This window comes from Muscardinus avellanarius, assembly GCF_963383645.1.
Source record: "Muscardinus avellanarius genome assembly, chromosome: 12".
Taxonomy (NCBI): Eukaryota; Metazoa; Chordata; class Mammalia; order Rodentia; family Gliridae; genus Muscardinus; species Muscardinus avellanarius.
This window is the reverse complement of record NC_137798.1, coordinates 29484241-29556329: the sequence shown is the minus strand read 5'-3', so window position 1 is coordinate 29556329 and position 72089 is coordinate 29484241. Positions and strand designations below refer to the sequence as shown.

The 72089-nt window shown below is 45.1% G+C and overlaps 1 protein-coding gene across 1 annotated transcript; it reads right to left on the bottom strand.

Moving 5' to 3' along the window:
• Window positions 1-62203: 62203 nt before the first annotated feature.
• Window positions 62204-71790, bottom strand: NGDN (neuroguidin; the record flags this gene model as incomplete). The annotated part of the gene is made up of 10 exons (XM_080707494.1): window positions 71748-71790; window positions 71379-71438; window positions 70403-70474; window positions 64847-64984; window positions 64283-64367; window positions 64156-64208; window positions 63792-63912; window positions 63532-63700; window positions 62413-62569; window positions 62204-62269 (listed from the first exon to the last, which is right to left on the bottom strand). Exons 1-10 carry the CDS (start codon window positions 71757-71759, stop codon window positions 62204-62206), a joined length of 933 nt encoding a protein of 310 aa, XP_080563620.1. The 5' UTR covers window positions 71760-71790.
• Between the last annotated feature and the right edge of the window lie 299 nt (window positions 71791-72089).

The window sequence follows — 72089 nt, the reverse complement described above, 5'->3', positions numbered from 1 at the left end:
TGGGTGTCTGTGCTCTAAACCAGAATCTGTGTGAGGATGGCTAAAGATGCCCATTTGTCAATGAGAAGCAAAAATCAGAGCCGGGCATGGTGGCACACACTTGTAATCCCAGCATTTGGGAGACGGAGACAGGAGGATCACGGTTCGTGGACAGCCTCAGCTACTACTTAGGTCCTTTGCAACTCAGTGAGACCATGTTTCAAAATAAAGAATTAAAATAGGTCTGGGGGTGTCGCTCGAAGGTAGAATGTCCCTGGGTTCCATCTCCTGTACAACAACAACAACAAAAATCAGTTTTCTGATTCTGAAAGAATATGAGAAAATCTGAAGCCTTAGTAGCTAAATGATGCAGCGTCTACAGCACAGCCACACACACACACACACACACACACACACACACACACACACCCTAAAAAAAACCCTGTTCTTACCCTGTCATTCTAGCCCTGGAATATACTTATAGAAGCATGTAGAAGAATTAAGAAAGCAAATTATTTCAGGAATAATAGCACCCATCTTGTTAATTCCTTCTATTTGTTCCATATTCACTTTCAGGGCTTATAGACCAGATCATTGATTTCCCATATTTCTATCACCCTGATCTATTTTAAGACATTTGCTTATCCAATCATTCATCCCTGTAAACATTTGCACCTGAGCTGGGTGTGATGGCTTAAGCCTGTAACCCCAGCTACTTTGGAGTTTGAGGCAGGAGGACCAGGAATTTGAGGCCAACCCCAGCAATTTAACAAGACCCTGTCTCAAAAGAAAAATTTTAAAAGTGCTGGGAATGTACTTCAAAGGCAGACACCCTGGGTTCAATCCCTGGTACCACACACACATAAAAGATATTCACATCTGAAACACAGAGCCCTGCATTTACTACACCAAAAATGCAAGTCTGCCCTCAGCAAGAGCAGCAGAGTCCAGCCAAGAGGAGTAGAGACGCCAACTGCGGCAAGGATGGTGCACCGGGGCGGGTAGATGGGCACAGGAGACATGACCCCAGACCACAGCCTCCGCTGCAGAAATAGAAACACCCCCAGTACGTGCTCATTTTCCCCACAGGAAAGTAGGCATCATAGAGAAAATCAGAAGGGTGAACAAATGTTAAACAGTTACCCACAGAGAAAGGATGTGAAATGACTCGACTCTGGGGAGGGGAGAGTTAGAGGACAGGCCAAGGGGACACTTTTAGGAAACTATTATCACCCTGAAGCAGGGTAACCAAGGCCGAAACCTTGTGTTACACAAAAAGCCCAGTACTGGGGGAGCATTTCTCTCTGAAGCTAGTAAGAAACTTGTAAGCACATTTCTAGAGGACTGAATTAGGAAGAGATGCCCCAGTACCAAGGAAGTGCTTGCTACAAGAAAGGCTGTAGACCTAGCATCTAGTCTATAGGATTACAGCTTGGACACAATATGAAAAGACCAAATGAAAGCTGGGCATGGTGGTGTAATCCCAGAACTTGGGAGGCTGAGACAGGAGGGTCGCAGGTTCACGGCCAGCCTCAGCTATTTAGTGAGACCTTGTTTTAAAATAAAGAATAAAAAATAGGACTGGGGGTATAGCTTGAAGATAGTAGACTGAGGGTATACCCTGGGTCTATCCTCAGTACCGTAAAATAAAGAACAGAAAAACATGTAAGAGAGGACATTTGTAATAGTCGTAAACACTTGTATTCCCAGTACTTCAGTACTTGGGAGGCTGAGACCGGAGGAACGCGGTTCGCGGCCAGCCTCAGCTACTTAGTGAGGGCCCCCTGCAACTTAGCGAAACCCTGTTTCAGAATAAAGAATAAAAAATAGGGCTGGGGGTGTATCTTGGAGGTAGAATGTGCCTGGGTTTGATCCCCAGAACCAAAAAATATAAAGACAAAAGAAAAAAAGAGGACATATAGAAGATCTACATCACAGCCCATAACTCACCAAGTTTGGGGGAAGATAGAAAGTAATCCTGAGGAGAAGCCCCTCCTGAGAGAGACTACATTTTATAGGAAGAACATAACACTGGACAACAAACCTGAATGACTCCACTGTGTGACCACCCAGAGCCCCTTGATACCGAGGACCCAACCAGCACTGAGCACAAAGCAGAGCCGTGGGTTGACGCCAGGACGCCAGGAGCGTAAGCCTGCTGGTTCTTGCACTTCCCCTGCCACAGAGAGCTGGAATAGCAGTTCGAGTGATTTTAGGTGGACCAGAAAGAAGCTGAACCCGACCAGGGAGTGGCTTGGGTAATGGTACCCAACCGTACACCGTTCTTAGCGACAATAGCTAAAACGCTGGAATGAGTGATTAGCGGGGCTCAGCACCGCCTCCTGTCTCTAGTCCCTCCCTGATACGGAACCCTGCACCTTGACTTCTCAACTCAACTCGGAGAATGCCCACACTGTGTTCGCTTCTGAATGTCCCACAAAGGCTCACGCAGCAGCAGCAGCACCGGCAATTTCCTGTGTTGGCAGTAGGCACGGCTCAGTGCTCTGCTGACCCCTACGTCATTAGCCGCGGGCCTCCGGGAAGACCAGGACTTCCCCTGTACCTCAGCTGAAAATGCATATAAATCCCGGGACCCCAGAGAACTCTCTTCCAGCAGTGCTACTAACATGGTGGCCCTGAATGGTAAGGTTTCAGAAACACACAGGCAGCCAGCCAGCCAGCATCTGGGGGTGAAGGAAAGAGTGACTTTGAAAGTAGTTTCAAGGGGATTCTTCTATGTAAGTACTGCCAATGAAAACCATCGTTCCAACAAGTTACATGTGCCTGACTGGACCTCACACCCCCTCCTTTTCCACCTCCTGCCTCCACGCTCTGCGGACTTCGCAACACATATGTATGGAGCCTGGCAGCATAAGGACATGAAAACGGCCGAGGAAGAAGAGAGTCAAAGGCAAGGGAGATCCAGACAAGACCAACTGCCCTACAGAGTGCCTGCCATCTCAGAGTCATCCCTCTATGTCAGGGTCACCTGAGTGCTTGATTAAAATGCACCTTCCTAGCTGGGCGTGGTGACGCACGCTTGTAATCCCAGCATTAGGGAGGCTGAGACCGGAGGATCGCGGTTCGCGGCCAGCCTCAGCTACTTAGTGAGGCCCTTTGCAAATCAGTGAGACCCTGTTTCAAAATAATAAAAAATAGGGCAGTGGGTGTAGCTCGGAGGTAGAATGCCCCTGGGTTCTATCCCCAGTACCATGAAAATTAATAAATGAATAAATAAATGAATAAACAAATAAATAAAATATACCTTCCTGGACCACATGTCAGAAAACTGAACCAGAAACTCCAGCTCTCTGGAAGTTGAAACCCATGGCCTAGAGAGCTCAGCTTCATATACACCCATGACTTGCCCAACAAGTCCTCCAGCAACCAGGACCAACTCTGCCGGGGTGTCCCATACAGGGAGCTAAAACTTCAGTCCCCACCCCTGCTTTCTTTTCTTCTTCTTTTTACAGTGCCGGGGATTAAATCAAGGGCACATGGTAGGCAAACACTCTAAGCACTCTACCACTAAGCTATGCCCCCTTCTTTTTTTTGCCAACTCAGATCTGTCTTCTTCATTACCCTGCCTGACATCACCACCCAAACCCTTGGACATTCTGAAAATCCAATGGTGTCTTCCACTTATGGTGGCTGCTCTTGAACAGGAGAAAAGATATAAACATTATCCACTCACCCTTTGACTGAGTGCCTTCTGCTTTCTCCTCCGCTGTGAATGCTTCTTCTGAAGCTTCCATCCATTTCAGAGATGCTAAAATCAGAACTCCTCCAGCTCTGAGCAGCTCAACCCTACATGCATGGGCAATAAAGACTGGCTCTACTTCCCTCTAGGCAGACCCTATCTCCCAGAGCCATCCAGCTTCCCCTAAGATGTCACCCAGAGCCAAGTTTTCAAGTCATTGACCTACAGTCTCTGGCTACCCAGGAAACAGAGAAAGCCAGTCCTACTGGAGATTCTTCCGGATGGTGGCTCAAGGTTATGGATGGTAATCTGTGTCACCACAAATGCTAGGGATTCTTCTCCAAGGGGTGTTCCCTTCCACCAGGACCCACTGCTGATCCTCAGGCTCCTTCCAGAAGCAGACTTCAAAGATAGGGAAGTTTATCCAACTCCATATGGGATGCCATTGAGAAATTCCTAAACACAAAAATCTTCTTACAGTCTTTCTGGACAACAGGTGTCTTTGTCTTCTCACACCCGCCTACCTCTCCCGTAGTACCTCTCCATCTTCCTAAGACAATTATTGAACATGGAACTTTTAACATAGAGAAAGAACCAGTTCCTCTCCAGTGCAGCTCAGGCACAAGGCAACACGGACTGGTACAACCTACCTCGCTGTCCAGCAACAAGGCCTGAGGGTCTCTACCTCCCACTTTGTCCCCACCAATCTCTCCCAGTACCACCGTGGTGACAGTACGGCTGGCACCCCTCTCTCCAGGCTCCCTTTTCACTCTCCGAGGACTTTTTCTGGCTATGCTGCCCAGAAAGCTCTCTAGTCCATTGGCCTGGAGCCTTGGTGTGACTACAGTGTAGTCTGTGCCCTCTGTGTTCTAGTTTCCCTTCCATAGCTGTTCAAGCAGTATAGTGGCCATTCCAATCCTCTGCTTGGGGCAGTGAGGTTAGGAGGGAGGTGGGTGTCCAGTGGGGAGGACAGCGGAGTTGGGCTGTCTAGGGAGCACTGGCTGGGCCCAGCTGCTAAGGGCATCCTCTCATGCTATTTCCTAGCACAGTGCTCCACCCAATGCCTGGCACCCCTGTGGGCATGGCCCTCTCTCTCACTGCCGCCAAGTGGCGTCGTGAGCATGTTTGGTGGCCTTGGGTCTGCCGCAGTGCCAGGATCTGAGACACTGTTCACATGCCAGCGCAGCCCTGCCAAGCGTGGCGGCATCTAGTTGGTTGGGTGCCAAGCAGTTGGACCCAGGTGGTGGTGAAGAGATGAAAGAGGGGCAGGGCAGAGGGAGGGGAGAAGAGGGAGGCGCTAGGGAGAAAAATCGAGACTCCTCACTTGTTAGAGTAGGGTCCAAATGGGATCTGCAGAAAGATGCCCTTCCCATTCCAGAGCCTGGCAAGCCAGCTCTTCCCTCCCCCCCGACGCCTGCACCGGTGGCACATACAGACCAGGCTGGAGGATATGGCCATCTTCAGCGGGAACTGGCTGGAGGCCAGACGGAACTGCCAGCCGCTCTCCACCCATCTCGCTGGGGTCTTACGATGGCGCGCTTCCTCCTTTGTGTCCACACCGCTCTCGTCTGCCATCCGCTCCCTATACCTAAGGGGAATGGGAAGGAGGTCCTGGCAGAAAAGTCTCTTCTCCTAAATAAAGCCCGATCTCACCTCCTCCCACCTCACTCCTGGCACAACCTCCCTCTCAACCAGATTGGCAGGAGACACTGCCACCCTCCCCAATCCCACACAATGGCAGAGCCCGTGCCAGGCTCACGCCCCCCGTGCCCCTGCTGGCTCTTCAGCACTCTCACAAAGGGCCATCTTGCCAGCCCAGACAAGTTCCCCCTGGGTAGTGGTGGCACAATCCCTCCTCCTTGGCTCTTGGACTCTTCTTGGCACTGCCCTGTCTACTCTGCACCACTTCGTTCCCCCAAGCTGGAACACCACCAGCCACCTCAGAGTCCACCCCGCCTCAGAGCTGAGCTTCTAGAAGGCCAGTACATCAGCAACATGTCCCTGCCCCTCCTCCCCGCCTCCTGGGCCCCGTTCCCTACTGCCCAGCTCTGGGCGCCAGCCGACAGATGTGAGGCCAACAGCTTCCGTGTGCCGCGCCTTCCTCCCAGAGCATGGGGACTTCTGCCGCGGTCCCCCTCCATCCACCTCCTCCCATCTCCATGGGCACAAGGGTGGCAGCTGCAGTGCCAATGCCCGCGAGCAGGCAGCTCGAAGCAACTCACGCACCCTCTTCTCCCTTCCCAGGCCCCACACCCTTCCCCACCTTCTCCTACTCCATCCCTGCCCTTCTGGTTGGACACTGGGTTGGAACCGCAATGCCAACCCCCACCCATGCCCAGGAGGCTCACATACAGCACACGCTTATGAGTACATGTACATGCGCGCACACTCACACATACACACACGGCCCCATGAGTGCCAGGCAGCGGTGGCAGACACACAGCAATGCACAGTGACTGGTACCCGAGGAGGCAGCCGGATTTGGCACCTGATCCAGCACCCGTTTGGGATTGGGTGGGTAGTCGGGCGGGCGGAGGGGTGATGGAGGCAGACGATGGCCCTAGGTTGGCAGCCGATGGAGCTGGGAGAATGGAGGGAACAGATGCTCTTTGCCCAGCCTCCCTCCCTCTCCCTCCCTGAGATCAGTGCCAAGCTGGGGGGATGGGAGAGGGGAGGATGGGGGAAGGGTGGCATTTGGAGAGCTGGCAGGCGGGGGAGTGGGTCCGCCCAGCCTGGGCAGTGCCGGCACTGGCTGCCGCCTCTCCACTCTGCCATCTGTCTCGCTTCTCTCCCCACCCCCTTTCTCTCTTTCGCAGATACCCACAGCAAAACGAAGAGAGAAAAACAGGGTCCTCATTCCACCCACCCCCAACCTCTGCAGACCCCCCTCTTCCTCCCACAACTCACCACACCACACCACCACCAAGCCATCTGCGCTCTCCTCCTGGCTCGGACACCTTCTTTCACTCGCCTTCACCTCACACCAAGACGGGCGCAATTTAAAAATACATATATGTACACGTATATATGGATATATATGTGGGCATATACGTGTACATATATGTATATTTTTAAAAGCAACTTAAAAGAAAAACTATTTTCTTTGGAATGTCCTGTCCTTCGGAGTCTGGGTGCTCGGTGCCAATATTTATGGCAGGAGGGAGGGGACCCTGTCCTCAGCTGGTGCCCATGAATCCTATGCCAGGGAGGAGGGTGGCTGGGGTGGGATGGGGGTGGGGTGGGGTATCGGGAGAGCTCTCTTCTCTCTGCGCCCGTGGTTTTTTTTTCCTGCTCTTCCACTTCCGGAGCAGATTCAAATAGATCTAGAGCCTTCCCCACCCCCAGCCCCACAGCCCCAGTTCCCAGGGCCCCTGTGCCCTTCTCTCCCTGCTTTTGATTTTATTCCTCGATCACCCTTTCCGGTTTTTGTGAGTGTGTGTACGTGTGCGTTTGCGCGAGCGTGTTTGCATCCATGGCGGTGGGCACCGTGCCAGCCACCGCACAGCCATCTGCGATGCCTTCTGCAGACTCCGCTATTTCTCCCTGCCACCTCCAGCCCCCCACCTCCCTGTACCCCAGCTCCCCACCCCCCCAGACCCCAATCATTAATTAGCTACTGAATTAATTAAATCGTGAATGCTAATTAACATTCCTACAGGGCAGGCTGCCAGGCTGGGGGGCAGAGGGGATGAGAAGACAAGTAGAGATTGGGAGGAAGGAGAGCCTGTCTGCTGAGAACACGGCGAGACAGAAGGAACCCAAAGGAGGCCGAAGGAGAGAGGGCAGAGTGGCGGTGGTCAGGCCAGGCCAGGGCGTGGAGGAGAACGGACACGGAGAAGGGGCTTCTGTCAGGCCTAGCCAGCTCAAGCGTTCCTAGGGTGGGGAATAATAGCGCTTTTTCTTTCTCTTATAGAGAACCAACCCCAAACCAGATAGTCAACAGATTCTACCTGTCAACCAGTCAAGCCAGCCCTCAGGCCAGGTTAAGAAGTGAAGGCTCTGGGCGCAAAGGGGCCCACGCTGGCTGGCTTTCCTCCATCTGCCAAGGTGAAGGTATCAATGCTTTGGGAAGACCATGACAAAATACTGCCTGCCTTTGGGATTTCAGAGTGGGAAAAGTGGCTGTTCCTACCCCCCTGGAAGATCAAAAATTGGGGAAAAGAACCAAGTATGGTGGCACATTCTGGTAATTTCCTACTCCCAGCTACGCAGGAGGCTGAAGCAAGAAGATAGCAAGTTTGGGGCTGCCCAGGGCAATTTACCAAAACCCTGTCTCAAAATAAAAAAATTTAAAAAGAGCTGAGACTGCCAGGTGTGGTGGTACATACCTCTAATCCCAGTTTTTGGGAGACTAAGACAGGAGGATCACAGGTTTGAGTTCAATATCAGCAACTTAAGAAGACCCTCAGAAACTTAGCAAGACCCTATTTGAAAATCAAAAGGAGCCAGGTGTGGTGGTGTATGGCTGGTAATCCCAGCATTTGGGAGGCTGAGACAGGAGGATCGTGGTTCGCGCTCCTCAGCTACTTAGTGAGGCCCTTTGCAACTCAGTGAGAACCTGTTTCAAAAATAAAAAAGACTAAAATATAGGGGTGGGGGTGTAGCTTGGAGGTACAATGCCCCTGGTTCCATCTCCAGTACTGAAAAAAAAAAGAGAGAGAGAGAGAAGACTAAGGATGTAACTAAGAAAAGACTAAGGGTGTAAGGGTGTAGACTGCTTCCCTAGCATGTGTGAAGTTCTGGGTTTAATCCCCAGCACTGAAAAATAAAAAGTGTATGATGCAACTTCTTTCCGGGGGTGCTCCATGAAGCACTGATCTAATAATATGCTCCCAAGAAAGAAAATGATCCCCTTAACCAATGGGTTTAAGAAATATTGCTTATGCCTTCTTGGGAGGGTCACAATGTACACTGGTATGTTAAAGGTTCTAGGAAGCCTGTAAAAAAGAAAAGGAAAGAAAAAAGAAAAAGGAAAGAAGCCACTGACTGTTCTACCCCATGATTCTTACACTGACTTGGCTATGGAATTTTTTTTTTATTTTTATTTTTTGTGGTACTGGAAATAAACCCAGGGGCATTCTACCTTTGAGCTATACCCCCAGTCCTATTTTTCTTTCTTTCTTTCTTTCTTTCCATTCTTCCTTTCTATATATATATATATATATATATATATATATATATATATATATATATTTTTTTTTTTTTTTTTTTTTTTTTTTTTTTGCAGTACTGAGGATGGAACCCAGGGGCATTCTACCTCAGAGCTATACCCCAAGCCCTATTTTTTTATTCTTTTTTTTTTTTTCAGGTCTGGGGATAGAGCCCAGGGGCATTTGACCTCCAAGCTACACCCCCTGCCCTATTTTTTATTATTTTGAAACTGGGTCTCACTGAGTTGCAGGGGGCCTCACTAAGATGATGAGGCTGTCCACAAACTGCAGAGGGCCTTACTAAATAGCCAAGGTTGACTATGGACCTGCGATCCTCCTGTCTCAGCCTCCCGAATGCTGGAATTACAAGCGTGCGCCACCACACCCAGATTATTCTTTATTTTGTTATTTGTTTATTTATTTATTTATTTGCAGTACTGGGGATGGAACCCTGGGGCATTCTACCTCTGAGCTACATCCTTAGCCCTATTTTTTATTCTTTATTTTGAAATGGGGTCTCACTAAGCTGCAAAGGACCTCACTAAGTAGCTGAAGCTATCCTCAAACCATGATCCTCCTGTCTCAGCGTCCCAGCTTTTATTCTTTATTTTGAAACAGGGTCTCATTAAGTTGCAGAGGGCCTCACTAAATAGCCAAGGTTGGCTATAGACCTGCTATCCTCCTGTCTCAGTCTCCCAAGTACTGGGAATACAAGTGTGCGCCACTATGCCCGGCTAGCCATGGAATGTCTTCCTTCCTTCCTTCCTTCCTTCTCTTTCTTTCTTTCTTTCTTTCTTTCTTTCTTTCTTTCTTTCTTTCTTTCTTTCTTTCTGCAAGTATGGGGATGGAACCCAGAGGCATCTGACTTCCGAGCCACACCCCCTACCCAATTTTTTATTCTTTATTTTGAAACCAGGTCTCACTGAGTTGCGGAGGGCCTCGCTAAGTAGCTGAGGCTGTCCGTGACCTGAGATCCTCTGGTCTCAGCTTCCCAAATGCTGGGATTACAAGCGTGCACCACCACGCCTGGCTGAACGTCTACTTTTTATTTTTTTTCTCCCTAGTTTTGGAGATTGAACTCAGGGCCTCCTGCATAATAGATAAGCGCTCTAACACTGAGCTGCACCCCAGCCCTTACTTTATCCCACAGAAGCACTCTGCCTTGGGAAAAGTGCCATCCAGTAAGTAGAGGAGGCTCTGGCCTGGAGGCTGGCTCGTGGGCTAGCTGGTCCCAGGTCAGCAGAATTGTAACAGTCAGTGAGCAAAGGGACAGCAGAAAGGCTGCCTTCCAAATGTAACGCAGGAAGGTACCAGAACAGCCTGTGCTGGAGAACCTTTACACTCTGGAGTCACAGACCCAGACTCTCAGGCTGGAAGGAGAATATTAGCAACCATTAAGTCTAACTTGTCTTTTTATCTGTTTTTTCTTCCTCTCTTTCCTTCTTTCTTCTTTCTTTCTTTCTTTCTTTCTTTCTTTCTTTCTTTCTTTCTTTCTTTCTTTCTTTCTTTCTTTCTTTCTTTCTTTGTACTGGGGATTGAACCCAGTGGCACTCTACCTTTGAATCACATCCCCAGCCCTATTTTTTGCATGGAAACAATCTCACTAAGCTCCTGAGGTTAGTCTCGTTCCTCCTGTCTCCGTCTCCCAGGTACTAGGATCACAGGCACAGGCCACCATGCCCAGTTTAAAATGTTCATTTTGTGTGTATATACATTGTACTTCTGAGCTACCCCCCCAGTCCTACTTTGTTTTCTATTTGGAAACAGGTCTGGCTGAGTTGCTAAGTTTTGCTGAATTGCTGAGGCCAGCTTCACACCAGGGCTTCTCCTGTCTTAGCCTCCCAACCAAGTACTGGGGTTATGTGTCACCAATTCTGGCTGACCTAATTTTAAATGTTTTGTTTGCTTGTTTGTTTTGTGGGTACTAGGGAGATTGAATCCAGGGCATTCTACTACTGAGCTATACCCCCAGCCCTTTTTATTTTGGGACAGGTTCTCAATAAAGTTGCTGAAGGTCTCACTAAATTTCTGAGGCTGGCCTTGAACCTGCGATCATCCTGTCACAACTTCCCAAGTACTGGGTTTACGAGAGGGCACCATCATGCCTGTTTTTCTGTTTTAAGGTTAGATAACATTATTGTGTTGTTTTTACACTTGCTGCAGTGATGGATACCTGTAATCCCAAGCTATTGGGAAGGCTGAGGCAGAAAAATTGCAGGTTCAAGGTCAGCTAGGCAACTTAGCAAAAGCCTGTCTCAAAATGAAATTTAATAAGGGGCTGAGGATATAGCTCAATGGTACAGTACTTGCCTAGCATGCACAAGGTTCCCAGCCAGCCTTAGCAACTTAGTGAGGTCCTCTGCAACTTAGTGAGATCCTGTTTCCAAATAAAATAAAACAGGGCTTGGGTTTATCTCAGAGGTAGAAGGCATCTAGGTTCAATTCCCAGAACCATAAAACAAAACAAAACAAAACTCTGCTCTCTGGATCCCATTGTGTGGCTCTTCCTACTTCGCACTCTCCCTCCCAGTACACAATCCCCACACACAAAAGGGTGTCTCTCTTCATAAGAACAACACTTTTAAAAAGAGAAGAGCTTTGAAATACAATTTCACTTGCCACAGAGATCTACATTTCTAGGTGATGAGGTTTCTGCAAACTCTGGGTCTATGAATGTGCCATCTCACCCCATCTCCTCCCTCCCTGCAGAAGCCCATGCTCCTGGCAGCCCTCTTGCACTGGCCTAACAGAGTAATTTTATTTAATTTTGTTGGTACTGGAGATTGAACCCAGGGACACTATACCTCTGAGTTATACCCCCCGCCCTTTTTATTTTATTTTTTATTGGCGTATTATATTCATATATCATATTGGGGTAAAAAACTTGTATGTACATACCTGTACACATCACTGATTTAACCCCTACCCAATTTCCACCCCATTCCCTTCCCTTCCCTCCTTCCCTTGCTTGGCTTAGTGGTTGACTTCGATATGTTTAAGTACATTGTGTGTTTTAGAGATTTTCCTCTTCCCCCTTCCTTTCTCCTCCTTTAGGTTGTCTTGTTTACTTCTCTATAGGATTTCCTTTTCCATCTAGAGTTCCTCCTATGACCCATTTCTCCCTAACTCTCACATATTAGGGAAAGCATCTGCTTTCTTATTTTTTGTGACTGACTAATCCCACTTAGCATAATGTCCTCCAGTTCCATCCATTTCCCTGAAAATGATGTAATTGAGTTTTTTAATGGCTGAGTAAAATTCCATTGTGTACATATCCCACAGTTTTGTAATCCATTCATCTGTTGATGGACATCTTGGCTGGTTCCATAGTTTGGCTATGGTGAATTGTGCAGCTATGAACATAGATACACATGCATTAGTTTGGTAGTTTGGTTTCCTATCTTTTGGGTAGATACCCAGAAGTGGTATTGCTGGATCAAATGGTAGATTTGTTCCCATTCTTCTGAGGATTCTCCATACTGTTTTCCAAAGTGGTTACACTAATTTGCAATCCCACCAACAATGTCTTAGAGTTCCCACTTCTCCACATCCTCACCAGCATCTGTTGTTGTTTGTGTTTTGAATGACTGCCATTCTAGTTGGAGTTAGGTGAAATCTCAGGGTAGTTTTGATTTGCATCTCTCTGATTGCCAGTGATGTTGAGCATTTTTTCATGCATTTATTGGCCATTTGAATTTCTTCTTTTGTGAAGTGTCTATTTAGTTCACTTGCCCATTTTGTTATTGGATGCTTTGTTTTCTTAGTGTTGAGTTGCTTGAGTTCTCTGTATATTCTAGATATTAGTCCTCTATCAGAGGTGTAGGTGGTAAAAAATCTCCCATTCTGTTGGCTCTCGGTTGAGGTGCTTGATAGTTTTCTTTGCTGAACAGAAGCTCTTCAGTTTCATGCAATCCCACGTATTGATTCACCTTTTAATTTGTTGTGCCTTTGGGGTCTTGTTGAGAAAGGGTTTATCTGTGCCTATGTGTTGCAGTGTTGAACCTATGCCCTCTTCCAGGAGCTTCAAGGTCTCTGGTTTGATTTCCAAGTATTTGATCCATCTTGAATTGACTTTTGTACAAGGTGAGAAAGTGGGATTAATTTCCAATTTTCTGCATATGGTTAACCAGTTTTGCCAACACCATTTGTTGAACAGGCTATCTTTTTTCCAGTGTATGTTTTTGGCCCCTTTGTCAAAAATCAATTGGCTGAAATTGTGTGGACTTGTTTCTGGGTCTTCTAATCTGCTCCATTGGTCTATGTATCTGTTTTTTTGCCAGTACCATGCTGTTTTTATTACAATGGCTTTGTAGTATAGTTTAAAGTCAGGTATTGTGATTCCTCCTGCATGGTTTTTGTTGTTGAGAACTACCTTAGCTATTCTGGGCTTTTTGTTATTCCAGATAAATATAAGGACTAATTTTTCTATGTCTGTGAGGAATGATCTTGGTAGTTTAATGGGCATTGCATTAAATCTGTAGATCACTTTTGGAAGGATGGCCATTTTAATGATATTTATTCTGCCAATCCAGGAACATGGAAGATCCTTCCATCTTCTAAGATCTTCGATTTCTTTTTTCAGTGTTTTATCATTTTCTTTGTAGAGATCTTTTACCTCCTTGGTCAAGTTTATTCCTAAGTATTTTATTTTTTTGTGGGAGATCCTGAGTGGAAGTGTTTTCTGAATTTCTTTTTCATTGGATTTTTGGTTGGTGTACAGGAAAGCTTCTGATTTTTTAAGGTTTATTTTGTATCCAGATAATTTGCTGAATTTGTTGATCAGTTCTATAAGCCTTCTGGTTGAGTTTGTTGGGTTTTCTAAATATAGTATCATGTCATCCACAAATAGTGAAAGCTTGAGTTCTTCTTTTCCTATTTGTACTCCTCTGATTTCCTTTTCTTGCCTTACTGCTCTGGCTAGAGTCTCTAGTACTATATTGAAGAGAAGTGGTGATAATGGACATCCTTGTCTTGTTCCTGTTTTTAGGGGGAATTCTTGAAGTTTTTTCCCATTTAATATGATGTTGGCAGTGGGCTTATTGTAGACTGCCTTAATAATGTTGAGATATGTTCCTTCTAATCCAATTCTCTGCAGTGTTTTTTATCATAAATGGATGTTGAATTTTATCAAATGCTTTTTCAGTGTCTATTGAAATGATCATGTGATTTTTATCCTTGATTCTGTTTATATGGTGAATTACATGGATTGATTTTCGTATGTTGAACCAGCCTTGCATCCCTGGGATGAATCCTACCTGCTCATGGTTTATGATTTTCTTCATGTGGTTTTGAATGCGTGTTGCTAGTATTTTGTTTAATAGTTTTGCATCCAAGTTCATCAGAGATATAGGCCTATAGTTTTCCTTCCTTGAACTGTCTTTATTCAGTTTGGGTATTAGTGTGAAGTTGGCTTCATAGAATGTATTTGGAAGAGTCCCAGTTTTTTCTATTTTGTGAAATGGTTTGAGGAGTATTGGGGTTAGCTCTTCTATAAAGGTTTTATAGAATTCACTTGGGAAACCATCTGGTCCTGGGCTTTTTTTTAATGGTAAGCTCTTTATTGCTGTTTCAATCTCTTTGATTGTTATTGGTTGGTTTAAGTGTTCTATATCTTCTTGACTCAGTTTAGGAAGGTTATATTTATCTAGAAAGTTGTCGATTTCCTCCAGATTTTCCATTTTGTTGGAGTATAGTTTTTCAAAGTAGTTTCTGATAATCCTCTGGATTTCTACACTGTCAGTAATTTCCCCTTTTTCATCCCTTATCTTCATAATTTGGGTTGATTCTCTCTCTTTTTTAGTTAGGTTGGCTAGTGGTTTATCTATCTTGTTAATTTTTTCAAGAAACCAGCTTTTGGTTTTGTTGATTTTCTGTATCTTTTATTCTCTATTTCACTAATTTCTGATCTAATTTTAATAATTTCCTGTCTTCTACTGGCTTTGGCGTTCAATTGTTCCTGCTTTTCAAGGGCTCTGAGATGTGTCGTTAGGTTATTTATGTGAAGATTTTCTGTTTTTCTTATGTGAGAATTTATAGCACTGAGTAGTGCTATAAATTTTCCTCTTAATTCTGCCTTCAAAGTGTCCCAGAGGCTTTGATATGTTGTATCTTTATTTTCATTTGTTTCTAGAAATTTTTTGATTTCACTTCTTACATCTTCTATGACCCATTCTTCATTCAGAAGTGTGGTGTTCAGTCTCCACATGTTTATGTTGTTTCTCTGGGTCTTCTTATAGTTGATTTCTAGTTTCATTCCATTATGGTCTGAAATGACACAGGGAAGTATGTAACATTTTTAAATTTGCTAGTGCTCATTTTGTGTCCTAGGATGTGATCTATTTTGGAGAAGGTTCCGTGAGCAGCTGAGAAAAATGTAAACTCCGCTGTAGTTGGGTGAAATATTCTATATGTGTCTAACAGGTCCATTTGGTTAATGGTGTTCTTTAGTTCTGAGGCATCTTTACTGACCCTTTGTCTGGAAGATCAGTCTAGTGTTGTGAGAGGTGTGTTGAAGTCTCCCAGTATTATTGTATTGGGATTTATGTGTGACTTCATGTCACAAAGAGTCGGATTTATGAAAGTAGCTGCACCTATGTTTGGGGCATAGATGTTGATTATTGTTATTTCCTCTTGCTGGATTATTCCTTTTACCAGTAAAATATGACCTTCTTTGTCTCTTCTAATAAGTTTGGGTTTGAAGTCTAACTTGTCTAATATCATAGTTGCTACTCCTGCTTGTCTTCGAGTTACATTAGCATGGATTACCTTGCTCCAGCCCTTTACCTTGAGTTTGTTCCTATCTTTACTTGTAAGGTGTGTTTCTTGTAAGCAGCAGATGGATGGATTCTGGTTTTTAATCCATTTTGCCACTTTATGTCTTATTATTGGGGAGTTGAGGCTGTTTACATTCAGTGTGATTATAGAGAGATAATTTTTAATTCCCAACATGTTAAGATCTTATTTCTGTTTGAGATACTGTTTATTCTTCTTTGCTTAGTTGTCTGCTGGATGGGAAATCTTGTTTCTTTGGTTCTGGCGTGTATTACCTATTTCTTCTTTGCAGTTAATCTCCTTGAGTATTTTCTCTAGTGCTGGTTTTGAAGACATAAATTCCTTCAGTTTCTGTTTGTCATGGAAGCTCCTTATTTCCCCATCTAATCTGACAGATAGTTTTGCTGGGTAGGAAATTTTTGGCTGGAAGTTGTTTTCTTTCAGAGTTTGGAATATGTTGCTCCAAGCCCTTCTGGCTTTCCTAACTTGGTTTGGGAAGCCTGGAGTGATTCTAATTGGTTTGCCCCTGAATGTCACTTGGCCCTTTGTTTTTGTTGCCTTTAAGATTCTCTGCTTGGCTTCCACATTGGTCATTTTGACAATTATGTGGCATGGGGATCCTCTTCTCTGATCCTGTGTAAAGGGAGTTCTATAAGTTTCCTGGACCTGTGTATCGACCTCTTGCTCTATGTTTGGAAAATTTTCAGCTATCACTTCCTTGAAGAGATTATTGATCCCTTTGATTTCACTTTCTTTTCCCTCCTCTATTCCAATTATTCTTAGGTTAGCTCTCTTAAAATAGGCCCATATTTCTTCAATGTCAAATTCCTGCTGCCGGATTTTTTTTCTAAATTAGAGACTATGCTTTCATTTTTGGAGTGATCATCTTCTAGGAGCAAGATTCTATTCTCCATGTGGTCTAATTGATTTTTTGTACTTTGAATTGAGGCCTTTACTTCATTAATTGCATCCTTTATCTCCTTTTGACTCTCTCTGAATTCTTTTCGAAAGTCCTCTATTATTTCTACTGTTATTTTCCTGATTTGATCTTCTAGAGATCTCTGAATTTCTGTGTTATCAGGTTCTGATATTGTGGGGTTGTGGGCATTCATTGCTCCATTGTTATTTCTCTTTCCCATGACTTCAGAAGTTTGTGCCTTCTCTGGGTTCTTCCCTGGGTCACTACGACTTTACTTAAGGTGCTATGGATCTTGAGTTTGTGGTATCTCAGTCACCACTACTCCTTTACTGGGTTATATCGCAAAGTCTCAGACCCAGGGAGTCAATCGAGGCTGCTTGAGACCATAGGGGTGCCAGGCTGGGCGTTCTCCCACGGGGAGCTGCAACTATGGTGTGATATCTCTGCTGCTGCCACTCCCCCACTGGGTTGGACTGCAAAAATCTCCGACCCTGGAAGACTATCTGCGCAAGTCCCTAGGAGTGCAGTACTGGGATTTCTCCTCTAGGAGCCGCAATTTGACTCATGGTTGTTGAGTGCACTGATGGAGCTGTCATGGACTCGGTGAACTCGCTGCTGCCACCGCTGGCAATATGGCACCACTGTCACGCCCTCGGCCGTGAGGCTGGCGTATTTCTTCTCTGGTTTTGAGCTCTGCTCTGAGTCCCTGCAGGGTGTGCTGAGCCCGGCCCCTGGGAGCTTTAGACGCTCCTTGCGCTGAAAAATCTGCTGAATTCTGCCCAGCTATTCTGCAGCTGCTCACCTCGGCTTGCTGTCCACCCCTCCTCTCTGGAGCCTGGTGGCTTGTTGAGTGCGCTGATCTGGAGCCGTCCAGTGAATTCGCCGCTGCCGCTGACAGTATGGCGCTGCTGCTACATCCTCGGCTGTGAGGCCAGTGTATCTCCTCTCTGGTTTTGAGCTCAGTTCTAAGTCCCCCTCTTCTCTGGAGCCTGGTGCTGCAAGGGAAGATGGCGCCAGCGCGGCTCCGGTAGTGGCACTGCAGGCTGGTTTCTTTTCTGGTGTCTGGTTGTTCTTCCAGCCCTCTATTTCTTTGTTCCTTGTATTTACAGTTTTTATTTCTCTGCTGATGGTGTTTTTTGGCTATGAAAGGCGCTAATTTTGTGATAATAGAGATCGATTGTTAGCGGGACGCATAAACGCCACTTTTCTCCGTCGCCATCTTTCTGGAAGTCCTATTTTTATTTCAAAATAGGGTCTGTCTAAGTTGCTGAGACCATGGACATGTGCCATTGTGCCCAGCTTCTTCTTTTTCTTCTTCTTTCTTTTTTTTTTTTTTGCGGGTCTGGGGATGGAATCTGCTATGGGGGGGGGGGGAGTGTTCCAGGGACCCTGTTAGACCCCTGTAATTGTTCCAGTGAGAAATGTAACTGCAGGTTCTTGTTCTGAACACTAGTATTATTTATTTAATAATAAACTTAAATGAGTTTATTATTACAAAGATGCAAATATAGAAGATAGTTTAACCAGAATAGTATAGGGGGGTGGCTTGAAAAGAAGTCACCGGAGGCTTCTGGACCCAGAGCATTTTATACCAATAATCTTCTGACCCAACTAGATCCACCCCTCTGGAGCCAGTCTTTTGATGTGGGAATTCCTTCCTGTAGGTCTGTCCTGTCTCCAGTACAGACCCCAAGCCTTTTGTTACACCCCAAAATGTGTTACTTGATCATCAGAGTCTGGGATCTTTTGAAGGCTTATGGCATCCTCCCACATCCTTAGGAAATCTTATCTTTACAATGAAAAAGGCCCTGGGACTATCTCTGTTGTCTTGCTAATCACCCTTGGTGCCTGAAATTCTGTAGCCCTTTCCCTAAAGCTCCTGGCTTCTCTTTTTTTCTTTTTTCTCTCTCTCTCTCTACCAAAGATATATTTTGAAAATTGAAAATATTTCCCAGTACTGGGAAATTTTGATGCCTCTTCTCAAAGTGGTACAAAACCTAGTGGCATTCAACCTCTGAGCTACACCACTGGCCCTAATTTTTAATCTTTTTTTTTTTTTTTTTTTTTTGCAGGTCTGGGGATGGAACCCAGGAGCATTTGACCTCGGAGCTATACCCCCTGCCCTATTTTTTATTTTGAAACTGGGTCTCACTGAGTTGCAGAGGGCCTCACTAAGTAGCTGAGGCTGTCCGTGAACCGTGATCCTCGTCTCAGCCTCCCAAATGCTGGGATTACAAACCTGTGCCACCATGCCCGGCTTTAATTCTTATTTTGAAACAGGGTCTAACTGAGTTGCAGAGGGTCTCACTAAGTAGCTGAGGTTGTCCACGAACCATGATCCTCTGGTCTCAGCCTCCCGAATACTGGGATTACAATCGTGCACCACCATGCCTGACCGTGCCCAGCTTCTAAGTGTGATGTTCTGTTCACCTGCTGACCAGTCCTTAGCTAAGGGAAACATAGAATAAAAAGTGGGGACAACTGCCCAACCCAAGAGAGTGAAAGGTAAAACCTAGATATTCTCACAGGACACTGGGGTTTTTGTTGTTTTGGTACTAAAGATTGAATCCAGGGCACTCTACCTCGAAACTACACCCTCAGCACCTCCATTTTTTCTTTGAGAAAGGTTTTTTTTTTTCTTTTGGTCTCACTAAGTTGCTGAGGGTCTTGCTAAATTGCTGAGGCTGGCCTTGAACCTAGGATTCTCCCGTTTCAGCCTCTTAAATACTAGGAATATAGGAATGCACCACCACACCCAGCTCAGGACAGGGTGTGTGTGTGTGTGTGTGTGTGTGTGTGTGTGTGTGCATGTGTGTTTTCCTGGAGATTGAACCCAGGGTGTTGATAAGTTGCTGAGGGCCTTACCAAGTTGCTGAAGATGGTCTCGAACTTTTGATCCTCTTGTCTCATTCTCCCAAGTACTGGAAATATAGGTGTGCAGCACCATGCCCAGTGGTTCAGGAACTCCCTCCCACGTGGTTCTCACGATTTAACCCAGGGGCATTCTATCTCCAAGCTACATCCCCAGCCCTATTTTATTCTTTATTTTGAAAAAGTATCTCACTAAGTTGCAGAGGGCCTCACCAAGTAGCTGAGTATAGCAGCAAATCTGTGATCCTCCTGTCCCAGTCTCCCAAGTACTGGGATTATTACAAACATGTGCCACCACACCCAGCTTAGGACACCATTTTTAAAGAAAATATTTCAGGGCTGCTTTTATCCTTGGCTGTCATTTTTGCTAAATTATCCCCTCTCAGAGTCACTGAGTGAGTCTGAAGTTCAGCTTGCTGGAGTCGTAGATTCCAACCCCTTTGCTTTCCCTTCTAGCACCTGTTTTGGCTCTTCAGCACCTAGGCACTGAGCCACTGTCAGCAGCAGAGGCACTCCAGAGCTATGATATAAATGATGATTACTGTATTATCAAATAACATTGCAAGCCTGGCCAGCTCTCTACAACAAGGGTGGCAGAGGCCAGCTGCAAAATTCAATATTGATATACTGTATATTGTCTTTTGGAACCATCACTCTGCCTGACAGCCACTCTCTAAACTTCCTGCCATTAGCAGCAAAGAAGGGGAAAGACTGGTTAGTGATGGCCCCTGCACGGCGGGGGTAAAGGGGAGGAAGGAAGCAAGGCAGAGGGAGGAAAACTACTCAGCGCTGACCACTTCTACAGCTCCCCAGGATGAACTAGCTTATTGGACCCTTGCGCCAGAACTGCTGCCCACCTCAGGGCCTGTGTGCTGGCTCTCCAAGGGCCTGGAGTGTACCTGCAGGTAAGGATGGGGACAGCTTCCTGACCACCTCCTTGCCCAACTCTACTTTTTTCCATTGCATTTATTACCTTTCAAATAACTTCCTTACCTATTGTTTTTATTTAATATCTAAGCTAAATTGTATCAATTTTTATTAAAGACAGATACTTTTCATAAACAATCATGGTATCTCAGGTAGGATACTGTCTATTTTCTATTTCGGACCTCCAAACAGGTGTGTGTGTGTGGTACTGGAGACTGAACCCAGAGGCGTTTTACCTTCAAGCTGTACTCCCAATCCAAATTTATTTCTTACTTGGGAACAGGGTCTCACTAGGTTGTTAAGAGTCTCACTACTTTCTGAGGCTGTCCTTGAACCTGAGATCCTCCTATCTCAGCCTCCCAAGTACTGGGATTACAGGCATTACAGGCATGCACCACCGTGCCCGGCTTGACAGGTGTTCCACAGGGAAAGGATTTTTGCTTTGTTTACTCATGCATACCAAATGCCATAATAGACCCCGACACAGAGAAGGTGCTCAGTAAATATCTGTGAACAAGCAAAGCTGAGGTTCAAAAGTACATTTTGGTCAGACACATCTGATTAATGCCACCATTTGGGGCTGGGGGCAGGTAGAGAAATGGGTCATCACTTGGGGATTCTCTGTCTTCTGGCAAGATGGCCAGTGAACACCCATACCCTCGTCTCTTGCCTTCAGGGCCCTGAGAGTATGCCAGTCAGGAGAACTCGATGTTTAGCGGATGTTTCCTGCTGAACCCTAAGCGCCTGCACCTAATGATGTTACTTAGTCCTCCTCACACATGTCAGCCCCTACTTTAGGACACCACAGACTAAAACATAACCTGCAGAGGCGTGGATCTCCAACCCAAGTAAACATTAAGAATCACTTGGTGCCGGGGGTGTAGCTCGGTGGTAGAGCAACTACTTAGCATGCACGATGCCCTGGCTTCCGTCCCCGGTACCACCATACACACACGTCACCTGATAAGCCCGCTGATTCTGTTTATTCCCAGGCCACCTTCCAGAGACTGATTCAATAGGACAGAGGAAGGACCTGCCTGCCTGCCTGCCTGTATGTATGTATGCATGTATTATATATGTGGCGCTGGGGATGCACCCAGGAGCATTCTACCTCTGAACTATACCTTTAGCCCTATTTTATTTTTTAATTTTGAAACAAGGTCTCACTTAATTGCAGAAGGCCTCACTAAGTTCCTGAGGCTGGCCGCAAACCTGTAATCCTCCTATCTTAGCCTCCCAAGGATTCTAGCAGTACCTGCCTTTTAACAACTCTCCTGACCCCCAAAGTCTTAACAAATACTATTTGGGCTACACCTTGAGAATCCCTGGTGCAGGCAGATCACTAGGTGACTTATTATTAAAGAAATCTATTGCTATTTCTTCTCAAAATCTATCTAACTCCAATATGTGGCTCTGCCCAGGATTACAACCAGAAGACATGGGCCTGAAGACTGTGATGGCCATTTTCTTTTCACGAGAGGTGTAAAATATTAAAATAGCACTTAGAGAAACATGAAAAGAAACTGAGGAGCTGAGTGTGATGGCGCATGCCTGTAATCCCAGGTACTCTGGGACGCTGACATAGGCGAATCACGGGTTTGAGGCCATCCTCAGCAATTTAGTGAAACCCTCAGCAACGTAGCAAGACTCTTTTTCAAAATAAAAAGTAAAAAGTGATGGAGAAAATAAAAAGTAAAAAGTGATGGAGATGTAGCTCAGAGGTAGAAAGCCCTTGGGTCCAGGTGCAACCCTTAGTACCAAAAAGAAAAAGAAAAAAATAAAGAAAAGAAAAAGAAAGAAAAGAAACTGAGGACGCAAAGAAGAGCACACTGTGGAGGAAGGTGAAGCATGGGTAAGAACGCATCTCTAGAGCGTCTTGGCCTTTTACCCATCTCACCATGGGAAGTGAGCAGGTAAAAGTGAGAAGTGAGCTCGTCTAGAATAATGGAAGTCAACTCCCGCGTCCACGTTATCTGAGGGAATCCAGCAGTCAGGGCAGTGGCCTGGGCCTGGGCACTGCTGGGGCCTCCAAGAGCCAGGCAAACAGCTCGCCCCATGGGCTCTAGTGAACAAAGCCAAAAGGGACCCAGCATTCCCAACGCCGAGGCCCTGCTCCTTGAAGCAAGTGCTCCTTCCCTTGAAGCAAGTGCTCCTTCGGGGAACAGATGTCCCCAAAGGAACGACCCGGCGAGCGCCAGTCAGACAGCAGCAGAGACTCCCGGATCCTCTTAGGGGCCTGAGAGGCACAAGCCATCACGCTGTCCCAAGGTCCCAGGTGCAGGACCAAGGCTTTGGACGCGCCTAGGAGGAGCACACAAGGATGAAAACACCCTGTCAGGTCTTCCTCGCCTGTCTTTTCCCCTGTTGACGGCTCTGCTCTTTGGGAACTTTAAGCAGAGGCAGGCACTTCTCCTGTGCATTCCCTGGACAGGGATGACTGACAACGCAGATGGAACACCCCAGGACTAGGGACTGAAAGGAGGTCCGGGTCCTCTAACTCCATTAGGTCACACTCACAACTGTCTGTCACGCGGAGGTCTCCAGAGGCTGGATTTATTTCCAACAATACAATCATAACAGTGAGCAACTTTTATTCACCATTTCCTTTATATCAGACTCATCTAATTTAACAGCTCTGTGAAATATGGGTTGTTAGTACACCCATTTTATTGACAGAGAAATTGAGACTGAAAGTTCACTAGAGAGAGAAACATCTGAGATTCTTTCTTTTGGTACTGGGAACTGAACACAGGGGCATTCTACCTCCAAGCTACTCCCAGTCTTTGTGTGTGTGTGTATGTGTGTGGTACTGGGGGTAAAACCCAGGGGCTTTTCTACCTCCAGACTATACTCCCAGACCTATTATCTAATATATATATATATATATATATATATATATATATATATATATATTTTTTTTTTTTTTTTTTTTTTTTTTTTTTTTGGTGGTGGTACTGGGGGGAACCCAGGGGCTTTCTACCTCTGGGCTATATTCCCAGACCTATTTTATATTTTATTTGGAAACAGGGTCTCACTAAGTTGCTGAGAGCCTCAGTAGCTGAGGCTGGCTTTCACCCTGTGTGATCCTCCTGTCTCAGCCTCCCACGTGCTGGGATTACAAATGTGTGCTACCATGCCTGGCACCCAGTCCTATTTTTAATTTTTATTGAAACAGGGTCTCATTAGGTTGATCAGAGTCTCACTACTTGCTGAGGCTGTTCCAGAACTTGTGATTCTCCTGTCTCAGCCTCCCAAGTCTGGGAGTACAGATGTGTGCCACCACGCATAGCTTAACATGAGAGTCTAACCAGGCCACCTGGGTTGGAGCCCACTGTTCTGAAACATTGTTTACTCACTGATTCTGGGACTAGACAGGACTTTAGTTGGCCCAAGTAATAGACCTAAGACTAGCTCCAATACACTGCTGGGACTTGAATCTCCTACAGTCAAATCAAGAGCAGAAGAGAACTTGATAAAGTCACTAGGGTTCACATAGCTCCTCAGGGAGAGTTTAAGCTCTTGAGATAAGGTGGGGCCCTAGTAGCCTATTCTAGAAGCTCTGGGCCGGGAAGACTTCTAATCCAGTGGGTCTCACATTTATACCCTTCATCGTCATTCAACATGCAACTAATGAGCACCGGCTCAGTGCTGGGATTGTGCTAGCTCTGCAACAGAGCGATGGAGTACAAGGGGCTAGAGGCAGACACTGCTCGGCAGCAGAAAACATAAGGCAAAGACGTGCAGGAAACAGGTCAGAAAGGGCCTTGTGCGCAAGCAACATGAAGCAATTTAAATGTTACTCTGAGGCTGTTGAGCAAACGAAAGATTTTAAGCAGAAGAGTTATCCTTTAAGAAGGAGATTTTGGTGGCTAACTGCAGGATTTTTATTTTTATTTTTTTGGTACTGGAACCCAGGGAATTCCACCTCTGACCCACATCCTAAGCTCTTTTTTAAATTTTGAAACACATCTCATTAAGTTGCTGAGGGTCACACTACGTTGCTGAGGCTGGCCTCAAACCTGTGAACCTCCTGTTCAGCCTCCCAAATACTAGGATTACAGGGAAGCATCACCATGCCTGGCTGAAGGAAAGATCTGGATAGGGACAAAATCAGAGGCAGGGATGATAAGAGGTTGTGGCTGGTTGACAACTGAAATGATTAGCAAATAAACACAAACAGTGGTAATAGGTAACATGAAGTATTATCAGCTGTCTTGAACTGATGGTGTCTAGGTGTATTATCAGCTATCTTTAACTGATGGTTTATAGGTTTATTTTCCTTAATTGATAGGGTAAGTAGAGGGGGGAAAATAAAGAATCATGCTCCCGGGGATCAGGAAGATAAATGAAAGCATTTACTGGGAAAGTGACTAAAAGAAGAATTAAGAGGAAAATGATGGCGTTGACTTTAGAAATGTGAAGGTAAAGTGTGTCTGATCATCTAGAAGGAAGTGCCCATCAAGCAGATGATGGAACTGGAAGCTCAAGAAGAATTCTGGGCTGATGACGAGAGATATGGAAATTATTAGGCAACTGATATAGTTGAAACTATGGGAATGAATGACATCGCCAAGTGAGAAACAAGGAAGAGGATAGACTATTTATCTATTTTTATTTACTTATTTTTGTGGTACTGGGGACTGAATCCTGGGGCATTCGACCTCCGAGATACATCCCCATCCTTATTTTACTTTTTATGGTAATAGGGATTAAACCCAGGGGCATTTTACCTCTGAGCTATACCTCCAGCCCTATTTTATTTTATTTTATTTTATTTTTTGTTACTGGGGATGGAAGCCAGGGCATTCTACTTCCCAGCAACACACCCGGCCCTGTTTTTTTTTTTAATTCTTTTTTTTTTTTTCAGGGGAGAGCGCGAACGCAGTCCCCCACTACCACAAATTATGCAGTCGAGTTTCCTGCATTTGGGGAAATCGCAGGGGTCAGCATATCCGGAGTGCAATGGATAAGCCTCGTCCTGGGAAAACCACCTTCGTGATCATGGTATCTCCCCTGCCAGGTATTAAATTTATTTTTTTTCCGGTGGTAGTGGGGTTGCTGGAAACCCTTCTACCTCCGGGCTAAACTCCCAGACCTATTTTATATTTTATTTGGAAACGGGGTCTCTTAAGCCAGCGCGGCTGACTTGGAACCTGCGCGATCCTCCTGTCTCCGCCTCCCAAGCGCAGGGGTTACAAGCGTGCGCCACCACACCCAGCTTAAGTCTTTATTTTGAAATAGGGCTTCACTTAGTTGTAAAGGGCCTCACTAAGTTCTGAGGCTGGCTTTGAACCTGTGCAGTCCTCCTGTCTCAGCCTCCCGAATGCTGGGATTACAAGCGTGCGCCACCACACCTGGCTTTTATTTTTATTTTAAAACAGGGTTTCCCTAAGTTGCCGAGGGCCTCACTTAGTTTCTGAGGCCGGTCTTGAGCCAGTAATCCTCCTGTCCCAGCCTCCCTAGTACTGGAATTACAGGCGTGTGCCACTATGCCCAGCTGTGGACAGACTCCTAAGAGAGTTAAGGGGCAGGAGGAGGTACTTGCGCCAAGCGTCCAACAAGGAGCAGAGAGGTACAGAGTGTATGTCACAGGAGCCAAGGGAGAAGAGTTTCAAGGAGAGGTTGACCAGGTCAAGTGCGGGGGTCCAGTGGGCCTGGGGAAAGCCAAAGATCTTGTGACCATCCTAATCTATCCCACTGAGGCTACTGCCTCAGAACACTGGTTAGGATTTTGTTTGATAACCCCCATTTTAATGCCAATGAATAAGAAAAACAATTTATTACTCATGTAGAAGCCAGGAGGCAGTGGTCCAAGAAGGTAGCTGGGGCAGCATCAGCTGAAAGTCTGCTATGAGCTATGACCTACATCTGAGGAGAGCTCATGCAACAGGCTCAGAACCCTAGAAAAATTACTGATTCTCTGATGAATAATTCCCCTGGGCCTCAGTTCACTCATCTGTAAAATAGTTGCAGGCCTATAATTCCAGTACATGGGAGGCCAAGACAAAGGACTGCAGGTTTGAGGCCAGCCTTAGCAAATTAGCAAGACCCTGTTTCAAAATAAACAAAAAGGGCCGGGTGTGGTGGTGCATTCTTGTAATCCCAGTACTTGGGAGGATGAGACTGGAGGATCACAGGTTTACAGCCAGCCTCAGCTACTTTGTGAGGCCCTCCACAACTTAGTGAGACTCGGTTTCAAAATAAAGAATAAAAATAGGGCTAGAGGTGTAGCTTGGAGGTAGAATGTCCCTGGGTACAATCCCTAGTTCCACAAAAATAAATAAATAAACAAACAAACAAATAAATAAAATTTTAAAAAGGATTAGGGGTATAGCTTAAAGGTAGAATGCCCCTGGGTTCAATCCCCAGGAAAGAAAGAAAGAAAGAAAGAAAGAAAGAAAGAAAGAAAGAAAGAAAGAAAGAAAGAAAGAAAGAAAGAAAAGAAAAGAAAAGAAAAGAAAGTAAGTTGAAAAGCAGCTCAGTGGTAGAGTGCTTGTCTGGCATGCATGAAGTCCTTATTTAGATCCCTGACACCACAAGAAAACAAAGAAAATTACCTGCAAACAAGACTGGAACACAGAAATGCAAAATCAGTTCAGAATTTTGTCATCTACAGCACATAAAAGCCACAAATCTTTTTATAAGAAAATAACTCCAAACCTGGGCATGGTGACACACACCTGTAATCCCAGTACTTGGGGTGCTAAGACAGGAGGATCACAGGTTTTGAGACTCATCAACCTAGTAAGACCCTCTTTCAAAATAAAAAATTTAAAAATACGGGGTGTGGCTCCCTGGGTCCAATCCCCAGCACACACACACACACACACACACACACACACACACACACACACACACACACAAAGTAAATAACCCCTCTTTTATAAGTGATTATATTTTGCATCAATCTTTTTTCTTTTTTTCTTTGTGGTACCAGGGACTGAATCCAGAGACACTCTATCTATAAAGCTACAACCTCATTTCTCTCTCTTCCACCCACCCTCCCACCCACCCTTCCACCCTTCCTTCCTTCCTTCCTTCCTTCCTTCCTTCCTTCCTTCCTTCCTCTCTCTTTCTTATTGTGGTACTGGGAATTGAAGCCAGGAACATTCTACCTCTGAGCTACATTCCCAGCCCTATTTTATTTTTTATTTGGAATCAGGGCCTCACTAAATTACTGAGAGCATCATTAAATTGCTGAGGCTGGCTATAAACCTGAGGCCCTCCTACTTCAGTTTCCCTAACTGATGAGATCACAAGTGTGCGCCACCATGCCTGGTTTATTTTTTGTTTTGAAATAGAGTCTCACTGAAGCCGGGCGTGGTGGCGCACGCTTGTAATCCCTGCGCTTGGGAGGCTGAGACAGGAGGATCGCACAGGTTCGAAGCCAGCCTCAGCTACTTAGTGAGGCTCTCGGCAACTCAGTGAGACCCTGTTTCCAAATAAATATAAAATAGGTCTAGGAGTGTAGCCCAGAGGTAGAAAGCCCCTGGGTTCCATCCCTAGTACCATAAAAAAAAAAATAGAGTCTCACTAGTTTCTAAGAGTCTTGTTACATTGCTGAGGCTAGTCTTGAACCTATAATCCTCCTGTTTCAGCTTCCCAAGTACTGGGATTACAGGTGTATGCCACCACACCTGGCTTCAATCTAAAAAAATTTTTTTGGTACCAGGCTCTGAGCCCTCAGTTATTCTACCTCCAAACTATACCTCAAGCCCTTTTTATTTTTTGTTTTGAAATAGGGTTTTTGCTAGGTTGCTGAGAATCTAAATACACTGCTGACTACAAACCTGTGGTCTTCTCGTCTCAGTCACCCAAGTACTGGGGTAATGGGTATGTGCCACCACATCCAGCTCAATCTAAATTTGTGTGTGTGTGTGTGGTGCTGGGAATTGAACTCAGAGGTATTCTACCTCCAACCTACATCCCAGCCCTGTTTTATTTTTATTTTGAAACAGGGTCTCACTAGGTTGATGAGAGTCTCACTACTTGCTAAGGCTGTCCTCAAACCTGTGATCCTCTTGTCTCAGCCTCCCACTTACTAGGATTACAAGCATGCGCCACCACCTCAATGTAAAATTTTAACACAATACAGTAACCTTATTAGTCACTGGAACAGTCTATAGGAAACTCATTCTAGGGAACCTGAGTCCTCAGCACCCTGCCTGTGACCAAGCAAAATAGCTGTGACAGGCAAAAAACTGATTTCTCCAAACACTATTTATAAGTCACAAGACACACAATGTCCAGGGCTTGCTCTAGTCACTATCTTTCTTTCCTCTGATTCTGAAATGCCAGCTGAAGATGAGCCAAAGGCATTGTTTACTGATAAGTACATATAGCACGTTGAATGGTCATAATGCTATAGCAAAAATAAAATAAATACAAATAAAGCAGGGAGAGGATGAGGTGTATACAGAGGGAAGGTCTAGGCACAACTTTAAATTAGTTGGTCAGAGAGAAGTTGGCATTTAAGTAGGTATCTTCCTTTGAAACAAAGACAAAATCAACTCAAAACATGATCTTTGAATCATTTGGTCTTTGTAGGCCTCGGTGACTTCACCTGTCAAGTAGAGGTGCTTTTGACCCTACCTGAAATCAGGGAAAAGAATGCCTTGAGCAAGGTGGTGATTATTATTATTATTATTATTATTATTATTATTATTAATTTTGTAATCATACATCACTTTGGAATAAAAGACTTGAGAGGATATACAAGCACATATCATCCAATAAGCCCTCATCCAATCCCCATCCCATTCCCTCCCCCTCCCTTGATCCCATGCTTAATTGGTGATTATCTTTGATATAATTGTTTACGCACCTCATGAGTTTTAAAGAGATTCCATCCTCCCCCATCCCCTCCCCTCTGATTGGTCACCTTAATTGCTTTTCAATAGGGCCCTTTCTACTACTCGACCTCCACCTGTTACCCCTTTCCTCCTAGTTCTTGCTAATTGGGGGAAGCAACTGGATTTTATTTTCTGTGCTATCTCTCTGTGCATGCTGCATTGCATAGTTCCGATCCCACTCTTGATGGCCCCAGTAGTGGCCTGGCCACCCAGGGGACTCTTATCCCGACCTCGCTGGTTCCAGCACCGGCCTTGCCTCATGGGAAGCCCCGATCCTGGCCTCGCTGGCCCCCGCACCGAACTAACACCTTGGCTGGCTCCTCTCCCGGCCTCAGAGGCCCCAGTACCAGCCTCGCCTCACGACAGGCTCCGATCCTGGTCTCACTCACCCTGGCACCGGCCTAACACCTCGGCAGGCTCCTATTTTGGTCTCATAAGTCCCAGCTCCATCCTTGCCTCACAGCAGTTTCCAATCCCGGTCTCTCTGGCCCCGGCACTGGCCTTACCCCTCAGCAGAGTCCGATCTTGGCCTCGTAGGTCCCAGCACCAGTCTTGCCTCACGGCAGGCTCCGATCCCAACCTTGCTGGCCCCGGCACTGGTCTAACCCCTCGGCTGGTGCCGATCCCTGCCTTGGAGGCCTCAGTAGCGGCCTTGCCTCAGGGCAGGCTCTGGTCCCGGCCTCATTGGCCCTGGCACTGACCTCTCCCCTCGGCAGGCTCTGATTCCGGCCTCGGAGGCCCCAGCACTGGCCATACCTCAAGGCAGGCTCTGATCCCAGCCTCACTGGCCCTGGCACCAGCCTAACCCCTTGGTAGGCTCCTATCCAGGCCTCGGAGGCCCCAGCACCGACCTTGCCTCACAGCAGGCTCTAATCCCAGCCTCGATGGCCCTGGAACTGGCCTAACCCTTCGGTTGACTCCGATCCCGGCCTCGGAGGCTTCAGCACCGGCCCTGCCTCGCAGCAGGCTCTGATCCCGGCCTTGCTGGCTCTGGCACTGGCCTAATGCATCAGCTGGCTCCGATTCCGACCTCAGATGCCCCAGCACCAGCCTTGTCTCATGGTAGGCTGCGATCCCGGCCTCATTGGCCCGGCCCTGGCCTAACCCCTTGGCAGGCTTTAATCCCAGCCTCGGAGGCCCCAGCACCCGCCTTGCCTCACAGCAGGTTCCGATCCCGGCCTCACTGGCCCCGGCACCAGCCTAACCCCTCAGCAGGCTCCGATCCAGGCCTCGGGAGTCCCAGCACCGGCCTTGCCTCACAGCAGGCTCCGATCCCAGCCTTGCTGGCCCCAGCACCGACCTAACCCCTCAACAGGCTCCGATCCCGGCCTCGGAGGCCCCATCACCTGCCTTGCCTCACAGCAGGCTTCGATCCCGACCTCGCTGGCCCCAGCACTGGCCTCACCCCTCGGCAGGCTCTGATCCGAGCACCCTCTTTACCTAGCAGGTTCTCCCACGTTCCCAAGGGTGCATGGTGGTAGTATTCTGCCTCTGAGGTAATTTCTTCAAAAGTTCCAGGTGTATTACGTCAGATCTCTGCCTCCCCAGAGTACTTGCCACTGCCAATGTGGCTGCCTCCACCATTTCAAATCTTTCTCAAGCTCTTTTCCCACACTGCATAATGTCCAGTGTTCCTAAGCATGCGCGACAGTAGCATTCGACCTTTGGGGTAATTTCTTCAGAGGATCAGGGTGGGTTGGATCAGATGTCTGCCTCTCCCAAAGACAAGTCTCCACCGCTATCTTGGCCACTGCTGCCGCCACTGCCTTCCTCCTAGGTCTCCGCTAGACTCTCTCCTTACAAGTGATGTACCAGATTCTTAACGATGTAGAGAAGCAGCAGTCTTCCTTCACGGGGAATTTTTTCAAAAGTTCCAGTTCAGATGGATAAGTTTTGTCTGCATCTCCAATATTCTAGTTGCCGCCGCGGCCATCTTAACCCCTCTTGAATCTTTTCTTTATTCGTTTCCCTTTTTTTTTTTTTAAAATAAGAGAAGAGAGTATATGTGGTTTGGGAAGGATGTGGGATCAGGCAGTTGGTAGCGATGAAAAAAATATATTTTTTTCTTTCCAAGTGGGAAGGGGGTCTCCTAAGGGTGCCCGCCCAGGGTTGGGGCCTTGCAGCCAGGACCTCCGGGCCTTTCCAGGTGGAGGGGGATGGCCTAAGGGTGCCCCGCTCATGCCCGCCTACCCGCCTGGGGTGGGGGCCATGCTGCCCTAACCTCTGGGGCTTTCTGGGTGGAAGGGGGGTCACCTAAGGTTGTCCCACCCGCGCCCGCCCACCCTCCCGGGGTCAGGGGGTCAGGGCCATGCAGCCCGACCTCAGGGGGCTTCCAAGTGGGGGGGGTCGCCTAAGGGAGCCCCGCCCGCACCCGCCCAACCTTCCAGGGGTTGGGGCCAAGCTGCCGGACTTCCTCCTCCCAGGCCTTCGGGGTGGGGGGGTTGCCTGAGGGTGCCCCGCCGACACCCGCCCACCGTCTTGGGGTCGGGGCCAAGCTCCCGGACCTCCTGTGGTGCTTGTTTTTGTAGAAGAATACATTAGAAGGAGGCATGATGGCACACACCTGTAATCCCAGTACTTGGGAGGCTGAGACAGGAGGATTGCAAGTTCAAAGCCAGCTTCAGTAACTTAGTGAGACCCTCAGCAACTAAAAAATATAAAAATAAAAATAATAAAAAATAAATAAAATAAAAAATAAAATAGGGTTGCCGGGAGTGGTGGCACACGCTTGTAATCCCAGTTTTGGGGAGACTGAAACTGGAGGATCATGGTTCACGGCAAGCCTCAGCTACTTAGTGAAACCCTTCACAACTTGGTGAGACCCTGTTGCAAAATAAAGAATAAGCTGGGTTTGGTGGTGCATGCTTGTAATCCCAGTGCTTGGGAGGCTGAGACAGGAGGATTGCACAAGTTCGAAGCCAGCCTCAGCTACTTAGTGAGGCTCCCAGCAACTCAGTGAGACCCTGTTTCCAAATAAAGTATAAAATAGGTTTGGGAGGATAGCCAACCCCAGTAACACAAAAAAAGGAAAGAAAGAAAACAAGGAAAAGAAAGAAAGAAGAAAAGAGAAAGAAAGAAAGAAAGAAAGAGAAAGAAAGAAAGAAAGAAAATAAAAAATAGGACAGGGGGTGTAGCTTGGAGGTCGAATGCCCCTGGGTTCCATCCCCAGACCCGCACAAAAATAAAATAAATAAATAAATAAATAAATAGAGTTGGGGGTATGGCTCAGAGGTAGAATGCCCCTGGGTTCTAGTCCCAGACCACATTAAAAAGAGAGAGAGAGAGACAGACAGACAGACAGACAGACAGACACACCATTATACCTTAAGCCTTGCTTTGGAAAGTTCCTGTTCTTGCAACAGGCCGAGACTCTCAGGAATCTAGCAACCTCCTGCCTCAACGGAGGGCAGATGTGACTTCCTGTACAGACTAAGGCAGTGAAAGGCTGATCCTCCAAATCTACCTCCAATGAACAGCGACAGTGGGAGGACCCGTGTGCTTCTCTTTATACCATGTGGCCGACACTGAGGCCATAGGCAGCTCCTGAGGGCACAGGGCCTTCCCAGCCGTGTGGCCAGACTAATAACCTATGTAGTTCAAGCTAGTGCGGTGCCTAACACAAAAAGCAGTTCTCAGAAAGAGTTCCTGTGTGTCTGGCAAAGGCTACCCGCTGCAGATACCGTGCTGGCCAGGTCACCCAGGCCTAGTTTAGTCCCATGCTTGTTCAACATCTCCCTCCAAGGACTTTAAAGCTCTATATGTGCTTTTAAGGGCTGAGGGAGCTTTATTTCATCAAGTGATGCAACATCATCTCACCAAGGCCCTCAGAAATGGCTTACCTTCCACTGACAAATCTTAGTCAGTCAATTAATATTTATCAAGGGCTTTGCTAAGTACCTAGCTTCAAGCAAGGAGCTATACGCAACTTAGACCCTCAGCAACTTAGTGAGATCTTATTTCTTTCTTTCTTTTTTTTTTTTTTTTGTGGTACTGGGGTTCCTGGAAGCCCTTCTACCTCCGGGCTACACTCCCAGACCCATTTTTTTACATTTTTTATTTGGAAACAGGGTCTCCTAAGCCAGCGCGCGTCTGGCTTTGAACCTGCGCGATCTTCCTGTCTCTGCCTCCCAAGCGCGGGGATTACAAGCGTGTGCCACCACGCCCGGCTAGTGAGATCTTATTTCAAAATAAAAAATAAAAATGGCTGGGGATGCAGCTCAGAGGTAGAATGCCTCTGGATTCAATTTTCAGTACCGAAACAGAACAAGAGTTCTAACTCTACCACAGTATCAGGTTCCCATATGACCAGAAGTCTAGAGACAGCTAAAGTGTGGTCCCGTCTACTAAGTTACCATACTGTTGTTGAACCTGAAATCCTTCTGTCTCAGCCTCCCAAGTACTAGGATTACAGGCATGGGCCACAGTGCCCAGCTTGAAGCCTTCAAATCTGATATGTCTAATAGATCTGCTCAGTTGGTCTTACATATTAACTTCCACAAATGGAATACCCCGGAGCATATCCTATATTCTAATAACTACTGAATATTTAAACATGTTCATTTCCCTTCCAGATTGTGAACTCCACTCTGAGAGGGCTCAGCACCTAGCACAGCACCTAATAAAAAGGCCATTCTCCAAGAGTTCACGTGCGCCTGGTAAATGCTACCTGTCGCATAATACCATACTGGCCGAATTACTCAGGCCTAGTCATTGCCTTAGGGCCTTCTGCAGACAGACTTGCTTCTCTTACCTAGGTTAAGGCATTAAATCACCTGGGAAGGACACCATGAGCAATCAAACTCATTAGCGGTGATTAGCTGATGTCATTTATTCACTGTCTCTGAGTAGAAAATAAGGCCCTTTGGTAACAGGAGTAGGAAAAGATAAAATATGATCAAGAAAGAGAAGTAAAGGTACACTGCACCAGGTGCCACCATCAACAGGGACCTGGCAGTTGTGCTGGTTAGCACAGGGCACAGTCCCTGAAGTTAGCCCTAAAAGGAGAGCAGGTAAAGGTTGCCAACTAATCCTTCCAGGACAAACTGCACAGAATTCAGCAACAAGGGAGCCAAGGATTCCCAGAGACAAAATTTGCATCCTTTGAGGGAGGGCAGACTCTCAGCCTAAGACCTTTGTTTTGCCTCCTCCTTCTCCCTTCTTCCCTCTGCAGAATGCAGAAAAAAAATCTCAAAGGCACCAGCTACTTTCTCTCTGGGCAGCTCTTGTTAGGAGTCAACAGGAGACTGACCCAAACCAGCCTCATCCAAGGGAGTCTCAGGCAGCTAGAACCTGTGAACACAGTAGGAACGGCACGGGGCGGCTCAAAGTACATTCCACACTCTTCACAGCCACAGCTGGGTCCAAGATCGCTGGGTTATCATCAGCTTGGAAACAAGTTTTGATAAGCTGGCCAGCTAGGTCTCCCAGCTGAATACTTCCCCTCTGTTCCTCTGTAGGGTCCTAACCCAATACACAAAAAACGACAGGTGTGCAGGAGAAGTGTACAGTTGGCATGGTTTGGCCTTTTTAAAAAATAATAATCGAAGCCGGGCGTGGTGGCACACGCTTGTAATCCCCGCACTTGGGAGGCAGAGACAGGAGGATCGCGCAGTTCAAAGCCAGCCGCGTTGGCTTAAGAGACCCTGTTTCCAAATAAAAATGTAAAAATAGGTCTGGGAGTGTAGCCCGGAGGTAGAAGGGCTTCCAGGAACCTCAGTACCACCAAAAATAAATAAATAAATAAATAAATAAATAAATAAATAAATAAATAAATAAATAAAATAAGAAAAAACACTGTATTGTGGGGTGGCAGGAAGGAAACTGTACTACAAAGTCAAGAATCCAGACCCCAGGTCTGGCTCAGGAGGTCACAGCTCTGTGCCCTCAGGGGTGCCACTTCACTTCCATGCCAGCCTCCACACCTCACTGAGGGTGCTTGTTACGATGACCACATGTACTGTATTCCCTATGCAAGGCACTTTGAGAAATGCTTTGTATTTTTTTTTTTTTATTCCTCGTAAAAACCCCATGAAGTAGTTTTTGTTTTGTAGTATTTGAACGCAGGGCCCCACACATGCTGGGCAAATGCTCTACCACTGAGCTACAAACCTAGCCAGCACCCCCCACCCTAACATTCTACCCCAAGCTACACTCCCAGCCCTTAAAAAAAAAATTTTTTTTTTTTGTACTGGGGATGGAACCCAGGGGTATTCTGCCTCTGAGTTACACCCCCAGCCCTATTTTTTATTCTTTATTTTGAAACAGGGTCTCACTGAGTTGCAAAGGGGCTCACTAAGTAGCTGAGGCTATCCGCAAACCACGATCCTCCTGTCTCAGCCTCCCGAATGCTGGGATTTCAAGTGTGTACCACCACCGCCAGCTTGATTTTTTATGTTGAAACAGAGTCTCACTAAGTTGTTGGTGCTGGCCTCAAACCTAAGTCCCTCCTATCTCAGCCTCCCAAGGACTGGGATTACAGATATATACTATGGTGCCTGGGCTCAGCCTTTTATTTTATTTTGCAACAGTGTCTCATTAAATTGCCTAGGTTGGCCTTAAACTTGCAATCTTCTTGCCTCCGGTTCTGGAATGGCGGGACTACAGTCATGTGCCACTACATCTGACTATATACAGTAGTTATTTATTATCTTTGTTCTGCAAATGAGGAAATTAAGATTTGGGGACTTGCCAAAAGCTATTCGGTGAGGAAACAGCTGAGTTTCAAGGTCAGTCTTTCAGATGCCCAAAGCTATTAAAGCCATATGTTATTGTGAATTATCTCCAAACTCCCTTCCAGCTCTAATACTCTATAATTTCTTGAATGATCTCTCAATGTCAGTTTTAATTCGTTGACCTGTTCATAGCACCAAGATCTATAAGCAAATATCCAGCTTGCACTTTCTTTTTTTTTGGGGGGGGTTACTAGGGCTTGAACCCAGGGATGCTCTAACACTAAGTTCCATCCCCAGACCCCTGGGCTCCACCCCCAGACCCACAAAAAAAAAAAAAAAAAAAAAAAAAAAAAAAAAAAAAGGACCAAGATGTAGCTCGGAAGTAGAATGCCGGGATTCAATCACCAGTACCAAAAAAAAAAAAAGTTCTTGCTAGGTTATTGAGAGTCTCTCTGTTACTGAGGCAGTCCTCAAACCTGGAATCCTCCTGTCTCAGTCTCCCAATTACTGGGATTATAGGTATACACCATGTACCAGCACACCTGGCTTATTTCTTATTTTGAAACGGGGCCTTGCTAGTCTGTTGAGAGTCTGATTAAGTTGCTGAGGCTGACCTCAAACCTGTGGTCCTCCTGGCTCAGCCTCCCAAGTACTGGAATTTCATGCGTGTTCCACCATACCCAGTGAAAGCAACTGAACTTGCCAGTGCAGCAAACAGCGTTTGTTTCTTCCTATTACTTATTTATTCCTATATGCGTGACCCGAAAGTCAGCAGGGGTTGAAGTCGCGATACCCCTGATCACAAGAAAGGCCCATTTTCACTGTGCGCTAGCCAGCACTCCCTATAACCAACAGGTGTTTTGCAAAACTCGTGAGCACACATTTGAACTCTGATCTTATCTCTTAATGGCTCCCACTCCCAGGCAGCCTAATCCACACATTCAAGACAGATAACAAATGGGACGAAATGACAGTTAGCAAACAAAGTGCTAAAATAGAAAATAAGCCACTTGTTAAAGTATTATGTAATTCTTCAACTTGTGTTGAACAGGTAATGAAGAAAAGCCATTCCCACTCGAAGCAGTTATGTCTAAAGTATTCCACGCTTAGTTGGTACTGCCAAAGGGAGATGCAGACGGCCTGTGGATGTTCCAGAAAAGGCACAAGATTTAGACACAACTTAAAAAGAAAAAAAGGCTCTATCAGAGAACGGGCCCAGGCAGAGGTCAGAAATAATAGGGGAAAGTTACCCCAGAGTTTAATCAAAGGAGATCTGTCAATATTTGGCTTTTCCTGTAAGAGACCATCCAGCAGAACAATTAACATAGAGCCATTCAGGTGAAGAGCCGCAGTTTGTCCCGTGCTAGCAAGGGGAATGGCCCTCTCGCACACCACGAATGGAAATATGAACCGCATCTTGGAAAACTTCCACCTCCATTAACACTTCAGACTTTGCCAGGCGTGGCGACACAGGCCTGTAATCCCAGTATTTGGGAAGCCGAGACAGGAGGATAACAAGTTTGAGGCCACCCTCAGCAATTTAGCAAGACCCTGTTTCAAAATAAAAAATATAAGGGATGGAGCTGGAGCTGGAGCTGGAGCTCAGAAGTAGAATACCTGTGGGTTCGATCCCTAGTACCAAAAAATAAAATAAAAAAATATAATAAAGTTTCTATATCCCTCTACTTCTAGGCATTTATTTACCTGTTTACTTATTTTGGTACTAGAGGTTGAACCCAGAGAATTCTACCTCTGAGCTATACCTCTAGCCCTACTTATTTACTTATTTATTTATTTATTTATTTATTGTGATACTGGGGGTGGAACCCAGGGGCTTTTCCACCTCCGGGCTATACTCCCAGACCTATTTTATATTTTATTTGGAAACAGGGTCTCACTAAGTTCCTGAGAGCCTCACTCAGTAGCTGAGGCTGGCTTCGAACCTGTGCGATCCTCCTGTCTCAGCCTCCCAAGCTGAGATTACAAGCGTGCGCCACCACACCTGGCTTCCAGCCCTATTTTATTTTGAAACAAGGTCTCACTAAGTTGCTGAGGCTGGCCTCAAACCTGTGATCCTCCTGTCTCAGCCTCCCAAGTAGCTGTATTACAGATGCACACCACCACATCTGGTTTCTAAGCATTTATTTAAAAAATAATTCAACATGCTTTTTGTGTATGTATATAGTATTGGGAATTAAAACTAGGGCCTTGCATATGCTAGGCAAGTGCTCTGCCACTGAGCTACGTCCCCAGCCCTTTTTAAATTTAATTTTATTATTGTTTTTATTGTTCCCATTTTTATCACTCAGTACTAGAAATTGAACCCCAGGGCATGCCCCTGAGCTATGCCCTTAGCCCTTTGTATTTTGAAACATGGTCTCACTAAGTTGCTGGGGCTGGTCCTGAACATTTGATCCTATCTCAGCCTCCCAACTGCTGAGATTGCAGGTGTGCACTACTGCACCTAGCTTAAAGGTATACCAGGTATACCATTAAGAGAAAAAAAGCAAGTTATAAAACCCTATGTAAAGCAGGGCGTGGTGGTGCACGCTTGTAATCCCAGCATTTGGGAGGCTGAGAAAGGAGGATCGCGGTTCACAGACAGCCTCAGCTACTTAGTGAGACTCTTTGCAACTCAGTGAAACCTTATTTCAAAACAAAAAATAAAAAATAGGGCTAGGGGTGTAGCTTGGAGGTAAAATGCCTCTGGATTCCATCCCTAGTACTGCAAAGCAAAAACAAAAACAAAAACAAAAGAAACAAACCAAGTATAGTGTGGTTCCGTTTGTGTAAACACAGAATAACTGCAAAACATACACCTCACAAAACCATATACTCCGAACACACAGATATACGAAAAAGAGCTCACGCAAGGTATGTATTTGATAACAGTGGTTAAAAATTGGGGAAGTGAAAATCAAGGTGTGTGTGTGGGTATTATCTGTATTATCAGTGTGTTTGTGCATAGTGAATAATCACAAATAAAAGTTTAAAATGAACTAAAATATATAGGTGAACTTTCTATATGAAATGAAAGATGTTTAAGATGTTACCTAATAGCTGGGTATGGTGGCACACATTTGTAATCCCAGCATGAGAGGTTGAAACAGGAGGATTGCGGTTTGAGAATAGCCTCAGCTACTTAGTGAGGCTCCCCTCCTTTTTTTTTTTTTCAGTACTAGAGACCCAGGACAATGTATTTCCAAGCTACACCCCCCAGCCCTATTTTTAAAGTCTTTTTATTATTTATTTATTTATTTATTTATTTTTGTGGTACTGGTGAAACCCAGGGGCATTCTACCTCTGAGCCACACAGCCCAGCCCTATATTTTATTCTTTATTTTGAAACAGGGTCTCACTGAGTTGCGAAGGAGCTCGCTAAGTAGCTGAGGCTGTGCATGAACCGTGATCCTCTGGTCTTAGCCTCCCGAACGCTGGGATTACAAGTGTGCACCACCATGCCTGGCTCTAGTGAGGAGGCCCTCTGCAACTCAGTGAGACCCTGTTGCAGAATAAAGAATAAAAAAACAGGGCTAGGAATATAGCTAGGAGGTAGAATGCCCCTGGATTCCATCCAGTACTGCAATAAATAAATAAATAAATAAATAAATAAATAAATAAATAAATAAATAAAATGTTACCAAATATCAAGCATAGTATAATCAATCACTGTTGGAGGCAAGGGAGGGGGGAATGAACATGAGCCTGGAGCAGGAGGCTTGAGTTCAGAGCTTTTCTCTGCTGCTTACTGGTTCCATAATCACTAACAAGATGCTCCAACTCTCTAAAAACTCTGGTTTAAGAATTACCAGCAGGTTCTCAGAGTGCCATAAGGTTTCACTAAGAATGTTTTAAGCTCTTTCTACAGAACCCTGTATAGATAAGAACTAAATAAATGGTACTCATTATTTTTATTTTTAATAATAAATTCAGTATCTAAGTCCAAATGCCTAAACTGGGCTCGCACCTATAATTTCACTTGGGTGGCTGAGACAGGATTGTAAGTTTGAGGCCAGCCTCAGCAGCTTAGCAAAACCCTCGTTTTTTTTTTTTTTTTTTTTTTTTAACTCAGAAGACCCTCAGCAACTTAGTGAGACTTGTTTCAAAATAAAAAGGGCGGCTAAGCATGGTGCCACACGCCTGTAATCTCAGTACTTGTGAGGCTGAGATAGGAGGATTGCAGGTGTAAGGACAGCCTCGCGGCAATTTAGTGAGATTCTTGGCAACCTAGTAAGACTGTCTTTAAAAACAAAAAGGGCTGGGGCTGTAGCTGAGGTATAATGCCCCTGGGTTCAATCCCCCGTACTAACAAAAACAAACAAATGAACAATAAATAATAATAAGCCTTCCCAGGTCAATTTATTTATTTATTTATTTTTATTACTATTATTATTTTTTGGTGGTACTGGGATTCCTGGAAGCCCTTCTACCTCTGGGCTACACTCCCAGACCTACTTTTACATTTTTATTTGGAAACAGGGTCTCCTAAGTCAGTGTGTGCGGCTGGCTTCGAACCTGCGTGATCCTCCTGTCTCTGCCTCCCAAGAGCGGGGATTACAAGCGTGCACAACGCCCGGCTTCCCAGGTCAATTTAATGTACCTAATCCATAGACCAGAATGAGGTCTACTTCCTTGCCCCAGAAATTCTATTTTAGGAATTAACAAAGGTTTATATATGAAGATGTTTGTGTCCATTATAAAAGGGGGGAAAAAAAAACCTAGAAACAGTCTAAATGTCTAACAAAAAACAGTTTCAAAAAATAAAGTGCTAGCCTAGTGTGGTGGCACACGCGTGTAATCCCCACGCTTGGGAGGCGGAGACAGGAGGATGGCGCAGGTTTGAAGCCAGCCACGTGTGCTGGTTTAGGAGACCCTATTTCCAAATAAAAAAAATATAAAATAGGTCTGGGAGTGTAGCCCGGAGGTAGAAGGGCTTCCAGGAACCCCAGTACCACCACAAAAAAAAAAAAAAGTGCCAGGTGTGGTGGCACACACTTGTAATCCCAGCGCTTGGGAGGCTGAGACAGTAGGATCGCACAGGTTTGAAGCCAGCCTCAGCTACTTAGTGAGGCTCTCAGTAACTTAGTGAGACCCTGTTTTCAAATAAAAGATAAAATAGGTCTGGAGCCTGGAGATAGAAAAGCCCTGGGGTTCCACCCCCCAGTACTAACATAAATAAATAAATAAATAAATAAATAAATAAACAAACAAACAAACAAATAAAGTATATCCATGATGGAATGCTCACTGATGTTTGAGCATTCCATCCGATAAATAAAATCTGATGTTTTATTTATTTATTTTTATTTTCTGTGGGTCTGGGGATGGAACCCAGGGGCATTTGACCTCTGAGCTACACCCCCTACCCTATTTTTTATTCTTTATTTTGAAACCGGGTCTCACTGAGTTGCAGAGGGCCTCACTAAGTAGCTGAGGCTGTCCGCGAACCACGATCCTCCGGGTCTCAGCCTCCCGAATGCTGGATTACAAGCGTGCGCCACCACACCTGGCTTAATCTGATGTTTTATAACACTGGGAAATATGACACAATGTAAGTGAACCACACAGGATATACATGTAGCAATGGCTTAATTATTAATCATAATTTTGCAGTGGAAAGATGGTGGGAAATGTTCATTAAATAAAGTAAAAGTAGCCAAGCATGGTGGCACACACTTGTAATCCCAGTACTTGGGAAGGTGAGACAGGATGTTTGCAGGTTGTGGCCAGCTTCAGCTATTTAGTGAGACCTTGTTTCCAAATAAGAAACAGGGCCAGGCGTGGTGTCGCACACTTGTAATCCCCGCGCTTGGGAGGCTGAGACAGGAGGATCGCACAGGTTCGAAGCCAGTCTCAGCTACTTAGTGAGGCTCTCAGCAACTTAGTGAGACCCTATCTCCAAATAAAAGATAAAATGGGTCTGGGAGTATAGTCCAGAGGTAGAAAGCCCCTGGGTTCCACCCCCAGTACACCCTCCCCCCAAAAAAAGAAAAAGAAAACTGGACTGGGAGTGTAGCTGAGGTAAAATGGGTTTAATTTCCAGGGCGCGCACGCGCACACGCACACACACACACACACACACACACACACACAGTAAAAGGCGGGCGGGCACAGTGGCGTATACTTGTAATCCCAGCATTTAGGAGGGAGGCTGAGACTGGAGGATCGTGGTTCACGGCCAGCCTCAGCTACTTAGTGAGGCTCTTTGCAACTCAGTGAGACCTTGTTTCAAAATAAAAAGAATAAAAAATAGGGCTGGGAGTGTAGCTCAGAGGTAGAATGCCCCTGGGTTCCATCCCCAGTACCACACACAAAAAAAGTAAAAATAGCCAGGCATAGTGATGTGTGCCTATAATTCTAGTACTTGGAGGGCTGAGACAGGAGGATCAGACAGAAGAGAAGGCTCATCCCTAAAAAGCTGATAGAAGCAGGACATGGTGTCACACACACCTGTAATCCCAGTACTTGAGAGGCTCAAACAGGAGGAACACAGATTGGAGGCCAGGCTCAGCAACTTAGCAAGACCCTTGGCAACTTAGCAAGACCTTGTTTCAAAAATAAAAAGGACTGGGGTAGTATAGCACAGAGGTAGATCATCCCTGGGTTCAAACCCCAGTACTAAAAACAAAAACAAAAAAAGGTTGATAGAACCACAATAGAGCAAACTCAAAAGTTCACCCTGAGCCGGGCGTGGTGGTACCCGCTTGTAATCCCAGCATTTGGGAGGCTGAGACAGGAGGATCACGGTTCAAGGCCAGCCTCAGCTACTTAGTGAGGCCCTTTGCAACTCAGTGAGACCCTGTTTCAACATAAAGAATAGAAAAAAAATAGGGCCAGGAGTGTAGCTCAGAGGTAGAATGCACCTGAGTTCCATCCCAGTACCACACACACACACAAAAAGTTTACCCTGATACAATGAAAAAGAGAACAGACAAATCCTGAATTTTCTCATCCTGTATTTTCTTGGTTCTACAGGACACAGTACACACTCTAGGGTTAATATTAATATCTGTCTATCCAGAAAAAAAATCTTCAAATTCATCATCCCCCCTGCCTTTGGCAAACTTTAACCATTCTTTTTTTCTTGAGGCACTGGGGATTGAACTCAGGGGCATTCTACCCCCAAGTTACACCTACAGCCTTATTTTGTATACTTTTATTTGAAACGAGGTCTCACTAAGTAGCTGATGCTGGCAGCAAACCGGTGATCCTCCTGCGTCAGCCTCCCAAGAACTGGGATTACAAACCTGTGCCACCACGCCCAGCTCAAACGTTAACCATTCTGAGCAAGTAAGAATTTACCTCCTAAAAAGTTCCTTTGGTACCACATCCTACTCTACTGTAAGGAGGAAGTTGTTTCACTTCTAACCTAGAGCATGCCTATTATAATTGAAATTTAGCCAGATGTGGTGGTGCAGGCCTCTAATCCCAGTATTTAGAAGATTAAGACAGGAAGATCACAGGTTTAAAACTCTTCTTAGCAACTCAGGGAAACCCTCAGCAGCCCAGTGAGACTGTGTTTCAAAATAAAATTAAAAAGGCTGGGGGTCTAGCTCAGAGACAGAACGCCCCTGAGCTCAATGCCCAGTACCAAAGGAAAATTGAAATTTATTTCTGTAGAAGATAGTCAAGGCAGCAAATCAGCATCCTCTGTATCATTATTTCTTAGGTTATTCATATACATGCTAATATTTAAGACTCACAGCTCTACCTAACCTTTAGAGAATTCAAGAAATTTTCATTTCTCTGGTGTTAATAATTCTATTTTCCTTTCTAATAGGTTCCATGATTTCCCTTTCTCTCTCTTCATATCTCCCTCAGGTTTCTTTTTACTCTTAGATCATTTTCCCTCACCTACCGTATTCTCCTTCTTGTCTCTTCCCATCCCTAAACCTCCTTACCTGAATGGACAGAAGCCTTCCTTTAGCACCCCCCCATTTTTCTGACCTGGCGTTCTTCCCTGTAGGAATGTTAATTAGCATGTGGGATTTAATTAATTCAGCAGCTAATTAAAAATGGAAGAGGAAGAGTGGGAGAGGAGGAGGGCGGGAGAGACAGAGACTGCTTCAGTGCAGAAGGCACCGCAGATGGTTCTGGGTTGGTTGGCACTATGCCACCACCTCTGACACCCCCCTCACGCACAGCGACGGGGGAGGGGCAAAAGTAAGGGCATAGGCTGGCAGGGTCTCTAGACAGAACCATTCAGTCCTGCCGCTGCTTTGTGTTGAGAGACAGACAGGGAGAGGACCAGCAAACGGGAGGGAAGACTTGGACAGACCCACACTTTGGAAGAGTCGGAAAGGGGGCATATGACCAAGCAACTCCTTCCTCTTCAACACTGGGAGAAGCCAAGAGCGGGGCTTGCTCATCCCAAGAGACGGCAGCACCTTGGGGGTCCCTGGCTCCCAAGGACCCCTGAGGACAAGATGGTAAAAGAGAACCACCACTCCTCTGGAGAAAAGGGGGTAGCTTACTCTGGCACCCAGGGGGCTCCTCTGCTGCCATCGTCCCCAGACCATGCCGTCCTCAGCATGAGCAGGCAATGAGGACGACAGCTTCTGAAAGTGCGAGGCGGGGCAGGGGCGCAGGTGAGCGACAGTGAGCGGATGGACAGGGGGATTTAAAGGAAGAGGAACAAAGGCTATGTGTGAGAAGAGAAGGGAGACAGGGGGAAGCAGGGGAGCGGGAAGCGGAGGTCAGGGCCAGAGCTCTATGCTGTTTGCCAAGATGGATGAAGAGGAATGGGATGGATGCAGAGGACTTCCACAGATCATCCTGCCCAGTCTAGGCCAGGCAGGTGGGAGGGCAGCGCTGCAGGGAGAAGGCGGGAGAGATCCTCCCGGGATCAACCCAGCTGCCGGAGACAGGGAACTCATCCCACAGGATCTTCCTAAATACTGGACATATCTGCTAAACCAGGAACTTATCAAAGGCAATGGAGAAAAGCTTCTAAGTGAACATAAAGGAGGCTAGAAGGAAAGGAGGCTGCAGAATGGATTCCAGGAGCTCCAGCGGGGAGATGGGTGAGGAATGGGATTCGCAGAAGCACCCAGCTGGCTCTCTAGGAGTGTCATCTGATACTCGGAGGGGAAAATACAGCCTTTAGGGGATCCATTTGTGGACTTGGGGTAAGAAAAAACAAAAAGGCTTGGTTTCAGAAAGCATCCTTTGGTGGGAAGCTAGATCTAGGAAGCTTTCAGGCTTAAAGCCTTGGGAGGGGCAGAGGAGAGCAAGAAGGTCTGCCATCAATGACAGATAACCTAAGACTTGGCTGAAAGAAACTGAGGAGGAGGGTGTGAAGCCAGATGAAGGTTTACTGGTGTTAACTGCCACAGAGCTGAATGCGGGGCAGAGGAGGGTCATTGTAGCTAAGAGACAGGGTTTTCCTGGCTAGGAATTCTGATTTGATCTCTCTACCACCTAAGGCTTCCTGTAAGAGTCAGCAATAAGTGAATCAAAATTGGGAGAGAGGAAGTAGAAACTCAGGGGCTTTCTATTCTCCAGAGCCCACCCATGGAGATGAAACAAAGCAGCTGTCAGAGTGCGTGGCCACAGACTCAGAGTAGAAACACACAAGCGCTTTCTAGACTTTTTTTATTTTATTTTATTTTATTTTGTGGTACTGGGGATGGAACCCAGGGGCCTTCTACCTCCGGGCTACACTCTCAGACCTATTTTATTTTTTATTTGGAAACAGGGTCTCTTAAGCCAGCTGAGGCTGGCCTCGAACCTGTGCGATCCTCCTGTCTCAGCCTCCCAAGCGCGAGGATTACAAGCGTGCGCCACCACGCCCAGCTTAGACTTGTTTTCTATTCTAGGTTCTAATTAACAATAAAAATGATTAATCCTATTCACTAATGTAGCCATGACAGTTTGACACTAGAAAGAGATTCTCTTAAGATTAGGTAGCTCGTGGGAAGGAGATGGTGGTCCAAATAACCTTACATTATTTAAATGGTCCTGGGACTGAAGAAGTTGCTGCAAATAAACAAGAAAGATGGAAATTCCCAAGTTCTAGAATCTGTCACCAAGCTCCACCCAGCCCAGAGGTATTTAGGAAAAGAGGGTTAGGAGAAGGGGCATCTCAGTCAGCAGTAGGGCAAACTGAATCTGGAGACTGGATTCATGCCCTGGCACTCGGGATCCCCCTCCCGTAGGCCGGGCTGTGAAAGCCTTGGGGAATGGTCACTTCTCTCGGGTGAGCCAGCCTGGCCAGGTCCACACACCCTGGCTCTCTCACTTCTTCTTCTTCTTTTTTTTTTTTTTTGGTGGTACTGGGGGTGGAACCCAGAGGCTTTCTACCTCCGGGCTATACTCCCAGACCTTTTTTATATATATTTTTTGGAAACAGGGTCTCACTAAGTTGCTGAGGCTGGCTTCGAACCCGTGCGATCCTCCTGTCTCAGCCTCCCAAGTGCGGGGATTACAAGTGTGAGCCACCACGCCCGGCTTTTCTCTCACTTGATACTGTCCCTCAACAGGCCAACCGGGCAAGCTCAGACAAAAAACTGACCATGATGGTGACTTAAGGCTGGGATATTGGTTTCTAAGGGAGAGTAAAGACCTAGATGTCAGAAGACAGGGTTTACCTGTGTGTGTGTTATTAGGGGCTGAACCCAGGGGCATTCTACTTCCAAGCTACACCCCCAGCCCTTTTTATTTTATTACTCTTGTTACTATTATTATTAGGTACTGGGGATTGAACCCAGGGGCATTCTACCTCTGAGATAACATTCCTAGACCTATTTTATTTGGAAACAAGGTTTCACTAAGTTTCTGAGAGCCATGCTAAGTTGCTGGGGTTGGCTTTGAACTGTGATCCTCCTGTCTTGGAGGTACTTCCAAGTACTAGGATTACAGGCCCTACCACCATGCCAAGCTTATTTCTTTTGAAACAGGGTCTTGGGCTGCTCAGCGTCTCACTGTTGTTAAGGCTGGTCTCTACTGTGGGCTCCTGCTGTCTTGACCTTCCAAGTACTGGGATTACAGATGAGAACTACCATGCCTGGCTTTTTAAATTTTAAAATAGGGTCTTATGCCGGGCGTGGTGGCGCACGCTTGTAATCCCCGCGCTTGGGAGGCAGAGACAGGAGGATCGCGCAGGTTTGAAGCCAGCCGCGCGCGCTGGCTTAGGAGACCCTGTTTCCAAATAAAAATGTAAAAATAGGTCTGGGAGTGTAGCCCGGAGGTAGAAGGGCTTCCAGGAACCCCAGTACCATCAAAAAATAAAAAAATAAAAAATAAAAAATTTTATTATTTATTAAGTTACTTATTGAGTTACTGAGGGTCTTGCTAAAATGCAGAAGCTGGCTCAGCCTCCCAGGTACTGGGGATTACAGGCATATACCACTGTGTCTGGTTGAAGACACAGGTTTTAATGCTGGTAGGGCCCTTAGAGTGAAAGAAAACAAAAATTAATTAATTTTAACTACAGAACACTAACAACTTAGAGAAGACATTATTAAAATTTATTACTGTTCCAAAGGATTCTAAAGTTGAAAAATCTCTATTATTCATTGCAACAAATGTTTATTGAAACTTGTTTTTATTATTTTTATTTTTTATTTTTTGTGGGTCTGTGGGTGGGACCCAGGGGCATTCGACCTCCAACCTACACCCCCTGCCCTATTTTTTATTTATTTTGAAACAAGGTCTCACTAAGTTGCCGAGGGCTTCACTAAGTAGCTGGGGCTGTCCAAGAACCACGAACCGGAATCTTCCGGTCTTAGCCTCCAGAATGCTGGGATTACAAGCACCACGCCCGGCTAAAACTTGCTTTTAATAAAAGAACCCTAACAAGCTGGGCATGGTAGTACATGCTTATAATCCTAGTACTTGGGAGGCTGAGACAGGAGGATAGCAGGTTTGAGGTCAACCTCAGCAACTTAGTGAGGCCCTAAACAACCTAATAAGATCCTGTTTCAAAGTAAAAATAGAAGGGTTTGGGGTGAAGCTCAAAGGTAGACTGCCCGAGGTTTCAATTCCTAGTACCAAAAAAAAAAAAAAAAAAAAAAGAAGAAGAAATTAGGACCCTAACAGAGATTACTATCTACACTATATGAAACCAGGACCCTAACTAGAGTTCCCTGAATAGGACAAGAGAGAATGACTAAGGGCAGCAGGAAAATTAGCTGAGGAAACAAAAAGGCCCCTGGCCCATCCACCTCCACCAATATATCCCTCTCAGGAAGGCAGGGGAGGCAGGCCACAGGCACCCCCAAGGCTCAGATAATAAAGCAAAGCATATTATATCCCAGTTCAATTTCACTATGGGCCTGGCAAGCTCTGCCTCTCTCCTTAGTTTAAAAGTGAGCCTTAGCTGAAGCTGTCCTTGAACTGCAGTCCTCTTGTCTCAGCCTCCCAAGTACTGGGATTACAAGCATGTGCCACCATACTCGGCTGAGATCTTGTTTCAAAATAAAAAAGAGCTGGGCATTGTGGCACAAACCTGTACGCCTAGTACTTGGGAGGTTGAGACAGGAGGATTGCAGGTTTGAGGCCAGCCTTAGCAACTTTGCAAGGCCCCATCAACTTAGTGAGTGAGACTACGCTTGTAATCCCCGCGCTCGGGAGGCTGAGACCGGAGGATCGTGGTTCGCGGACAGCCTCAGCTACTTAGTGAGGCCCTCTGCAACTCAGTGAGACCCGGTTTCAAAATAAAGAATAAAAAATAGGGCAGGGGCTGTAGCTCGGAGGTAGAATGCTCCTGGTTCCATCCCCAGACCCCCCCCCAAAAAAAGTGAGCCTTGACTCACACATGCTGGGGACATGATGCTAGCCATTCTGGGGTTGCCTCTAAAGCTAAGAAAGATCTCCTCTACCAGCAGAAAAAAGGCTATACTGTCCACATGTTAACAGTCATAGGACATGCACAAGGAAAAGACCCAGCACTATTCTCTAGGAATTACTATATGCTAAATTTATAAAAAACAATTCAAAGCTGGGTATGGTGGTACATGCCTATAATCTTAGCACTTGGAGGCTGAGACAGGAGGATCATGGGTTTAAGGCCAGCCTCAGCAATTTAGCAAGCCCTTTAGTAATTTAGTGAGATTTTGTTTCTTTTCTTTTCTTTTGCGGTACTGGGGGTGGAACCCAGGGTCATCTACCTCTGAGCTACACTCCTAGTCCTATTTTTTATTCTTTGTTCTGAAACAAGATCTCACTAAGTTGCAGAGGGCCTCACTAAGTAGTAGCTGAAGCTGTCCTTGAACTGCAGTCCTCTTGTCTCAGCCTCCCAAGTACTGGGATTACAAGCATGTGCCACCATACTCGGCTGAGATCTTGTTTCAAAATAAAAAAGAGCTGGGCATTGTGGCACAAACCTGTACGCCTAGTACTTGGGAGGTTGAGACAGGAGGATTGCAGGTTTGAGGCCAGCCTTAGCAACTTTGCAAGGCCCCATCAACTTAGTGAGTGAGACTGTATTTCAAAATGAAGAAAAAAAATATGTCTAGGGGTTTAGGTGAAAGGTAGACTGCCTTTAGGTTCGATCCCCTGTATAATAATATAATAATAATAAGATGATGATGATGATGATGATGAGGAGGAGGATGAGGAGGAGGAGGAGGAGGAGGAGGAGGAGGGCCTAGCCAGGCGTGGTGGCACACGCTTGTGATCCCAGTACTTGGGAGGCTGAGACAGGAGGACCGCAGGTTTACAGCCAGCCTCAGCAACTTAGTGAGCCCTCTGCAACCTCTGCAACTCAGTGAGACCCTGTTTCAAAATAAAAAAATAAAATAGGTCTACGGGTACAGCTTAGAGGTAGACTGCCCCTGGCTTCCACCCCCAGGACCACTAATAATAATGAGGAGGAAGAGGAGGAAGAGGAAGGGCTGAGCATGCAGCAGAGAGGTAGGACGCCCTGGGTCAAGGGAAAGTGACTCCATTAGGGAGCTCTAGGCTAAGTGGAGCAGCCACGTAAATTCAGCTGAGATAAAGGACAGACACAGAAGAGAAAGAGGAAGCAGACTACACAAGCAAGCCAACGTCCTGCAGCCAAGCTGTGCGCAGCAGTGCCCAGAGGGCCGTGGTCTCACCATGCAGGTGTTACCGCTACCCCAGCAAGGACCTCCTGAGGTCTCAAAAGGTCAGTGACGGGCATCTCTAGAGGGAGAACCCGTCTTACAGCATAGTGGCCCTCCAGCCTTCAAATACAGGATAAAAACAACACAGCTATGATTAGCGATCTAAACCAAAGTCGCTGAGGAAGCCCTTAATGTCTGCCTCTGTGTGTGTGTGTGTGTGTGTGTGTGTGTGTGTGTGTGTGTTACTGGGGATAGAACCCAGTTGTTCTCCTCTGAGTTATACCCTCAGCCCCATTTATTTATTTTGGTAAAGAGTCTTGCTAAGTTACTGAGGGCGTTGCTAAATTGGTGAGACTGGCCTCGAACCTGTGATCCTCCTGTCTCAGCCTCTCAAGTACTAGGATTACAGGGATGTGTCTCCATCTCCGGCTTATTTCTTGCTACGTTCATCTCCCCAGCATGTAGAACCAAATTCTGTAGACTCACATCAACACGGGATCCCTGCCAAATAAACCTTTACCATCCAAATCCAAGCACCGACTACATATGAACAGTAGAGGATATTCCCTTTCCCATCTTTGTCCATTTCCCTTAGAGTCTTGTGATTCCTCCAACCTAGTCTTCAATGCTGACCTCTTAGTTTCCCTCTTTTAAACCACTCTCTACAACCCCCACACGTTAGAAGAGCCATCTGTAAAAATGCCAAGGGCGGTAGAGATAAAGCAAAGGAAAAGGAGTAAGGTAGAGTGTAGATTTTACATAGGGGAGTGAGACAGAGATCCTACAGAGAGAAAGAGAAAGAGAGAAAGAGAAGCCAGAGAGCTGGAGGGGGATGGGAAGAAGATGGCACTGCAGGGGGAAAAAGAGCACCACAAAATTAATTTGAGGAAGGGAACAGTAGAAGAGACGCTGGTGGAATAACAATCAGGCAGAGGAGGGATGGGGAAAGGGGGAGGTGGAGGGCTGGGAAGGAAGATGCTGGGGAGGAGGGCCTGGCTGCAGAGCACAGCAGCACCACCTACGGGCATGGCGGAGGCCTACAGACAGCAACAAAGAGGCCCCTGCCTGGGCACCGGGGCTAGGGTGCAGGTAGGGAAGGAGAATCCATGGCTTCTGCCCCTCTGCTTCTCAGTAACACAACATGCAGGCTAGAAGAATAAATTGTATTGGGCTCTCCAGGGAAGAGGGCCTTAACAAGGTGAGGGAGGGAGGAGAAAGGACTGGCTTTTTCCATTCCAAGGGGGTTTCCCCCTCAGAATCCAGGCAGTAGAAAGGGAAGGGCATGAAAGGGGAGGGTTGCCAGGTACTGAAAAGAATGTAACTGCTTGCTTCTTCTTTCATTAGCTGAAGACAGGATTTTATCTTTATTTCCCAGTGATTTTCTTTCCCCACTGGCTGATGGAGAGTGTACAGCTCCCTCCCTGGGGCAATGGATGCCCCTCACTCAGCTGCTCCCTCCCAGCATTGCCTTGAAACTCCCCACCACCATTAGAAACCCCCAGGGAGCCACCAAGCTTGAGAAAGAAAGGAAGGGAAGGTCCCCCCACCAGTCAAACAAGCCAAGGGGGGAGGCCAGAGTAGAGAGAAAGAGCGAAGGAGAATGGAAGAGCTCTGCAGAGGGCGGGGAGGGGGAAATGTGATCAGTAGTATTTGTTGTGCTTCCAGGAGAAAGGATCCGTCACATTTTTAATAATAATAAATACATGAAGACAGATTTGCCAGCACTGCTCTGGTTCCTTGGAAAGGGTGGGGGAGGGAAGCCGATGCAGCTGCAGCACAGACCAATATCTCCCCTCCTCCCCTCCCCCACTAGATAGGCTCAGTACTGCAGCAACCTCCCCCTCCCCCTCCAACCGCAGTCCTTCCCTTCACACCCACCCTTTCCGTGGTCCCTGCACACAGCTCCGACCCTCCCTCCCCCATCGCTCTCTCCACTCTCCCACCCGGGCTGTCCTCTCAGCACAGGTCCTCATTTAACACAGCCCGGCCCCAGCTTGAAGAAGCCCTAGTGCTCACATCTCAGGTCCACTCCCCCAATCCTGAGGCCCCACTCTTTCCTACCAGTGTCCCTCACTGGCTGATGGCAATCTTCCCCCATATAACACTCCACAGAAAACGCCAGCATATTTCAGCATTTCCTGGATTCCACCAAAAGTGATTGTTTTTCTCCCCATTTTTTATCCCAATGCAACTTCCTTTCTCACCCTTAAATATAATGGCCATGAAATGCGCTTGAGTTTAGGGGCGTCAGGGCCTCAGGACTCAGTGACTACCGCCACCTATTGACCCAAATTTGTTCAAGATAGACCTTTAATACACTTCTTACACAGCGACACTCTGTTATTTCAAAAGCATCAATAGCTTAAACATGCAAAGGCATGGCTCTTGGGGCTTCTCTGAGACCCTCTGAACAATGAGATCAAAGAAACACAAAAGCAAGACTGGGCAGAGAGCCAAAGCAATGATGCCTTTCTCTAGGCAGAGGCAGAAAAAGAGGCCCAAGGAATAAAAAAGCAACCTTATGTCTCCTCCAGGGTCCGCAAGCAAAAAAGAGTAAACAAAATTTTTCTCAAGCAGTGGTAAAAATCTTACACATCACATTATGATGTTACCAAAAAAGAAGGCAAGATTTTACTGATAGGCCTTCAAAAAGCTAGCCAACTCCTTGGCATGAATCTGGGATTTCGAGAGCTAAAATCCCAGGGAGGATGATAGTCAAGACTGTACCGACTCTCACCAACATGTGCCAATCAGACCTGGAGACTGAACAGCTAAACGAGGCTCTAAAACAGAGCAGGTCTACACCATGTGTTTCTTTGGCTTGGTTTAGTTATGTGGCTTCCACCAATGCAAGGCAAGGAACAAGAAGGCCTGAACTCTCCATGGTGCTGAAAACTGACAAACTACCATCAGGTCATCCCTTCCTCCTGAACAAAATGTGTTTTTCTAATAAAGTATCCATGAGGCTAGGCACCATGGTACACACAGGTAATCACAGTACCTGGGAGACTGAGATAGAATTGAAGGTTCAAGGCCAGCCTCTGCAATTTAATGAGACCCTCAGCAACTTAGTGAGATGGTTTCAAAATAAAAAAACAACAAAAAACTGGAGTACAGCTTGACAGTAGAATGCTCCTGGGTTCAATCCCCAACACCAAAAAAAAAAAAAAAAAAAAAAAAGTATCTATGAAGTCTGCTGTGTACTCCTGACAGCCATTTCCTCTAAGCCTTCATAAAATCCTAACAAAACAAAGTTTTTGAGTCAAATTATCTTTCTACTTCCTAAGACAAAAATACTAAGACATGCTGTGCTTAGTGGCACAGGCCTGTAATCCCAGTGATTGGGAGGCTGAGACCAGGAGTATTACAGGTTTCTGATCAGCCTCCGCAACTTAGCAAGAACTTGTTTTAAAAAAAAATAGCTGGGCATGGTGGCACACTTAAAATCCCAGTACTTTGGAGGCTGAGACAGTAGGATTGCAGGTTGAGGACAAACTCTGACTCTCATCAACCTAGTGAGACCCTGTTTCAAAATAAAAATAAAATAGGGGTAGGGGTACAGATTGGAGGTAGAATGCCCCTGTATTCAATCTTCAGTGCCACAAAAAAAATAATGAATAAATAAATAAATAGGGCTGCTGATCGTGAGGCTCAGAGGTAGAATTAGCTCAGAGGTAGAATATCATAAGCTCAGTATCTAATACCAAAACAATAAAAACAAAAACAACAAAAAACCCAAGCTGTGATCCCACAAACATATGCTTGTGATCCCGGTACTTGGGAAACTGAGACAGGATTGCAAGTTCATGGCCAGTCTCAGCTATTTAGTGAGGCTCTCTGTAACTTAGTGAGACCCTGTTTCAAAAGAAAGAATAAAAACAGGGCTGGAGGTGTAGCTCAGAGGTAGAATGCCCCTGGGTTCAATCCCCAGTACTACTAAAAAACTACAGCACCCTAGAAGATGGCAAATTCCTTGTTCAGAATAAAGCCAAGACACTCTTACCATCACATAACAAACAGGTGCTCAGGTACACAAATGACAGACATGCTTCACTTAGTGAACAATGGGAACAATCTGTTATCTTTTGACATTCGTGTGGTCTGAAGGATGAGAGAATTTAACTTATGAGTAGGAATAAGGGAAAGAAATGTGAATAACAAAACAGCCATAAAGAAATCCTAATTCTTAGCTCTCTTGCTGCACACCCAGTGGTTCTCAGATAGCCTCAGCAACTCAGTGAGACCCTATATCAAAATGAAAAAAAAAAAAAAAAAAAATACGGCTGCGGGTCTAGCCCAGAGGCAGAAAAGAATGTCTCTGGGTTCAACAATCCCTTGTCTGTCTGTCTGTCTGTCTCTCTCTCTCTCACACACACACACACACACACACACACACACACACACACACACTGCTAGGAGGCTGAAACAGGAGGATTACAGGTTCAAAGCCAGCCTCAGCAACTTAGCAAGATCCTGTTTCAAAATTAAAAAATAAAAGTGCTAGGGTTGTAGCTCAGTGGTAGAGCACCCCTGGTTCAATCCCTAATTCCACAAAAGAAGGAGGAGGAAAAAAAAAGAAGAAATTCCATAGAACTCTAGAACCCTTCAATCCCACTTCAAATACCCCAACTCGTAGCTGTTTTACATATTGAGAATCTATATAAAATTCTGTCAAACAATATACTCTAAATGCTGTTTGATGACTCTGGTACGGAAATTTTCAGAAATAATTCTAGCCAGGCATGGTGGCGCATACTTGCAATCCTAGATCTTGGGAAGCTGAGACAGGAGGATCGCACAGGTTCAAAGCCAGCCTCAGCTACTTCATGAGACCCTGTTTCCAAATAAGTTATAATATCGGGGGGCTGGGGGTATAGCCTGGAGGTAGAAAGCCCCTGGGTTCCACCCCCTAGTACCACACACAAAAAACAAAATAATTCTGTTTTTTTGTTTTGTTTTGTTTTGTTTTTTTGTGGTACTGGGGGTGGAACCCAGGGGCTTTCTACCTCTGGGCTATACTCCCAGACCTACTTTATATTTTATTTGGAAACAGTCTCACTGAGTTGCTGAGAGCCTCACTAAGTAGCTGAGGCTGGCTTTGAACCTATACAATCCTCCTGTCTCAGCCTCCCAAGCGCAGAGATTACAAGCATGCATCACCATGCCCAGCTTAAAAAGAAATAATTCTAATAATTATTCTAATAATTTTTATTTTTATTTTTTTTTAATTTTATTTTATTGGTGCACTGTATTCATACATCATAGTGGGATACAAACTTTTGTAGACATACATGCACACATCGCCCAGTCAGCCCCCACCCGATCCCCATCCCATTCTCTCCCCATCCCTCCCTCCCATGCTTGGCTTAGTGGTTGACATCTAGTATTATAGCAATTTATCCAAAATTAAAAATGATAATCTCACATAACAGTTTCATTTGTCTGATACCAAGCTTTTGATGACTTAAAGATAACATTTCAATATTTCTTTTTGCTTTCTTTCTTACCAGAGAATATTTTTTTCTTTTTTTTAGGTGAAACTATCATATATTTATTTTTCAGAAAAAAATCTATCCTGATATGGAATATGGACTCTAGATACCCAAAACAATCTCGAAGCAAAAACAAAGCTAGAAGATGTATATTTTCTGATTTCAAACCATATAAAGCTACAATAATTGAAACAGTGTAGTACTGTTCTAAAGGCAGATATATAGACCATTGGAGTTAAATACAAGCCTAGAGCTAACTTCTTCCCTATATTGTCAAGTTATTTTTGACAAGGTTTCCACGAAGATTTGGTGGTGGAAATAATAATCTTAACTAAATATTGTTGAAAAATAATAATTACATGGAAAAGAATAAAATTGGACCCTTACCTAATCCCACATACAAGTATTAACTCAAACTAGATAAAAGACCTAAATATAAATCTTAAGACTATAAACTTTTAGGAGAAAATCTGGGTCATAAAACCTCACAACATTGAAATTGGCAGTGATTTCTTGGATATGATTTCAATGGCACAGGCAACAGAAGAATATACAAACTCCCTAAAAAATAAAAGAAAATATTGTATATCCAAAGACAATGTAAACAGAGTTAAAAGTTACTAATAGAATTGGATAAAATATTTCCAAATGCTATATCTAAAGGTATATTAATATTCCAACTAGAAATCCTAAAAATTAACAACAATAAAGGCAAACAATACAATTTAGAGATAGGTAAAAGACTAACATAAATAATGAATCTCCACAGATAACCAATCTTAGTTGTCTGTTGGATGGAAACTCTTGTTTCTCTGGTTCTGGTGAGTGTTACCTATTTCTTCTTTGTAGTTAATCTCTTTGAGTATTTTCTCTAGCGCTGGTTTTGAAGACATAAATTCCTTCAGTTTCTGTTTGTCATGGAAGCTTCTTATTTCTCCATCTAATTTGATAGAAAGTTTTGCTGGATAGGAAATTTTTGGCTGGAAGTTGTTTTCTTTCAGAGTTTGGAATATGTTACTCCAAGCTCTTCTGGCTCTCATGACTTGGTTTGGGAAGTCTGGAGTGATTCTAATTGGTTTGCCTCTGAATGTCACTTGGCCCTTTGTTTTTGTTGCCTTTAAGATTCTCTGCTTGGCTTCCACATTGGTCATTTTGACAATTATGTGGCGTGGGGATCCTCTTCTCGGATCCTGTCTAAAGGGAGTTCTATAAGTTTCCTGGATCTGTGTATCAACCTCTTGCTCTATATTTGGAAAATTTTCTGCTATTACTTCCTTGAAGAGATTGTTGATCCCTTTGGTATCACTTTCTTTTCCCTCCTCTATTCCAATTATTCTTAGGTTAGCTCTCTTAAGATGGGCCCATATTTCTTCAATGTCAGATTCCTGCTGTTGGATATCTTTTTCTAGATTAGAAACTATGCATTCATTTTTGGATTGCTCATCTTCTAAGAGCGAGATTCTGTTCTCCATGTGGTCTAATCGGTTGTTTGTGCTTTGAATTGAGGCCTTTACTTCATTAATTGCATCCTTTATCTCTTTTTGGCTCTCTCTGAGTTCTTTTCGAAGCACCTCTATTATTTCTACAGTTATTTTCCTGATTTGATCTTCTAGAAATCTCTGATTTTCTGTTTTATCAGGTTCTGATGTTGTGGGGTTGTGCACATTCATTACTTCAGTGTTATTCCTCTTTCCCATGATTTCGGAGGTTTGTGCCTTCTCTGGGTTCTTCCCTTGGGTCACTATGGCTTCACTTAAGGTGCTCTGGATCTCGAGTCTGTATTATCTCAGACCCTACTACTCCTTTACTGGGTTGTATCACAGAGTCTCCGACCCAGGGAGTCGATAGAGGCTGCTTTAAACTATGGGGGGTGCCAGGTTGCACGCTCTCCTATGGTGTGATATCTCTGCCACCACCACTCCCTCACTGGGTCAAGTCCCAGGAGGCACAATACTGGGATTTCTCCTCTGTGGCCCGCAATTTGACTCACTGTTCTTGAGTACGTAGATGTAGCTGTACTGGACTCAGTGAATTCACTGCTGCTGCCGCCGCCGGTGGCAATATGGCGCCTCTGCCACGCCCTCGGCCATGAGGCTGGCGTATTTTTTCTTCTCTGGTTTTGATTTCCACGCTGAATCCCTGCAGCGTGTGCTGAGCTCAGCCACTGGGAGCTTTAAATGCTGTCTGCGCTGAAAGATCCCGCCTGGCTGTTCCGCATCGGCTCACCTCGGCTTGCTGTAGCCGTTCGCTGAGTTCGCCGCTGCCGCCGGCAGTATGGCGCTGCTGCCGCATCCTCGGGCGCGTGTGTCTCCTCTGTGGCCCTGAGCTCTGTTCTCAGTCCGCTTTCTCTCTGGAGCCTGGTGGTTTTTTTGTTTTTCTGGTGATGGTGTTTTCTGGCTATGAAAGGCGCTCTTTTTGTGGTAATGGAGATTGGTTGTTAGCGGGACTCTTAAGCCCCGCTTTTCTCGGTCGCCATCTTCCCGGAAGTCCAACCTCTAATAATTTTTAAAAGCACAACCATGCGTGGTGTGTGTGTGTGTGTCTGTGTGTGTGTGTCTGTGTTAAGCTCAGGAGCATTGTACTTCCCAGCTACACCCCAGCCCTTTTAATGTTTTTGGTTCGGAAAAAGGGTCTGACTAGGTTGCTGAAAGCCTCACTATGTTACTAAGGCTGTCTTCGAACCTGTAATCCTATTTCAGCCTCTTCCATACTGAGATTACAGGTGTGTGCCACGACGCCCAGCTGGAAACCTATTTTGAATAATGCCAAAAGACGGCAAACAAAATATCCTGTGATTAAAGACTCAACTAAATCAGTATAAGGTCCACCAAGGCAGGGATTTTATCTGTTCTGCTCCCTGCTGTACCACCAAGGGCCCAACGAAGTGTCTGGAACTTCCGGTTTCCTTTAAGGCCAGGCCTTGAGCAAAAATGGATCAACAGGGAGGAGGAAGCTAGCAGTTATGAACTGCCCACATTATTAAAATAGAACAAACACCCTGAAGTCTTTCATGAATCACAGGATACTTGAAATATTTCAGTTTCCAAATTCCTCAGAAACTGGTTCTCCAATCACTAGCCACGATTAACTTAAGGGGCATCAGTTTCCTCACTAGTAAAATGGAGCTGTGGGGTACTCTGTAAGGATTAAGTATCAAGCACTTAGCTCAATATGTAACACACTTAAGATAAAGAAGAATTTCCCTAATCCAAAAGCCTTAATAAATTATAAACAAATGCAGCAGTCCTAAGAAATCAATGTCATAGTTCTAATCAAAGCATTTTTGAGCTGACCCACTTGTCCAGTTAGTTCATCCAGAAAGAAAAAAGAATCTCTAAATCTGTTCTTGTGTCTCTTTGTCTAGATTCACTTGAAGAAACAGAACTATGAGGCCATGGGCATGTTAGACTCCCTCTAACATATAGATCTGCCAGAGACTACAAAAGTTAGAGGCCCCAGCAACAAGCCCATTTTAATGTCATCCAGAAAAGCTCTATGCTTTTATTTTTGGGTGGGGTGGGGGGACTAGAGATGGAACCCAGGGGCATTCTATCTCCAAGCAACACCCCGAGCCCTATTTTTTATTCCTTATTTTGAAACAGGGTCTCATTAAGTTGTGGAAAGCCTCACCAAGTAGCTGAGGCTGTCCACAAACCACGATCCTCCTGTCTCAGCCTCCCAAATGCTGGAATCACAAGCATGCGCCACCATGCCCGGCTAGCTCTATGCTTTCTGACTAAGAGGGGAACTCAGAAATTTAAATATATTGATTTTTCAGCCTGGCGTGGTAGCACACGCTTGTGATCCCAGGCTTGGGAGGCTGAGACAGGAGGATCACACCGGTTCAAAGCCAGCCTCAGCTACCTAGTGAGGCTCTCAGCAACTTAGTGAGACCCTGTTTCCAAATAAAGTATAAAATAGGTCTGGGAGTATAGCCTCGAGGTAGAAAAGCCCCTGGGTTCCACCCTCTTAAACACACACACACACACACACACACACACACACACACACACACACACACACGGTGGCATAAGCTTGTAATCCCAGGACTTGGGAGGCTAAAATAGGAGGGTCACAGGTTTGAAGCCAGCCTCAGGAACTTAGGCAGGCCTTCTGCAACTTAGCAAGACCCTGTTTCAAAATGAAAGAATAAAATAGGGCTGAGAGTGTAACTCGGAAGTAGAATGCCCCTGGGTTCTAACTCCAGTACTATAAAAAAAATTTTTTTTTCAGCTAAAGAATATTAAAAGACAAAAATGTTGATTTGCCCAAGATCACAGAATTGGCGGAAGGCAACCATAAACCCAGTATTCTAACTTAATTTCTAACAGGCCGCAGCTGACTAAAACCAGATCTTTGCCCCAGTCAGGCAGACCAAATTCCAAATCCACAGAATTGGGACTCGACCATGTCCTAGTGATGTAATGATCCAAGTTAGACTCTTATGTCCATGACACTGCCCCAAGAAAGCCAAACGCTAAAACCACGTTTAAGAGATCCAAAACCTTTTAAAACACTCTAACAAATTAATTCTATAGACTCAACTTCTCTTTTATTTCTTTTGCAGTACTGGGGATGGAACTCAGAGGTATTCTACCTCTGAGTTATACCCCCAGCCCCAGTCCTATTTTTTTTCATTCTTTTTTTTTAATCTGGGGATGGAGCCCAGGGGTATTTGACCTCTGAGCTACAACCCCTGCCCTATTTTTTATTCTTTATTTTGAAACAGGGTCTCCCTAAGTTGTGGAGGGCCTTAGTAAGTAGCTGAGGTTGTCTACGAACCACGATCCTCCAGTCTCAGCCTCCCGAATGCTGGGATTACAAGTGTGCGCCACTACACCAGCTCAACTTCTCTTTATTATTCAAGGTCCATTGGACCTCTCATCCACAGAGATTATTCTCTAGTAAAATATGAGATATCAAATATATAACTCCCACTTGTCTCTTCACTTGGGATTGACTGATACTGCTGTGGGAATTTTGTTTTTTTGGCTGTCGAGTTAGGCATTTTCAGCCAGACATGATGGTGCATACATGTAAACCCAGTATTTGAGAGACTGAGATGGGAGAACCATAGGTTCAAGGCCAGCTTCAGCAACTTAGCAAGGTTCTCTTCAACTTAGTGAGACCCTGTTTCAAAATAAAAAATAGCCCGGTGTGGTAGTGTGGGCTTGTAATTCCAGTACTTGGGAGGCTGAGACAGGAAGACTGTGCAGGTTCAAAGCCAGCCTCAGCTACTGAGTGAGGTTCTCAGCAACTTAGTGAGACCCTGTTTGCAAATAAAATATAAAATAGGTCTGGGAGTGTAACCCAGAGGCAGAAGGGCTCTAGGTTCCATCCCCAGTACCATAAAAAATAAAACATGAAGTTGGGCATGGCGGCACAAACCTGTAATCCCAGGACTGGGAAGGCTGCAAAAGGAGGAGGACAGGTTCGAGGACAGCCTCAGCAACATAGTGATGCTCTCAGCAAGCTAGCGAGACTGTTTGAAAACAAAAAATTAAGTAGGGCTGAGGGTGTAGCTCAGAGGTAAAATGTTCCTGGGTTCAATCCCTAGTATGAAAGAAAGAAAGAAAGAAAGAAAGAAAGAAAGAAAGAAAGAAAGAAAGAAAGACCGAGCTAGGAATTTTCTGCCTGCCTGCCTATTTTTTCTTGTTCTTTGTGAAAAGGGTGGCATTCACTGACTCTGGTAAACTGGGGCCTTAGTTGAAGGAAGGTCAAAGAAGCTAATTCTCACTCTAGTCATCTCATTTGCTCTGCTATTCTTTACAAGCTCCCTTACTGATGGACGAATGATCACCTCTACGCTCATGTGATTAGAGAAAAGAAGCATTTAGAGAAGTAGAGACAAGAATAACCTGCTGACAGAGGAAGTTCTATCTTATTTCGGATGATAGTCAAGTACCAAAGGTTTCCTGAACCACTAACGCCACCTGGTGGTCAGGCTAGATACAGTAACAAAACCTAAAATCCACATTATTTTCGTATCTGTATTTTATTATAACAAACCACACAGAAAGTTGGGTCAACATAGAAACAATTAATTATTGGGATAAAGTGATTGCTCTGTCAATTATTTCTGGCAAAATAGCCAATTTCTATTTCTGGGTAAAATATATCATCAAAGAAAACTTTACAAAATCAAACTTCCAAATAAAAAGTCTCATCTTTCCCTTTCCATCACCCATTCACCAGAAATACCCCCAAACTCAGCAAGTCTAGTAATATAATACATTTGCAAAAGGGGCTTTAACTTGTAAGTAAAAATCAATTTTATTAGTAAAGATTTTTCCAAATAACCAAACAGAGCAATTAATGAATTCCAAGAGGAAAAACCTACATACAGTGAAATTAGAAGTATCCCAGGATGACAAAAAAATATATAAATATGTACACCCAGAAATCACCGCCGCCTTCGAAAACCTGAAAGGAAGGGAAATCAAGAATGAGGCAAAGGACAGTTGGGAAAGCTGAAGGACAGGAAAATAGGACATTTAGAGAGAGGGGCTCCACAGGAGTGGGTTCCTGGGCAATACTATCTATATCTTCCCAGGACAAAAGACTAAAAGAATGCAATTGACATGGGATAAAGGTCCCTTTAGATGATACTTAAACAGTTCTATTTAAGGACGCCTGAACAGGAGCTGAGGGGACCTTAGAGATGAAATCCAGACATCCCTTTTGTGAATGATGCTATTTTCTGGCTTGAGAAAAAAGAAAAATAAAGGCCCACCTACGGAGATTAAAGAAGTACTATGGGTTGGGAGCTGAGGAGGGCAAATCCTGAGAGATGACACCCCAAATGCAACTCCCCACCTTGTAGTGGTCCCTAAGTCCCAGCAGTTCACTGACCTTTTTTCTTCCGACCTTTCTTAGGCATTTTCTTCCGCTTCTTAACAGGATTCTGATCCTGCAGACAGATGGAGAAGTAAAGGAATCAAAGTGTGGTTCCAAGTGCCAGTGCCCCTTCTTAAGTCCCCAATTGTAGTAAGTTACAAATACAACTGGCTGAAAGGCGGCTGCCTCCTACCTCTCACGGCTTGTTAACCTCACCTCGTCAAGATGAGCGGTGCCTCCTGTCAATGCGCTGATGTCACTGAAGTGCGTGAGGGAATGAAGTTGTGAACTCATAACATTTGCTCGTTTTCGCCGTCCTTTTTCTCGCTTACTGACACTTAAGCGCACCATCATGTTCTCCTCGTAGTTAATCCTGCCACAGACAAACACCATTGATTCCAGCAGGCTCACGCCACTATGGTAGAGAACTGTGGCCCAGAACCCGGGCCCCAGGATTTACTCATTCTCCTTCAGAGAGCTCCCAGGAAATTCATTTTATGTGTTGGGGTGGGGGCAGAGGGAAATGGGCCTAGATCCACAAGCATCCTACCTCTGCGCTACACCCCAGCCTTATTTTTTTTTATTTTGAAATAGGGTCTCACTAAGTTGCTGAAGCTGGCTTTAAACCAGAGATTCCCCCTGGCTCGGCCTCCCAAGTACTGGGATTTCAGGCATGTGCCACCATGCCTGGCTCTTAGAAGTTTTCTAGCAGATCAATATAGTATTTAGTAAAGACAAAGAATGCTTGATACCAAGCTTCCTCAATGAAATGTTCTCCATGTTAGAACTTCCCTCATCTCTAGAAATGACCCATAGCCCACCCATACAACTATTTAATATACTATACCAGAAAATTCTTATATTTCAACTCCATAAACAGAGTTCTATGAATGGGCCCTTTCATGCAAATCTGTCAACTGTAACGACTGTACCTGAACAAGGTTAATGACCTTGTATTCGAGTTAGAATTGCTGTTCTACTTTTTTCCCCTGAAGTTATACTGCACTCTAGATGCTATCACAAAAACTGGCCTTTATGTCTTTCTGCAAATAAAGTGAGGACCGTTAAGCCCTATTATGTGGACCTGCATCTATTCCTCTCCTTCTAGCATTTGCTTGAGCCTAAACAGACTAAGAGGAGAAAAAAACAAAAGCAATGTTTTTTTTTCTAGTTCTTTTTCTGTTCTCGAAACTCCTCATTCTTAGAACTATCACTCCAAGTTTTTCATTCCACTTTCTACATAATGTTTCTTTTGGTATTAGACTTAAGTGCTCTGTCGTCAGCATGGGGCAGGTCTCTACAGAGGGGGACTCATTTCTGACTCCGAGTTCAGACCTGTGCTGGTCCTCTTGGCTCTGACGAGTGACATGAGGATGGCGAGCATCACGGATTTCCTCTGGAGCATCTGAATACTGCTCCTTCAGTTCACGAATGACAGAGCTGCTCAATGCCCGCCTCTTGGCTCGTTCCAGACGCTTCTTCTCCCTCTCAGCTTCTGTCTCATCTACATGATAAAAATCCACAGGGGGTTATCCCAGAAGAGAAAAAAGAAGAGATATAACTCATGCCAAGGAGGCAGCAACTACAACTCATACCATAATGTACTGGAACCAAACGTGGAGGAACATATTTCTTAGATGCTCCTTTGGCAGATTTCTTCCCTGAAGCCTCGGACTGGCCATCCTCTGCTTCATCTTCTTCATCCTCAGAGCTCAACTACAAAAGGAACAGTATCTGAAAACTGAGGAAGCCTTCCTTAGTCAGACAAGTGAGAAGGAAACCCAAAGCTGAAGGACTACCCTGGGGAGGTGGAAATACAACTACAAGGGAGAAAAGGGAATCTCCTACAGAAACATTCTAAGGTACAAGTTGGAAGCCAAATCCCAGGCTGTCCGGCATACCCCAGAGTTCATCTTGGTACGGGCCCTCTGGGAACACCAGGACAATGCCTGCCCTTACCTTGCTCATCATATTGCTGGGATGAGGCTTAAAACGAAGCGGGTCATTCTCACCTAAAGCACAAGAAAATCTTATAAAAGTATGGAACTTCAGGATGACGCCGCCACCTTATGGTCCTCCCACTTACTGAGGTTGCCTGTCACTGCAGTCTTGACCAGTTTGTCAATCTGATACTTCAGTTTTTGGTCCAAAGGACGAAGCTTTTCCAAAACCTGTAAAATGACAGACATATAGAATTCCATTCCTTTTCCCAAATTAAGCACACACTAGAGTCCCTGTCTCGTTGCCAGATAAGGCACCTAATGTATGCATAAAGGAGAGCAAACAAAAAGAAAAAATGCCCTTTTTCATTTCTTTATTTAACATGAGAACATCCATCTTTTTTTTTTTTTTTTTTTTGGTGGTGCTGAGGATTGAATCCAGGGACATTCTATCTCTGACCTACACCCTCAGCCTGATTTTTTATTCTTTATTTGAAACAGGGTCGCACTAAGTCGTGGAGGGCCTCACTAAGTAGCTGAGGCTGGCCACGAACCTGGATCCTCCTGTCTCAGCCTCTCGAGTACTGGGATTACAGGCCTGCGCCACCACGCCCAGCTGAGAACACCCACTTCAATGATATCCTGTGTGATAACCTTGAAGTTTAGGACTTGAGAAACCTACATCTCCAAAACACAAAGACCTTTTATACCGTGCGAATCTCCACCAGTCTTAAAACTGCAGCATGTCCCTGAAGAGATCCTCCTGAGGCTTTGTCCAGGATGAGGTGGCTCAGATCCATAAGGTACATGAGCAACAGCTGGTCTTTCACTTCCAATAAGCTGAGACCCTGAGTTAAACAATATGGTAAGAGATGCAGATTCAGTTTTGGCAAAAGAAACAAGAGGAGTGCCCGAGGCAAACAAGATAATAATTTTTCCAAGTTCATGGTTTTCCCAGTTTGTCTATTTATTATTATTATTAATTATTATTATTTTGTGGTACAGGGGGTGGAACCCAGAGGCTCTTCTACCTCCGGACTATACTCCCAGCCCTATTTTATACTTTATTTGGAAGCAGGGTCTCACTAAGTTGCTGAGGGCCTCACTAAGTAGCTGAGGCTGGCTTCGAACCTGCACCATCCTCCTGTCTCAGCCTCCCAAGCATGGGGATTACAAGCGTGCGCCACCACACCCAGCTATGTTTTCCCCAGTTTGCGTTAGGTGTCTGGAGTACAGTAGTCACTCCTGAGCTTTGATTTTGTGTTTCACTGTTTCCCAGTCAATCCTAGTCTCAAAATACTAAGTGGAAAATTCCAGAAATAAACTCATTTTTAATTTTTTTTTATTTACTAATTTTTACTGGTGTACTGCAATCATACATCTTAACAAGGTACAAGAAGTAGAGGCACACACGCACACATCACTCGCTTCATTTTCATTTTTTTTTTGAAACAGGGTCTCACTAAGCTATGGAAGGCCTCACTAAATTGCTGAAGATGCTTGCTTCTGTCTCAGCCTCCCAAGTACTGAGATTGCAGGCTTGTGCCACCATGCCTGGGTGATTTGTATTTTAAATTGTCTTTGCCAGGCACAATCGTACATGACTATAATCTCAGTACCCCAAAAGCTGAAATAGAAAAATTACATGTTGAAGGCCAGCCTCAGCAACCTTGCAAGACTCTGTATCTAGACAAAAAACAAAAAGGGCTGGGAGTCTAAACTTAAGAGATAGAACGCCCCCGGGTTCAATCCTTAGCACCATAAAAAAAAGTCCACTGAAGTATACGGCATTTTGTGTGTGTTCTGTGTGTGTGTGTGGGGGGGGGGTTACTGGGGATTGGGTTCTACCTCTGAGAGACATCCCTGGACCTTTTTATTATTTTCATTCTGAAACTGGGACTAAGTTACTGCATGCTGGCCTGAGATGTTTCTATCTCAGCCTCACAAGTACTGCGATTATAGGTGCACACCATTGCACCAGACTATACTGAAATCTTGAACATCTCACTCTGTCCTACCTGGGACTTGAGCCAGCCCTTATGTATATGGTCCCTGCCTCAGTCACTTCGCCATCTCAGCTCTCAGACAGACTGCCTGTCACAAAGCATCTCAGAGCTTTTGTTCAAGCATGCCTCATTTTCCTTAACAATGGCCCCCAAATGCAAGAATAGTGGCAAGAAGGAAGCATTAGGCATAAAACACAGAGGACAGACTAACTCTGGTACTATGTGGCAACAATTATAAAACATACAGGAAAAAACACACAGTACATAGGATTTGGTACTGTCCACGGTTTCGGACATCCACCAAGGGTGCATACATATCCCCCATGGATAAGGAAAGACGACTATATTCTCAATAAGGAGCTATACCTAAAATGGCCAACGGAGCTGGGCATGGTGATGCACACTTGCAATCCCAGTACTTGGGAGGCTGAAACAGGAAGATCACAGGTTTGAAGTCAGACTCAGCAACTTAGGCCCTCTACAACTTAGTGAGACTCTGCTTCAAAATAAGAAATAAAACCAGGTTGGGGGTATAACTTGGAGGTAGAATGCCTCTGGTTTCCATTCCCAGTACCAAAAAAACAAAACCAAAAACTAAACTAAAATAAAATGGTCAATAGAGAAATTATGCTGACACAAGAAAAGCAAAGCAAAGCACTTAGAATTACTAGAAGATAATAAAAGCAAGAAAATCAATGAAGTAGTCCTCCAAAATGTCTATCTCATCAGAGAGCTACTGACACTTGGGGCCAATTAATTGTCCCAGCACTGTAGGCTTTCAGCAGTATCACTGGCCTTAACCATTGATGCTCCCTCCCAACGTGTAACAATCAATAACAACAGTTTATTTTATTTTTATTTTTGTGGTAGTGGTTATGAACCCAGGGGCATTCTACCTCTAAAATATACCCCTAGCCCTATTTTTATTCTTTTTTTTTTTTTTTTTTTTTTTTTTTGCAGTACTGGGGATAGAACCCAGGAGCATTCTTCTACCTCCAAGCTACACCCTCAGCCCTATTTTCTATTCTTCAGTTTGAAACAGGGTTTCACTGAGTTCCAAAGAACCTCACTAAGTAGCTAAGGCTGGCCTTCAACCTGTGATCCTTTTTTATTTATTTATTTATTTATTTTTTTGTGTGTGTGTATGTGTGTGTGTGTGGTACTGGGGGTGGAACCCAGGGGTTTTCTACCTCCGGGCTATACTCCCAGACCTATTTTATATTTTATTTGGAAATAGGGTCTCACTAGGTTGCTGAGAGCCTCACTAAGTAGCTGAGGCTGGCTTCGAACCTATGCAATTCTCCTGTCTCAGCCTCCCAAGCACAGGGATTACAAGCATGTGCCACTATGCCCAGCCCAAGTTATCTTTAAACCAACAAAATGAGCTCTTGTTATTAGCCCTAGTGTGGAATCGGTGAATGGGTAAGAAACTTCAATACTGACAAGTTGAGTTTAAATTGTGAATGAGGCATTTGGTAGTCAAATATTAATCTACTTAACTTGTTGATCTCAGTCTCCTCATCTTTAAAATATGTGCAATATTTCCTTCCTGCTCCAAAGAATAACCATGAGGCACAAATAAGATGATATGAAAACGTTTTGAAATCTGTAAAGTACCTTGTGAAAGATTCTGGTCATAATAAATGAATAAATATAGAGTGATTTAAGAAGCATGTTGAAACCAGGTGCTACTTGTAATCCCAGTACTCGAGAGGCTAAAACAGGATAGTAGGTTCCAGGCCAGCCCCAACCCTTTGAATCCGGTTTCTTTCTTTTTGTTACTAGGAATTAAATTCAGGAGCATTCTATCTCTAAGATACACCCACAGCCCTTTCTAATTTTTCTTCTGAAGCACACTCTTGCAAAGTGGCTGAGAATACACAGCCTCAGACCTGGGATCCCCCCGTTTCAGCTTCCCGAGTACTAGGATAACAGGCATGTGCCACTGCATCCAGAGTGGGACCCTGTTTCAAAACAAAAATCAAACCAGGCATGCTGATGCACACCTGTAATCCCAGTATTCAGGTGCAAGGTCAGCTTCAGTACCTTAGTGAGGCCCTCTGCAACTTAGTGTGACCCTGTTTAGAAATAAAAACTAACGCCGGGTGTGGTGGCACATGCCTGTAATCCCCGCACTAGGGAGGCTGAGACAGGAGGATCGCGCAGGTTGGAAGCCAGCCTCAGCTACTTGGTGAGGCTCTCAGCAATTTAGTGAGACCCTGTTTCCAAATAAAGTATAAAATAGGGCTGGGAGTATAGCCCGGAGGTAGAAAAACCCCTGTACCAGTACCCCACACACCCACACACACAAAAAAATAAAATAAAAAATAAAACAGGGGGCTGGGCATGGTGGCGCACGCTTGTAATCCCCACGCTTGGGAGCCAAAGACAGAAGGATCACACAGGTTCGAAGTCAGCCTCGCTGGCTTAAGAGACCCTGTTTACAAGTTTTTAAAAAAGTATAAAATAGGTCTGAGAGTGTAGCCTGGAGGTAGAAGGGTTTCCAGGAACCCCAGTACCACCAAAAAGGGTAAATAAATAATAAAATAGGGCTGAAGGTGTAGCTCAGAGGTAGAATATCCCTGGATTCAATCCTTAGTAACACACACACACACACACACACACACACACACACACACACACACACACACGAAGGGTTGGGGATGTTCTCTGGAAATAGAATGTTGTTGGGTTAAATCCCAATACTCCCACCCACCCCAAAAAGCATGCTGAAAGCTCAGCACTAAAATTAAAGGATGGTACCCAGGACAAAGGCAGGTAGAAATTGGTCTCTTCTGAAATGCTTGGGCACTGGCAAGTTCAAACTTGGTTACAAGCACATCAGAGAAAAACAAATATTAAAAACTACAATAGCCAGGCGTCGTGGCGCACGCTTGTAATCCCAGTGCTTGGGAGGCTGAGACAGGAGGATCACACAGGTTTGAGGCCAGCCTCAGCTACTTAGTGAGGCTCTCAGCAACTTAGTGAGACCCTGTTTCCAAATAAAGTATAAAATAGGTCTGGGAGTACAGCCCGGAGGTAGAAAGTCCTTGGTTCTACCCCAAGTACCACCAAATAAACCAAAAAACAACAAACAAAAAACAGTGGATACCTGTAATGCACATAATAGCAAATACTATATATGCTATGTTTCTTTCTATGCATACATACCATCAGTGATAAGTTGTAATTTATAAATCTGGCCCGGTAAGAAAGCAACAACTAATAAGATATAACAATTATAAAAAATATAACAATTATAAAAAATTATGCACTAAAATAAGTTCTTTAAAAGGGATGTTATGTCTGGAATGTTCTATTTAATGTTTATTTATTTATTTATTTATTGGTGCTACTGGGGATGGAACCCAGGGGCCTTCTACCTCCGGGGTACACTCCCAGACCTATTTTATATTTTATTTAGGAACAGGGTCTCTTAAGCCAGCGCAGCTGGCTTCGAACATGCGCGATCCTCCTGTCTCCGCCTCCCAAGTGCAGGGATTACAAGCGTGCGCCACCACGCCCGGCTATTTAATATTTTTATACTGCAGTTGACCTCAGATATCACAAACCGAAGAAACTGAAACTGCTTACCAGGGGACTGCTATATATAAAATTCTGTAATATTCCCCAATTAATAGCATCTTAAATTAAACACAATAATTCCTCAGCCTAAAAGGCTTTTCAGAGCTACTACTTTTCCAGTCTTATTTCCTATCCCCATTGCACATGCACACAAAATTACCTCCTTCCTCAGAACATCGCCATGTTTTCAAACCTTTGTGCCTTTGCACAAGCTAGCTATTTCTATCTTTCCGATTCCTATTTACTCCTCAGTATCCTTTTTTTTTTTTTTTTTTGTGGTACTGCGGTTCCTGGAAACCCTTCTACCTCCGGGCTACACTCCCAGACATATTTTATGTTTTGTTTTAATTTGGAAACAGGGTCTATTAAGCCAGCGAGGCTGGCTTCGACCTGCGCGATCGTCCTGTCTCTGCCTTCCAAGTGCAGGGATTACAAGCGTGCGCCACCATGCCTGGGGGCAGTTAATCTTATTCCCGGGCTAACACCACACACCTCTAACCTACCTGCCACTGATCATTTCTACTGCTTTGATCTGCCTTCCCCATTAAGACTCCAGCACAGACACTGGACCTTGCTCGTCTCTCAAGCTCTAGTACATACTATACACAATATATCTATGAAGGAACTGTTGAGGATATCAAGTCAGGAGATGCTCACTCTTCAAATACACCTCACCTTTTCTGTAGGATAGGCTCCAGCTTGGACTTTTTTTGTCAGTGCTTGCACTTGGGCAGTTACAGCCATCACCTGAAATGAGGCCATAAAAAACAGCTGACTAGACTGTATCAAGTCATGTCTGTGAACTGTGAAGGGCAAAAGCTAAACAATGACCTCAAAATTATCTGAAACACTGGCTAAAGAATGGTGCTATCTTCTCAATTCTGGGAAAGAAGAGGAGAGAAAGTCTGATAATTCTTCAAAAGGTAGAAACAACTTTACATTTCTTCTTAAAGCCAAAAAAAAAAGGGAAAGGGTGCATCTTTACCAAACCCTGGAGAGAAGTTAAGAACGGGAACAGCGATGATGGGAGAAGTGCACCTTTATCTATACTGATTAAACTTATAATGCTCATAACTAATTTATAAATGTATAAGGTGGCCACCCTTGTGAAAAGTGTATCATTTCCCCAGCATCAGCTTCCTTAGCTATAGAATAGAAGGAACTGGTTGTGATGATATCCTGAGTTTTCTATATTTTGTTGAGTGCAGAAATCAATTACTGAGTTCTGATCTGAAAAGCTTTTCTTTTCTTTTCTTTTTTTTTTTTTTTTTTTTTACGGGTCTGGGGATGGAACCCAGGGGCATTTGACCTCCGAGTTACACCCCCTATTTTTTTATTATTTTATTTTATTTTTATTTTTTTGTGGTACTGGGGGGTAGAACCCAGAGGCTTTCTACCTCTGGGCTATACTCCTAGACCTATTTTATATTTTATTTGGAAACAGGGTCTCACTAAGTTGCTGAAAGCCTCACTAAGTAGCTGAGGCTGGCTTCGAACCTGTGAAAAGCTTTTCGTTAAATCATTTTGTCCTTAAGGTATAGGGTAGCTTTCAAATATTTGTCTGCCCCCAAATCATCTAAGTTTAGGGGTGAGGTGCACAAAGTCCAAGCCAATCCGTGACTCATCTATCCCAAGGAGTGACACCGCTCACCTGCTCTTGGAGATTTCTCAAAAGTGTCACAGCACTTGACACGTCCGACTCCAGCACCCCCTAAAGAAGGGAGGGGAAAAGTCATTCTTTCTTTACTCAGCATGACTAGGAGGAACAGATGGGGTAAGAAACTTCCTCGTCTCCTTCCAACACCTAGACTCTGGGCCTTCTCACCGGAACACAGAGCTTCACGGGTGACTCCAGCCCCGTCTCCCTACTATTGTTTCGCCTCGCTGTGCAGAAAGGCCATCGCCCTAAAGCATCTTTCAGCACCACCCTTCCCTGGTGTCAACAGTCGGTCCTGAGCCGCTGAAAGGACAGGAAACGTCCTTAATAACTACACGAGGAAAAAGAACACATTTCACTTACCGGCGCCGCCATCTTTGCAGACCCTCCCCTTCCGGTGCCGTACTTCCTGAGCGCTAAATTCTTCCTCACAGATTTGATAGACAGCCGCCGCTTGCGAATTTAAGCCAATAGGAACATCCGCTCTCTCACTTCCGGCCCGAACAGGATGTAAGAGAGGAGCAGCCTGATCTGGCCAATAGAATGAAAGAACCGCCTAAATTTGTCAGAGGCGATCTAATGATAAAAAGATGGTTTCGGAAAGAAGCATGTGATTGGTAAATTGTGAAGATTGATTGATATTAAGCCAATACAAGATGCGCTAATGATTGATTGAAAGAGTGACAAGCCCAATGGGAAAGAGGA